At 40.1% G+C, this 72089-nt stretch overlaps 1 protein-coding gene across 3 annotated transcripts; it reads right to left on the reverse strand.

Moving 5' to 3' along the window:
* Window positions 1–21986: 21986 nt before the first annotated feature.
* On the reverse strand, window positions 21987–43252 carry MAP9 (microtubule associated protein 9). Of its 3 annotated transcripts, XR_008746091.1 has the most exons (12): window positions 43068–43252; window positions 42061–42157; window positions 40373–40789; window positions 35713–35966; window positions 34826–34881; window positions 34130–34295; window positions 32992–33081; window positions 32157–32318; window positions 31536–31681; window positions 30686–30818; window positions 25193–25998; window positions 21987–24429 (listed from the first exon to the last, which is right to left on the reverse strand). XR_008746091.1 is itself a non-coding variant. In XM_055797530.1 (11 exons), the coding sequence occupies exons 1-11, from the start codon at window positions 43110–43112 to the stop codon at window positions 25876–25878; spliced, it is 1512 nt and encodes a 503-aa protein (XP_055653505.1). In that variant the 5' UTR covers window positions 43113–43252; the 3' UTR covers window positions 21987–25875. The 3 variants fall into 3 exon arrangements, 2 of the variants coding, with proteins under 2 accessions (XP_055653505.1, XP_055653504.1); XM_055797530.1 differs by having other exon boundaries at window positions 21987–25998; window positions 40550–40789; XM_055797529.1 differs by having other exon boundaries at window positions 21987–25998.
* Window positions 43253–72089: the final 28837 nt, after the last annotated feature.

The following is a 72089-nucleotide window of genomic DNA, read 5'->3' on the forward strand; positions in this document are numbered from 1 at the left end:
TTTTCTCATCATTAAATTTGAAGTCACTGTCCCCTGCCCCCTCTGCTCCACTCCCCCACCCCCACCCCCCTTGTATTCTCCCCCAGCCTGTTTTCTGAGCATGTTACCACCCTGGTCCCTGACACGTGAGGTACATCCTTACAGATCTGCAGAGTTCAGTGCTGTGCAGCGTAGGAGACCCCATTTCAAGACTCTCTGACAACGCATCCACTCTGGCGTGCCTCACTCCAACAGCGTGAGACCACTGAGTCATGTTTAGCTTGCAAGACTCCAACGCTGAAATAATTTCCTGCAGTTCTGCTGTCCAGGCAGTCTTGTCCCTCTGAAGTTAGCATTCACCTCGAGTAGGTTGTTAGTAATTTCTCAAGAGTCTGAGAACCTAATCTTGTCTTTCCAATGTGCTTACAGCTTTTTGCATTAATATCATCTGCATATTTAAAACATTAATCCTTCATCTAAATCACTGAGGAAAACACTGAATAGTACTAGACTCAAGTGAGGTCCTTGAAGAACTATGTTTGATATAGCCTTTTGGCTGGACATTAAGGCATTGATTTTCTGCTCTAGAGTAGATTATTCTCAGCCTGGAGAAGAGAAAGCTCCAGGGAGACCTTAGAGCAGCCTTTCAATAGTTAAAGCGTGCTTAGAAGAAAGATGGGGACAGACTTTTTAGTAAGGCCTATAGCAATAGGACAAGGGGTAATGGTTTAAGCTAAAAGAGGGTAGATTTATATTGGATACTAGGAAGAAATTCTTTCCTGTGAGGGTGGTGAGGCACTGGAACAAGTTGCCCAGAGAAGCTGCGGATGCCCCATCCCTGGAAATATTCAAGGCCAGGCAGGACGGGGCTTTGAGTCATCTGGACTAGTGGAAGGTGTCCCTGCCCATGGCAGGGGGGTTGGAACTGGATGATCGTTAAGGTCCCTCCCAACCCAAACCGTTCTATGTTTCGGTGATTCTTACCAATTCTGCATTTCCTAATAGTGTCACTTACCGCATATTCTCCTAGTTGTTAGACAAGGTGAGGGAGCCTAAAAATCTGAACAAGTCAAATTATTTGACTCCTACTGCTTCTTGTTTACTCACCCTGCCAGAGAAGAAAATCAGATCAGCTTGACATGACTTGTTACTAGTACATCCATGCTGGTTGTAGCTCATCTTTCATTTTCTAGGTGCCTAAAAATTACTTGTTTGAATATATTCTGTTATTTTTCCAGGATCTAAGTTGCAATGATACCTGTATAAGTTTTTGCCTGTTCTTTTTCACTGTCTTTTCCAAGATATGCTCAAAGTTCAGAGGAAGATTTAAAAAATCAGTTTTCCAGACTCCATGATCACCACTAGCAGTTATGATGGCTGAAGCAATTTGCCTACAAAACCAAGCTTAAATTTCACCAGGTCAAAACGAGAATATCTGGTGTAAGTCATAAATAACCTGGTCTTGCCCTATAATAAGCGCAACTCAACATATTTTGACTATTAATGCAATGTCTCGCTGGCTTTGGTTAATGAAATTTGCAACCTCCCCTTTTTCCTCATGGTGCATACATTGTACTAGACATATTATGTATAAGAGAGGAACTGATCTAGTAGATCTACTGAATAATTACTTTAGCGGTAAGTGGTGGTCCTGGTTGTTCTCTTATTTTTCTTCCCATGCGTTAGCCTCGGCACTCGTTTACTTGGGCTGAACAGACTAAATGTGTAAAAGAGCATCCTGATCTGGCTTGGTGCGCAGTTATAGTGCCACCAATGCCTACAAGATTTGGTAGGGGTTTTGTTGTTTGTTTCGTTGGTTTTTTCTTAAGAAGTTTTAAGAAGCATTGTCAGCTCTGTTATAATTATTTGAAACTAAAGAGCTAAAAGTTTGTTAGCAGCACGTGTGCTCTTTTGAGGAAGCTGTGAAGCATGGTCAAGCTAAATATAGTTATTACCCGTAGGAATACATGCACATGCACATACATTAGTATCTTAATCAGCATTTTTGTAAAGTCAAGAATGAAGGCTACATTTCAGCATAGTGTCCCTGTTAACTGTCTTACACATTTTCTGAATAGAACCCCACCTGATGCCTTATTTAGTCTTCTCTTAACTCACAAAATTTTGGAATTTATTAGTTCGACAGCATGGTTAGCTGAAGATACAAACAAGGCAGCCATTAGTTTGTCAATACTTATTCGAAAGGGAAGGTTTATGGTCTCCTTATATGAAAGGATAGAATCAATGGAAGCATGAGGCATCATTAGAGGAAAACTGTGAGCAAAGAGGAAAACTCTGAGCAAGTGAGATGGTAGCATTAACAAATGCTTTCACTGGCATGATTCTGCTAGCACTGTTCTCCAAAAGCAGTTTATGGCCCTAACTCTTGAAAGTCAGTAGGAGGCTCTTGGGCCGGGTAACAAAGGAACAAGGGACTAGAAACCACGAGGCACACCTGACCTCGGGCAAAGCTCAATTCCAAACCAGTTGATCTGATGGGTATTAGCCCCAGTCTTGAGGGCAGAACCTGTTAAATTTCATCCCCACCTCGTGAGAGCTAACAGATAGCTTCTCAGATCTAAAGAACGCAGTACTGTGATGATTAAGTGATGATTAAGCAGATGAAGGAGCAGATCTGAAGAAAATAATCAATTCTCTGTTTCACCTTTCTCTGAGGCAGGTAACATTCTGTAGTAAGAAAGTCAGAAGTATGTGGGTAATTATGCTCCAAACATCCTCTTAGGCAGGCTTTACTATTGTCTTCCTAATGGTCACATTCACCATATTCACATTTATAAATGTTAGCAACAACTAATTTACTTGCATTTTGCTTGCAGAAGACAGACATAAGAATTAATTGAAGAAAGATGCTGCAGCAGAAGATTCTATCACAGACATACCAGAGAAGCTTTACAGATAACAAACATCAGCTTTCACTGACCCTTCCAACTTTGCTATTTCTATAGAAAATCTTTTGAAATACAAAATCTACATTATAGACCACTCTGCAATCTTTCCAAGTCTGCAGAAGAGAAATCAACTTCCCTTTAATATTTACTACAAACATCTTGTTGTTACTCCGTGCCTTGAAGCAGCTGGTCTCAAAACCAACAAAACGCCTTTGCACAAAGTTCAACCTTACTTACGGGTTGCACAGAACTTGTCATGCTATTTGCATTTTTATTACTACCTTGTGTAATACAGGAATGAGGCAGAAGTGTCTATCAAAACTGCTGTATTTTCCTAACAGTGGTTGAGTGTTGGACAACAGATCTAGACTGTTCTAAACATCTGACAGTTATGGTGAAGCTCCATTTGATGGAGCCACAGTCACTGTATTTCTCTAGCAATCAATGTGAAATTGGAATTTAGAAAGTTATTTCATTCATCAAAAGACAACACTATGCTATCTGCTCCATCCAAAGCTTTTAAAGCTCTCTTGGAGAAGTTAAGGAATCCATTCTATTTCATTTCATACCTCCTATGATCACACAGCTGTGTGATATGATACCACCAAAATAACTTTTCAAGCAACAGAAACTCTCCACATGTTAAAACTCAGAAAGTGGTAATAAATCTCAAGGATTCAATTTGCTACAGATGTTGGATATTACAGCAACACAGAGCACAGCTCCGAATATCACAGGGAAAACAGGACACATGACAAAAAAAGCAATTTGTAGTTTTCTGAACAGCTCTGATTAGCTTTTTTAAAAAGTGAAAGAGCTACATCTGTCAGGTTTAGACTTGTGTTTTATTAAATCCTGCATTTTCTCCCTAGAATCTGCAAACTTTTTTGAGATCATACTTCAGTCTTCAGTAAGTCTTACTGCTATTGTAAGTAAAAGCAAATAATTTGGAAGGTACATTATGTTCCAATTTAGCTGGCATAATCTATCCCTTTACATCTTCCTCTGACACATCAGTTACGAGCCACTATTGCAAAGGGCAAACAGGACCTTGGACTCAATTTGCCATGACAGTTCCTAGGTCTTGTTTAAATAATCTAGGATTATCCCTCAAAACTGATTTGAGCAACCAGCCAGTCCAGCTGCACTCTTGTCACAGAACATACAGACCTTCATAGACTGTCATTACCAACAGCTAGTGATACCTCGCCTGCATTATCCTCCTGTATCTGGGAAGTGTGGTGCTAAATTTGTGTTTAAACTAAATAAAGGTGTCAGACAAGTATAAGGAATTAGTGCAAACAAACAATGACTTGGGCATCAACTCAACCAGCTGAAGAATGTTTTCCTTACAGCAAAGTAACTACTTGTTTATAAGCAATTAATATCAAGGCGTGAGCAAGCTCAGTTTTCCACCTTGAAAGAGGGTGGTTCTGCCTACTTACACCAGACAGCGCAGGGCTTCCTAAAGCCATTTTGTTCAGTCACTGTTTCAGGAAGGAGAGTTAAAATCAAAGTTCGTTAAAGTATGACAGTCCTAGTCATGTGGTGGGGAAAAAAAAGGCTAGGAAAAAGAAGAGTTTAAGAGGCCAGATACCCAACTCAAAATCTGCCTCAGATAAAGCTCTACCCAGCATGAGAGTTTTGCCTAAATACCTCATCTTCCCCATGACCTCTGTATGTGTCTGGGTAAGCAAGGGGAAATGTTTCTTGGCACTGATATGAAGCATACACAGACATGGACACACCGGTATGTGTGTACCTTCCTGCAAACCTGGGAACTGTGTCCCTCTGCTGAAATACCACTTGGACACCTGGGGAAGGAAGCGCTCGCATGATGGAGCTGGAAGTTGAGGCAAAGGAGCTGCTGAAGAGGCCAGGATGGAGGACCGGTACGCTGCACCTTGGCTGTGCAGGAGGTGCCGAGCACTTGAGCCGACTGTGCCTCTTGACAGACACGTGGCTTTTATTCGCAGGCACTCAAAAAGAAACGTGGCAGCTGCTGTCTGTAAAGACTGCAGAACTGCTGAGGCAAGCTAGGAGAGGGAGCTCTCCTCTGCTTTGCTTCTCTCTCTTCCTGTCTTGCACTTTTGCCTCACTGGGCGCTCTGCCCTTGCTGCACCAGGCAGTGGCTGAGTGGCCACACATACATTTAGGAAGGCTCAGCTGAGCCCCCAAAGCTGCTTTCTATTGGATGAAAGATGTATCTATAAGCTGGATATGCAGTTTTAATAGATTGTTTTAATATTCATTATCAGTGTGCTTGTTTTGCTTTGTTACTGAATGCTGAACGTAAAACAGGCAGCAGTTTACAGCCGATTAAGCAACAAGTTACTTAACAGTAGCTTTAAATGATGCATCTATTTGCAGTCCTAATTTCCTGGGAATCAACGTTACTTTTCCAAATTTCCATTTCAAACTTTAAAGAATTTGATTCTTACCTACTAATGGACAGTTCAATCTTTTCATACGTGTGCCTGTGAAACATGCCAAACTTGGCATATGACAAAATAATTGTTTACGTTGTTACAGAAAAGACACAGTAGTGTGTATTTGAAACTGCTACTCCTGTTCATTCCAGTCTATAACCCAGAAAAAACACATTAAGTTTCCTGTGAACACAGAATGAAGTAACCCTTGTCAAACAATGAGAGCACGGAAGATAATCTATCAGGATGGGAAGTCTGGTCTCGGAGCACAGTCAGGCATTAAGTTCTTTACCAAAACCACAATAAAACAATCCAGCCATCACGATGAGCATCCCAATGAGCATCAGGAAGCCTCTCTGCAACATACAAGACTGAGGAAAACAAAACTCTCTTTGCATATCCCATTGAATGTTGCCAATATGATGAAATACAGCCAGAAAGGATCTAGGTGCCTAGAAATTAGTCACTATAATACCTAATGTTCAGGCTCATGGTTAGTACAGCAAGGTTTGAAACCCGTATTAGATGTCTAGGACCACACATGATACCTGATGGTGACCTGGTGTCTTACCCAACAATTCTATATAGGCATCGTGCTGAGCAAAATGACATCTACAGACAAGGAAATCTACCGGTTATAGGAAATAAAGATTTTGCACCCTGTCTAGCTTACCCTTATCTTCAACAACAAAGTGTTAGAAGGTTGTGTCCACTCGTTTCACAGAAAATAGTCACACAGCAGTACAAGGTGCTGTGAGGGAAAGCCTGGCCAGTATCCAGCCTACTTCCCTCATACTCCCAACACCCAACACTGTTGAACTGGTGCTGTCGGAGGGTACATCCCTGCCTATGGTTTCAGAGAGCTAGCAATGTCAGCATCACCTTCTGGAGTTACAACTGCCAGTTTTGAGCTCAGCATCCCATATGCACAGATTATTTTTTTTTTCTCTAGAGGTATTACTTTGCTTTAACAGAGTAATCTGTATTGAAGTATGTCTTCCTTTCCACCACCACCACCACCCACCACCCCCCGCTCAGATCTGTGAGGTCCTTCTGGAGCTGCCTGCCACTAGCACAGCATTTAACTACCCAAAGAAGCCAAAAGACTTACTACCTAGAAAGAAAGTTCAGGAAAACATAACAGAATAATGTTGAAGCTTAGTAGTTAGGAAATGTACTAGGGTATAACTAGGGTTTCTGTCTGGAATTCATCTAAATTTCTCAAGTATCTGATTGAATGCAGCCTGTTTAAAAACTTCAACAGAATTGGTAAAAAAATGGCTCAGTCTCATTACCAGTGCACTGAGCCATTTACTTACTCCCACACACCAGTCAGATGCACAGCAGATCAGTTTGCAGGGATCGTTTAATTACTCATGAGTGCACCTAGGGCAATATATCCTAATTCTCATAGATGACCTATAGTTTCAAGTGTTTATTCAGAAAAGAAGCATTTCAGAAGGTCAGAAGGGATCATTCATTAGAGGCTTAGAAATTACTCCTCCGTCAGTTTTACACACAGTAGAAGGACACACAGTAGTTTTCAGACTTGCATCAGCTTTCATTATTTTTCTCATAAAGAGCTTTTCTTTTCCCACAGAAAGAATAAATTCTTATTTAAAGGATTTCTTAACTAGTATATTTCTTTCATATCGAATCTAGTATTGAACATAATTTTATGCAATCATCCTAGGACTGCGAATAAGAATAATTCTTTATTTATCCTCAGAATTTGATTGCTTTTGCACAGCTACATTTTACTGCAATGTACAAAAGTTTCCCCCCCCCTCTAAATATGAGAAAGAAGATTAAGCTACACTAAGTTTTGAACACTTATAAAGCATCAAACTATTAACCTGAACATAAAGAGAAATTAATTTCCAGCATTTTACTGTAGGAAATTTAGACATTCTATTTATAAGGTTAGAGTTGTTTCCATATGAATGGGAAAGATGAGGTGACCTGCTTTCCCTTGCCTCTTCCAGGCACATCATAAGTGATGGCAAGGCATGTTCTCACAGGGTATGCTGGGCAGCACCATGTGAATCCCAGACGACATCAGCCACATGACATGGAGTGCAGTGACACAGGACATCAAGTCACTCTAGTGAAGGCAGAGGAAGGGCAGCATTGCAGCCACAGGAAGACCCTTGAGATCCTGCCCCTCCATGACCTCCTCCTTGTTGTCCTACTTCCCTGTCACAGCTCTGCAAAGCCCTGGGGAACACATGGAGTTCCCATTCTCCCACAGAGGGGCTGAAGGCTGCCTGATGGAGAAGAAGGAGGAGGAGGAAAGGGAAGCACCATGGTTGCCCCATGCTCCAGCACTGTCCACAGGAGAAAATTAGACTCTACTACAGCTTCACAGAGGGTAAGTTTTGCCCAAAGGCTTCCTTCCCATAACTGATGGGCATTGATTTTAATGTCATGATTTATTGTGGCTCTCTTTTTAACTAAAAGTTGCAATAAAAATAACTACAATCTGCTCAGCAGCCAACTTCAGAGATGTGGTGTCCTGAAAGGCTGATACAGACAAAGTCCTTGGCTTGGAACGCATTCCAAATCTTCCCACCTCCCCAGGAAATATTTATGATCTGCTTAACGCACACTAGTGCAAATGCAAGCCTTTGTAATGACAAAATTCCAGATATAGATCAGGTATAATTTACTATACCTCTGCTTTCTTATAAATAGCTTGAAAAACGGCTGGAGGTCGAAATCTTTCTTGCTCAGGTAAAAAACCCCACTATTTTGAAGCCCAAGAAAACCACGAATGTAAGCATTAACTATTCAGCTACCTGTCATTTCAGTGACTAATAACTGAAAAAAAAAATGGGTGAACTATGAACTCTTGCCAGTAAAAAGTACCTGGAAGAGAGCCAATGAAGAAAAACCAAAAATGAAACAGGAGTACCAAAACCAGAACAGAAGCCGTTTGGGTTCTTCCCTGGACTCACTGTCATCCTGCATGATATAAATGATGGCCAAGTCCTGAAGAACGAGCAGCGAGGGAAGGTAAGACTTTCCCCTCGTCTCACTTACAGATATATCATCTCTCTTGGTAAAAATCAGACTTTGAAGAGAGAACAGCATATACCAGTAGCATTTCTTGGCCATGAGCCAGAATATAAATTATTTGCAATATATCATCTCTGCTGAAATACACTGCACGACTTGTGGCTGAGAGAGCAGGACCTCCAAAAATTTAAGCAGGGAGCTGATAGCGACCTGCAGCATTAACAACTATGAGTGAAGGCTGAATATCTGCATAGCTCACATAATTCTGTGCCATATGGCCTTTATGCAAAGTCTGCGAAAGCTTTGAGATGCAGCTCTATGGATTGCTCATCAGTGCTGATTAGTACTGCTGAGTGCATATCTGCAGGTGCCAGGATATCAAATGACCTGAACCTAAGAGCAATGAGCTCTAATCCAAAGATAAATTTAAAGACCCCCCATTCCCTGCTGATTTAAACCAGGATTCGAGAGTCTCTCCAGCTCCAGACATTGGCTGGTAAGATACAGCAGGGAAGAAAAATCAGTGAATATCCTTGCAGTAAGCACAAGCTCACCATTACCCTCAATCAGCCTGAAGATCCTGACTAGCTTTGAACACCCTATAGCAATTAGAAAGACAGCTTTGCAGTAAAAGGAGCATTTGTGTTTGAACAAATTATACTTAACCAGCTAGATTCCAGCATCTCAGATTCTGATTTATTTTTCTGCTCTTCAAACCCTAAAATGCAGATACTATTTTCAGGGGTAGAAAACTTAAAGTTGCCCTATAGAAAGCGCTTCCCCATATTTTGTTCATAGTCTTACTCCCTCCCCTGGACTCATGTTCTTTATTATTTCTACTACTGCAGGTTGAACACCTTTCTGTAAAACTAAGGACTGTACTCCACCCCCAGCACCCCCCTTACTCTTGTTTTGTTTGACCAACTACGAACAAATAGAGCATGAGCTAAAAAGCAAGAACTTTTGCTCTTCATCAGCTGACAGAAGGCAAGTTTTTCCTCAAATTCCCAAACACAGTCTTGCTGGTCTATAAATAACTTCCAGACAGTCCATCACATCTAAGCCTCCCTAACAGAGAACCAAGGAGAAGAGATATGTTTGGACAAAATTCCTGTTCTGGATCATTTAACCATTAACTTGAATGAGGGATTCAATTGTTTGGTTGCACTGTATAGAAATACTTGGTCAGATCTTCTCTATCAGAAAATGGGACACAATTATCCCTCTTGCATTTTTGTAATGTGCATGTTCTGGCAGGGTTTTCTCATAAGGAATGATCAAACAAATGAACAAGACACCTGGATACATCCGAGTTGTCCGTATCACTAGATTCATGGGTTTTTTCCTATTCTAGATTCTTGCTTTTCTTGTATTAGGTCATCCAGGTGACAACTACTGTTTATTTTAGCTAGAAATGGCTACAGACATGTACATTTTGAAGTTCTTGTGACCCTAAGTGGCATAAAGTACCACTGTTACTTCAAAGACTACAACTAAGATCAAAAATACGGCAGCTAAACAACATCAAACACCTCATATAGTCTGATTAGTGAAGCTAACCTCAGCATCCCTTTGCCTGCACTTTTGCAATGTGTAGGAATTGTGGTTTTGTAACCATACATGTTCCAGTATTTAGTATTTGTTTTGGAAGTACCATTTATATTTGTTTTCCATTATTAGAGAGTCATAATAAAACATTCAGAAGGGTGTTGTAACTAATTTGTATTTTACTTAAAAGAATATAACACATGGTGGAACCTGGCTGTTGGAAATGTCTTCCTGATGCCCATATTTCCCTGGAATAGCTTTTAAAAAGTAGCTATTCTCATAGCTTTGGTGTATTTTCAGGCATCTTTCTAGAGGTTAACTGGTTAAAGAGGTTAACAGAGGAACACAGACAAGTCAGGTGTCCGGGGACCTCCTACCTTCATTGCCTTCAGTTTGCACAGATTCAAAATACTTTAGCATTTCACTTGCACACACCAGTGCCTTTGATTTCAGCAGGACAACGGGCACAGGTAGGAAGGTGTCAGAAGCATACCTTTGTGCCTATGGACAGGGACATCACGTATCTACCTGTGCTGCATTACTAATTTAGTTTCCTGCTGCTGTAACATAGATAACACAAGCATTAAGAACTTGTCATACAACTATATTCCAACAGGTACATGTTACTTTATGCTAAGCATCGGGACCACTGACCAGGGTGTAACTGTGTTCAGCTGGATGCAGTAGGGTGACGGCGATGAAGACTATGACAAATTCAAGAACAACGTGAATATAGCTGACTTGAAGATGCTGGCAGAGAATTTACTTCAACTGATCTAAACGAAAAGCATCACCTCAATCAACACCTTTAATGACAGAAAGGGTTATGCTAAGGTGCGCTGAGTCTTGCTGGTTACCCCTGAAACCTGGCCTGTTCACTTTTTGCCATGGAATAGCTCCAATAATACACGGCAGGAGGGACAGGGGCACCTGGAAAAGTGCAGATTCCCAGTTTGGATCCCAACGTCTACAAGGCATCATGTCCGCTGTTGCTCCCACACCAGAGCATCTTTATGTGGCAGTAGCATGTGCACAAACTGCATGGACAAAGCTGCTCATGCTGCTTGTTTACGACTGACACGATCAAACATTGCAAGATTAGTGCGCAGCTTCTGAGTTGCTCTGAAGAGCTGAAGGACAGAGGAGAGAGAACCATCGGTGTCAGTCTCCACGGGGCTGTGCTCAGTCCTTTTCACTGATGTGTCCTGACTCAGCCCTCACTAGCTAGGTCCATTTGGGAACTGAGACCCAGGACACATCTCCAATGAAGATCCCAAGACTTCCCATTTCCTCACAGGATACCCCTGCCTTGTAAGTTACTCACTGGAGTAAAAAATCACTTCAAAAGAGAGCACTGTCTCTTGGGCCATGTTTTACCACTTTACACAGATGCACACAACTTTCCTTAGCTGTGGAGATTTTCTGACCTTTCTGGTTTTAAAGCTTTCTATTAAACAACACTTCGGCAAGTGGGAAACCTGCTTGCAAGTGGCAGTGCCAGCTTCCAGGGTGCTGTACTGTAATTTAATAGTGCCAAGTACTAGCTTGAATTTTAAAGTATGCTTTTAGCAGTTTGAACTGAATTTCCCACACAACTATATTACTACAGATACTCAGCTTGCTGTTACACAAAGAACCACACATCTGAGAACATTTAAACACCCCAATCAAATCACGACCATCTGATGTCATCACAGCTGCTGTACCATGTCTAGCCAAATTAGATTATGGAATGTCATATGATTAGCAGAAATAATCTTACAATAATGCTATTTTTGGACAGCAGACAAACATTCAAAGCCACTATCTATAGCTTCCCCAGCAAGCATCGGCAAGCCAAGTTTTCCCTGAGGCTTTTTGTTGCTGAGTGGGTAGCTCCAACCAAAGCTTTTCTTAGTCCCACTTAATCTATTTTCTCTCACCCACCCTTTTAATTATATCAACATTTTTATCTTAATATTTTCTTTGTGCTTTTGTTTAGGTCCCAGAATTCAGCTTTTCTATACTTTCATTTAATTAAAGCTTCCTTTGTTGCTATATTTATTTTTCTTTTTAGCTTATTTTCATGGCCAGTACTCCCTCTAGCAAGGACTACTGTGAGATTTAGTTTACCATATTTCCTTCTTAGCCCTTCCCACATTTTTACCATGGATTATCTGTCTCCTTCCCCTCTATCTGCTTCCTTTTTGAAATAGGAGAATCACACTGCAAGTCCATTGACTGAATGATAATAACGTGCATTCAGGGGGAACACCACAGGAATCCTAGACTCATTGCCTGCCTGCTATAACACATAAACACACATTTCCCCATCAGGGAAACTCATGTAGAAATACAGGGCTGTTACTAATTACAGTGGCCAAATGTACAGCCCTAACACTGGCAGAAGGGTCTAGCAGAAAAGAACAGAGATGGGAATGAATAGAAAGGCCTTGTGACTTCCAGTCCATCTTTCTCACTGGTGCTGCCAGTCCCATTCCTCAACGGCCCCTCCTATAAGCTGTCACAGCACTAGCCAAACTAGCCGGCTGCAACAAGGCTTTTACCATCCCATCCCAGGTTAACACCAATAAGTAGCTCCTATGCTATGCCTTGCCTCTCTGCCTCCTCCAGGTCTCTCTTCACCCCAGGCTGCCCTTCCCTCCCCCTTAGAGCTATTTAACTACTCAGCAGAACCAGCCACAGCTGCACCTTGTCCACATCAGCCAGCCCACCGCCCCTGAAGCCAGCCCACAGCTGTATGTCATCAATGTTCATTAACCTGCTTTCATTCCTCTACAATTCCTCTACAATGAGCCTCTGTTCTTCATTCCCTGTGTGCAGTAAGGGTGTTCCATGTTCTCTGGACATCGCCTATCCAGATTTCTTCCTGTTCCTGGGATTCCCATACCACTTACATCAGGCAGTGTACCTGTGCCCTAAACCAGCATGGAAAAAACAGATAAAGGCAGGTCAGGAAAAGCAGGTCAGGAGCGATCAGCATCCACACCACAAAACTCCCAGCATGAAGAACGAAACTCAGAGTTAGACTATATCTGAACGTATAGCTGAAAAGATCTTATTTTTCCATTCACACAGCCAGGATATTGCTCAGGGAGCTGCCGCGGCTCTTTCCCGTTGCCTGACCATGCTTTCTAGGAACATCCTCCTCAGGTTTCTGTCCCTCATGTACGTGTGTGAATCCTCCAGCTACTACAGAACGCAAATGACCCTCTGAGGCAGCTCTAGGTAATCTCACTCACTATTCGGCTCTTGCTGGGCTGTAGAGGTCCCGCAGAGGCCAGGCGGCCGGCAGAGCACCTTTGAGCTTGGCCAGAGGGATTCAGCAGAGTGACGCTGAGCATCAGCGTAGCGGCTCTCACCAGGCCTGCTCAGCAGTACACTGAATTCAGATTTAGGCTTTCCAAATGCTGCACTGTAAATCACACACAAACCCAGGTGACATGACCCCCGCCTGCGTAGAGAAGCAGTTTCAACGAGCTGTGTGTTTGCTAGCATTTTAGCAAGCGTGCTGTACAGCCCACACTGATACATGACAGGAGTTATACTCTATTGCAACCCTGTTAGATGCAGGAGCCAACATGTTGGATGCATATCTAGAAAACTTTTAGTATATCAATAAAAGATCGATCTCTAGTTTCCCTACTGGTTTTGGCAAGTTTCTTTGCTATAAGTCTACAGCAACCCCCATTTTTCCAATGAATCAGTATAAGGAATTAATGAAGAAAGATGAGCAGCTCCTGGTGCCCTGCACAGACTCGTTAGCAAATACACAGGTGCAGTCGTGTTCAAGGGAGCTGAGGTTTGCAAGGCCCAGCCCTGTCAACACTCTGTCAGTAAAGCACTGACCTGGCTGCCTTGCATGTTAAACTGCCAAGCCCCAGTGCTGAGCAAAGTGAGCAGGGGGTCCCTGGGGGACCACGCCAGCGTGCGGAGACCTTCAGGGCAAGGAGTGACTCTCGGCACCCTGGGCACAGGCGTCACACAGGTACAGGGGTGGTAATGGACCATCAGTGGCCTGTCCATGCTACTGCCCTTCAATGCAGTCTCCCTCATTAGCTGGCAAAAGTGAGTATTGAAGCAGAACGAGGTCTTAAAAAGATTGGTGAGGGTGAGGTTGGTACAATGCTCTGGGTGATGCTCTGTGTTGAGAAAGGAATGTACTTGGAATAATTAGAAAAGGTTCAACTGAGGATGTTAAAGGAATGTACTCTGAATAATAAGAAAAGATAAGGTGGGCACCTGAAGGAGATAAGGAGACAGTGAGTCAGGAAATCGTTGAACAAAGACAGCTGAAAGGTTTACTCCACCTAGATTCCACCTATTCTGAATAGAATGATTAGGTGTTGAAATCAAATGAATATGTATGTAAAGATGTTGTAACCTCTCATGAAAACTGTATAAATTACCCAACTTTTCACTGAAAACTTTGGAGCTAGTTTGTCCGGTGTGAATCGGCTACCTCTCCAGCGTTGCACAAAATAAATACCTTTGCTGCTTAAAGATGAAATTTGTCTCTGAGCAGTTACTCCGTGTCGTTTTGGACACGGAGTATCAGTATCAGCTAAAAATCAACGTTCCACAGGCAGTGAAGGGAGGGCAGCAACATTTATTACAGGTTGTGTGGCAATAAATACAATTCAGAAGTACACCGCTCCAAAGCTTTTCTTCCTACAAGAATTAAACTAAGCTATTTTGAGAGTTTCAATCAAAGCAGACGTTCCCCATCCATAACTGAATATGGGATTTGGGTTTATTGCTTTGTTCCTCGCTGGATGAGCACAGCTGGCAGTAGCACTTAGCCCTGTCACCTGGGAAAGCAGCCACCCGCATCTGCCCTGTCAGCCTGGGTCTCTGGTCACGCAAGGTTTTGTGTAATGGACCACATGCAATATGAGTGAAATATTTTCCAGAATCATATTTACCAGGGGTCTGGCTCCCAGGAGAGACTGAAAGCCTGAAAACCATACCAGAAATGAAATACAATGTAGTGCAGTTTGTTGTGGGTTTGGGGTTTTTTTTCCCAAATGCATTCAAAAAGTTACAAGCCAGACAAAAAAACTGGGGTTTTTGGGTCAGTGGCTGCAAGAAATACTCGAAGATTTCTGGTAAGAGCCTCTAAAAAAAAGTGACTGAGCAGAAGCAATGCTTACCAGCAGAAAGCGTCTCTGTTTGCAGCAGGCTCTGCCAAGCCCCAGGATACCTCTCCCTGCTGTCATCGTGTTTGCTCTATGCCATCCCCGAGGTACTGCCTCACCAGCAGCTGCGTCCTGTCGGTTCATTGAGGCAGTGGGGGGGATTTATAAATGTATAATGAATGCTTTTACAGCTCCCTAGCAGGCAGGGTGTGTGCCGTTTGCAAACCAGTGCGGTGATGTTATGTCCAGGGCAAAATGCTGGTAGACTGATGGAGAGCAAAGCCCTGCAGAGGCTGGGAGCAGGGCAAGGAGGGGGGCAGGGGCGGGCAGGAGCAAGGCTGGTGGCATCCAGCAGCTCAAACCGCAAAAACAGGTGGCTGAAAGTTCCTACTTCATCTGGACATTAAACCCCATAGAAATGTGAAAATATAACTTCTTTTGCTAGAGCTTTTGCTTGTGATGGGTGTGGAGCTCTGGAGGCTGGTAGGTGCTGGTCAGGGGTGGCACCCTGACACCCATGCTACAAGTGTGGTAGGGGACCAGGCTTGCCAGCTTCATGAACCACCGTCTCTAAAAGGCACTATGCTCTCATGGGTTTAGATGGAGGGGGAATGCAGCCTGTGACTCTTGGTCTGTAGCTGGCTACCTGTTTCCCTAAAACGTTGTGATACATGCTGTACTCACACACGTAGTCAGATGGTTCAGCAGCCTCCTCTGGTTATGTTCAGGTACTTTCTATTTCTTGACTTTCCTTTGCAGTCTCAGCATGTCTCTGCCTGGCCAGCCACACCAGTAAGGGTCCATTGAAATGAACAGGTTTGGGTTTTCTCTGCTTGCCCTGGTTAAGGTTTGTCTCCAGCACTCATTTACTGTGGAAATTCCCACAAAGTGATCTTGAGAGCCATAGCAGAGTGTGATACCCTTGGCGTCACATTGGCTAGCCTGAGAAATCCTTAGCACACCAAGCTGATGTTTGGGCACTGAATTTTCTCCTAGAGATGGGTCACTGTCCTGGTTTCAGCTGGGACAGAGTTAATTTTCTTCTTAGTAGCTGGTGCAGTGCTGTGCTTTGCATTTGGTGTGAGAGCAATGTCGATAATACAGGGATGTTTTTAGTTGTTGCTAAGTAATCTTTATACTAAGTGAAGGACTTTTCAGTTTCTCAGGCCCTGCCATTGAGAGGGCTGGAGGGGCACGGGGAACTGGGGGGGACACAGCCGGGACAGCTGACCAGAACTGGCCAAAGGGATATTCCATACCGTGGGATGTCATGCTGAGTATGTTAACTGGGGGAAGAAAAAGGAGGGGGGGGGACGACACACTAGGAGTGGGGACACCAGGAGTGATGATTTTTGTCTTCCCAAGTATCTGTGACACGTGATGGAGCCATGCTTTGCTGGGGATGGCTGAGCACCCGCCTGCCGGTGGGAAGTGCTGAATGAATTCCTTGTTCTGCTTTGCTCTGGTATGTGGCTTTTGCATTACTTATTAAACTGTGTTATCTCAACCCACAAGTTTTTTTGCTTTTACCCTTCTGATTCTCTCCCCCATCCTGGCACGGGGGGAGTGAGCGAGCGGCTGTGTGGGGCTGAGCTGCCAGATGGGGTTAAACCACGGCAGCCACGTTGGTTACTGACACTTCCAGAATCTGGGGCTTAGAGCATCTTTCAGGTCACACCAGGGTGGATGCTGAGCTTTGTTCAATGCCTCTGTGCAGCTCTCCAATACCTCACAGTATAAATATTTGAAAGACAAACCCCCATTCCCTTCAAAAACCAAAGACTCTGTGTGATGGGCAGGAGGACACAGTAAATTAATCTGGCAGAACCTGAAGCCTTTACGAAGAACTTCGCACATCTTACAAAGTTAAAACTTTGTAAGAAAACAGTAACATGTGCAGGTGACAACGCAGGTCTGGGAATTAAAAAGTTGTGTTTTCTGACCTCTGATGTGGTCACAAGTCGGAGCTGAGAAACTACAATTGTCTAACGCGGGTGTAACAACTCTAACCTGTTCCCATGGGACACTGGGAGGATCTCTTTAATGATTACCTTGTGTATCGAATGTGTCACACTATTCGTGAGCAGTTAGGTGCTCTAATTTATTCCAGGTATGGCTGGACATGAATACAAGTAAGAAATCCAGGAAGTTCAGATGCTTAACATCTGAAAAGTCTTGCTTTGTTTCACAGAGCTGGAGTTCAGGATTCATGAGGCAGGATGGATCTGCCTCTGAGCTGCTAAGATTTTATGTGTGGCCATAACAACAATCCTTGCTGTGTCCCTTAAGTATTCTTAATAGTATTCAAGGGCGATCTAGGCCTCATACAAGAGCAGCGAAGATGTGTGCGCTAATTTTTGGCTGCCTGTATTGCTAAAGATGAGTAAGACTCACTGTCCATGGAGTGTTTTACTGTGGCAATAGATTATCCAATTTTTAAGGAATAAATGTTTTAAATTGATGAAAACAGAGCCTTGCCACCATGACTACAATACATCCTGCCTCCAGTAAATCCTCTTCTGGCGTGTGTGGGCAGAAGCTTGTTCAGAGGCATTTTCCCAAGCTTTGGTGGGTCAGAAAGAGACATCCAGCCTATAACGAAGAGTGAAACCCGTACAAAATCCCACTGGCCAGTCATGTCCTTGCTCTGTTTTACCCCATCAGTGGAGAGCCAGTGCACGAGCTCAGGACGTCATTGCAGCTCAGTGGCATGGCCCCTTGGGACACCTTTGTACGAACCTGATGGCAGAGGTGTGCAGAAAACCGTAGCTGGAAACAGCGTTGGTGGCATTCAGCCTGGGCTGCAGGCTGCCAGACTTCATTTCCCTCCCTTGTGGCAGTAATTTTGAGTAGTACAGTCTTGCCAATTAAATTTTTTTTAGCAACTTGTGTTTTGCATCCATGTCCAATTTATAATTTTACCTCTACATGTAACTCATAGACAGACAGCAAGGATTGCATATACAGGTAAAACTCTCCTTTCTCTTCCTCTTATGACTGCTTTAACCAGTGCACATGACTACTTAAAGCAAATATCTGCATGAGAAATGTGAAAGTGAATCATAAAGAGAAGAGTGTAAAGGATATTTGACTTGCAAATCAGTAGACAGGCTTTGTGAAACACTTAATGTGTTGTTTCCATCTATCATTGCCCTGATACTACTTGCACACAACCTCTTTCTAATGATATTTTTTAAGCCAAAAAGTGCTTGCCCTTGAAAATCAGGGGTCATTACCACGATCCCTTGCTTTGGGTAGGTTACAAATGCATAGCTGTTTGCAAAGAGAATTTCTCTAATCGGTGTTCCTATATTTTATTGATTCACATGAGGAACAGAAAGTTTTAAGCAGAATGCCATTTTTGCTGCAGTGAAATTTAACAGCTTGATGCACTACCATCTGTTTAAGGGAAAATAAGCATCAAGCTGATGTTAGGGTTTAATGCTATAATAATATGTTAAACTGTACAGCAATACTGATGGCAGATTCATTCTTTGAGTAGACATCACTTTTGGAGGTGCTGTACGGCAGCAAAATGCACAGAATTATTTGGTATCTTAAGCACGAAAGACAGGAAATTTGGTACATTAGAAGAAAGGAAACCAGAAGATGCTTGACAACACAGTCAGCAGAAGAATCAAGGGGAAAACGAACACATTGGCTTTGCCTGCTAAAGGCAAGATAGCAAGCAAGGACAGTAGCTGGTGGACTGTGAAATCAAACTGCCAGGAGCTGTTGATACAACTGTACCATGACTGCTGTTCTGAAATTGCTGCTGCCTTCCCAAGACCATCCTCATTCTCCTTGCACTTTTGACTAAATCTCTGTTACATGTTTTCTGGGATGGGAAGCCTTCTGCAGCACGCCATCTTTCCATTTTGCTTGAGCAGTATCCAGCGCCATGTTCATAACCACTAATGTTTCTACAAATGATAAATTTAATAAAGACAGTACTGATTACTTTTATTTTCTCACTGGTATCTTTTTCACCGTGACAGCCAAAAAACTGTTTAAAAAAAAAGCCTTCATTTTGCTCCCTGAGCTTTTGCAATATTAATCTTTCCTGCTCCCATTTCAACCAAGGATAACATTCTCCTTCAGTGGTAGATGAACTAAGCAATAAAAATTGTATCAACAAGGGTCTACTTGAGCAAAAGTCAAATCTGGCAAGTTTAGAAAGTTATCTGCAGCGGTTAGTTATTGGCGGAGTTAACTGCTGCTGGTATTTTGTTTACAACTGTTAGTGAAAAGGCATTTCTGGCAGGGGGAGGGGAGACTGGATACCACCCCACCTGTGTCAGGGACCTGAATTTGCAATTCCCAGGATCCCTTCAGGGCGGGAGCAGTTATCCTGCCAGCCCGCAGGGTTTCATGATCGGGTGCTAAATCACCTCTGCACATCCTCCTTACACTTTAATATTAGAAGTGCTAAGAAGCATATAGGAATTCAGGGTAGCTCAGAAAGTTTTTTTTCCCCAAAATGTAGTTTATTCTGCATGATTCTGCAGATGCTTCTTCAAGAAAGTGAAATAAATTGAGGACAGCTTGAATATTTTCCCTTCCTTTAAATTTCTTTTCCTGTGGTTTTTCCTTAGTTATTTTGTTAGAAAGCAGCATACAGGGATGGGTCCCCAGTGTATTATACTGGTTTAGGAGGAGCAAAGGAAAATATAAGTCAATCAGGGTATTACTGTAAATATCTATGCTACACCTGGGCACTAAACAGTTAAAATGGTGGAATGTGCTGCTTCACCTGTTGGGAGTTAATGATGCCTGAAAACAATGTTATCTTCCTATAATTTATCATCATCAAGGACTGGACATCCCAGTTTATATTAATGAAAATGAATACAAATGAATTTTATATTTCTATTCATGAAAAAATTATTAACCTATAATGGGAGTTCTTGCTTCTTCTTTAAATGAAGAATTAATGAAAAAACTTTCAACTGTTCTAGTCTGGATTTACCCAGAACTAAAAGCATCACAGAAAAAAAAGACTACTCATAAGTGTAATAGTAGTAAAAAAGAAAAATATGTTGCAATACCAAGGGCTTTTATTAGCACTTTTCTTCTGTTTTGAGTGTAGGCGCTAAAATTATGTGCTATGTCGAAACCACAGTTTATCTGCCTGAATGCAAACTGTTAATATGAGCAGACTTCTCCATGCCCCAGGCTGAAATAATGAGGAAAGGGCTTTGCAATTACTTTATTATCCATTAGGGGAAAATCTAACTGATAAATGTTATTAAAATTTCAGAAATTGTTCTTTAACAGCCAGTGGTTCAGTAGAAATCTGAAGGTGGAAGTGCTGATGACCTAAGACGTGCTTGGGACTTGAGCTCACTTGTTGCATGGTTACAGGGATGCACCAGCCCGGGCTGCGACAGCTGATGGCCCTGTGGCTGCCAAGGCTCGAGATTATGAACCTGAATTCAATCCCGTAAGGAGTAAGCACGATAAATAGCAGAACCACACCCTTGGCCTTCAGGAGAGAAGATAACAGCTTAACAGCTTGTTCAGGGATCTGTTTGGGTGGATCTCACAGAAGACTGCTCTGGAGGCAGAGGGACCCAGGGGAGCTGGTTGACCTTCAAGAACATCCCTGTCAGAGCACAGGAACTGCCCGTTCTGACGTGTGGGTGTTGAGCAAGTGGGGCGCTCCTGCCTGCTGTCACACCGTAGGCAAGCACAGCGCTGGTGGAGAGTACTGGCCACCCAGGAGCAGCACAGGGACATCACCTGAGCGAACATGGAAGGATTTAGCAGAGCCAAAGCTCGGTAGGAGTCAAAGCTCATACGGGATTTGAGGGGGAAGAAGAGGGGCTGCGTAAGTACAGTGAGAGTGAAAGAAAAAGGCGGTCCTGCTGCTTGGGGGGTCAGAGGACTTAGTGACACAGCGCATGGAAAAGGCAAAGGTACATAATGCCTTTTTTGTGGGGGATGCCCCCCCCCCCCCCCTTTTTTTTTTTCTTTTAAACTGGTGGTCAATCCTCAGCCACTGAAGCACTGAAGAGGAAGGCAGATGAGGGGAGCACTTCAGCTCAGTGGACGTGGCCAAGCCCATGAAGCCAAGCACGGTGTTTCTGAGGGAGCTGGAGAAGAAGGCTGATGGGAACCTTTAAGTTCAACAAAGACAAAGTCAGTCTAGGGCCAAATAACCCCATGCAACTGTACTGGCTGAGCCCCAACAAGCCAGAAAGCAGCTTTGCAGGAAAGGACCGAGGGGTACCAGGGGACAAGAAGCAGAAAATGTCAGCCATGGGCTCTTAAAGCAAAGAATGGCAGTGCCATTGTGGTTACATTAGCAAGAGTATATTCAGCAGGTTGATGGAAGCAATTGTTTTCTCCTCTATTTGGCACGTGTGAGGCTGCATCTTGAGGACGATGTCCAGTTTTGGGCTCCCCAGTGCAAGAAAGGTAAGGACATACTGGAGCAAGTCCAGTTCCTGACTTGCAGCCAAGGCTGCCACCAGCATTCAACACACAACTGGGTGAAACAGCAGCCCACGAAAAACAGAACAGGTAAGAAGATCTAGTCTTTTGTGAATATGAAAGAAAAAGAAGGGATGATTGAGAACAGCGTACAATCTTTCTTATCCAGAATGACAGAACGGGAACAGAAAATCAATCAACCTGCCCCTTTAGCGTAGTAATGGAACAACACAATGCCTGAATGAAATAATCTGGAAAAAAATGAGATACTGAACAACTTGGAAACCCCTGCATTCCTTAAGTACTTGCTTGCACTGTTGTGGCAGCAAGCACAGTGAGTGTCAGTGACCTTGAGGAAATTGCTGTAGTGCCAAAAGCTCCTACTTCAGTGGGATACAGCTCCCTGTATATTTTTTGTTATATTAACGATGAAAGAGTAGCTTGTGCTTAAGGACACTGCCTAGTTCATTTACATGCATTTAAGCTTGAAGTAAAGATCCTAGGATCTGATGAAAACATCGAGGTCATCATACCAAAATATACTTTATTTTACAAAATATTTTCCCTCTGTCATCAATAAACATATTAACAGGATTTATACAGATAAATGCACATTTTTATGAATTCATGTACTTATTCATATTTCTTAGCTCTGTTTTGTCTATGAAGTTTGCACTACACTGTAACATTTGAGTTTTTACAACGTAAAATTAGACAAAGCTCCCAAAATGTTGTTACAAAAGTTACACAGCTGTACTGTTTTTCCCCGTCTGCAGATTTTCAAGCACCTTTTTCTAATTGAAAAGTTGTGAATTTATGTGAGTGCTGGCTATATCACTTTTCTGGAAAATGTCACCAACCTCTTCCCACTGCTGTCAAAAATCTTCTGTCTAATAATCTAAAGCCTTAAAGCCAGTAAGGATGCAGCACTCAGTTCAGGCACAGGCACACAACAAACCCTTTTCTAGCTCTGCCACTACCTCTAGCATAACTTTTCATCTGCATCCCTCAACTACAGGCCTGTCAGCACGGGGATCTTACTTGCTTTGGCTGGACACTGCAAAAATAAAAAGATCCAGACTATTTCCTTCTCACAGGCTGCAAGATTTGCCTCAGACTCTCCTGTTCTGATCATGACAGCCATGCAGTAAATTCTGCTCTCTGATACACATTAAATCTTTCCATGATATTATAGCTATAGTTTCTTAACACAGTAAACATGAATTCAAGGCTCCAAGTACTAGAAGCCTGGAGGACCAATGATGGAGGACTGTATTCCCACTCCAGCCTAAATGCCTGAATTAAATCAATATATTTTCCACAAAACATGAGTGACTCAATTTTGAGTTGGCAGTTCTGTTGCATTCTGCCTGTGCTGTAATTCTGCTGCCTCTCCTGTTGGTTTCTGTAATTTTATCCTAGCTCTTCGGTTGCCCACTGAAGCTTCTCTAGCTGGGTATCTTCTCAACTTCCTGAAAATTTCTGTCAACGGTGGATTCTTTCTCACTGGATGCCAATACTGTCGTTGCGGTACCACTGCTGCTGGAAAAAATGCCTGACCTGCCATGAGGTTAAGAGCCAGAGTTTATGAAAGCCCCGTATTCACTTGTCTGTGACATCTCTGCTACAGCCTGGCTTAAGTCACAGAAAAATCTGGATTTGCTGGATCTCTGCAAAAAACCCTGATGTACAGGATTCCCTAAAGGGGCACTTCTGTGGTAATGCCATGCACTGCAGCGCTGCAGGGCAGCAAGCTCAGCACGGGTACTACCATGAAGAGAGCCTACAAGAAAACCCACGAGTGACCTAGGGACAGAGCCAGACGCCAGGGGCTCGGAGCTGGCCGCAGGCCTCGGGGTGCTTCTGAGAGCCCCCTCCTGCCCTCTCCCCTTCCTGACCAATGTCTTCCTGCTCCCAAATGAAAAAAGATGAGCTGAGCATGAACCTATATGAACACTGCCCTACCCAGAAGTTTAGCATTTGAGAGATGACTCTTGGCATAAATCTGTGTCTCACAGACAGGGCAAAAAGGTTACTGTTGCCATTAAGGTCCCCTGGAAGGCATCACGTGTGCATTACCTGCAGGCTATACGATCACAGGATGGGTGTCCCTGGCTTCTCTACAAACTCTTCAGTGGGACAAAAACTGTTCCAGCCACATTTCTGGGTGAGCAGCCCAGGGACAGAAGGCTAGAAACAAGTCAAAAGAATAAAAGCCAGGTCCAGTACAATTGCCTTTTGAGGAAGAAACAGAACTTAAAGAAAGGGGCAGGACCAGACGAGGCCTGCTCAAACATGGCAATACACAACAGGGCTACCACGAACAAAGTGCACAAAAGGCAACTGAAGTTGAGATTTGCAATGTAAAATACCAGGCAATACATGTAAACCTCATTCTGCACTATAAATACTTCATAATCTAGAAGCTGTGTCAAATCCACAACCATTCCTCACAACGGATCAAATCTGATCTGTCAGATGATCTGGCTGTACATGTAGTCCAGCACAACTACTAGTGAAACCTCACCTTTATCCTCAAGGTTAGCAAGTACTTCTTGACACTGACAACAGATCATATGCAACAGAAATATTGTACATTTCACAAGCCTTCCTCTATACTTATTAATAGAAATTAGGTTAATGATGGTAACTACGACGCTACCTACTGTTCCAACAAATGTATCTTACCTTTTTGCTTTCTAGCACCTACTTCGGCCTGCCATAAACATTGTAAAAGGTCTAAATTAGGAATTCACTGAACTTGAGTTCTTACTAACAATAATGAACAGGCCCATATTCAACAATGAGACAGAACAGATATCCCTTCTGATTTCACCTTTACATACATGCCAGCAATAAATGTCATCTGTACAGCATTCTGGTAGTAGAAACAGGGCCAAATTAAATCCTCAGTAGCTCTCACTAAAACATGAAAAAACAAGCAAGAAACATCAGGAAACTAAAGAAATTCACCTGGTTGCTGGTCTTGTAACCTTGCTTTCTGAGGAGATGTCCCAGTGATACATGCAATGCAGAATTAATGACTTGCTTGGTGATTTACGAACAGGACTCGAGTGAAAAAGGCAAGTCTACTCAAAATGCTCCCCTTGACTTCCCAAGGAGGCTGTCAGTCCAAACAGAAGTAAGAACCTCATTTGAGGAAAATACATATAGAATTTAAAGATCTGGGGTTTTTTTGTTTGTTTGTTTTTCCTCTTCTTCTTTGGTGATGCTGTTTTTTTGAATACACACTTGAGGAACAGATTTGATTTGGAACGATTATTAAAATTCAGATAAGAAAATACAAACCTAAGTAACAGCTTGAGTTTAGACAGTAGGAAAAGCAAGAGATTTGAAGATCTCTAAAGACACGTAGTCTTGTCATTGTTTCCAAAACAGTGAGGCAAATAGCCATGAAAAAACAGAAGACATTTCAATAATTTACTCCAGCGACTAACTCACTGGCCATGATGAAGACAGGGAAGGGTTTACCTGATCATGTAAAAACAACCACAGAAGCCTTTAAGTTAAGTTCCAAAACAAAAAACTTTTCAGTGTCTAAGGCTGCCTCATAGGAGTACCACTGTTCCGCCCTTGCAGTTTCTAGGTAAGATTTTGTGGGAACTGCAAAACATGCCTCTAAAACCACTGTTTCCTGTAGGAAGCAAGAAATCTATGGAATGTATGTAAAGACCTGAAATAGAATTAACAGCTACAGCCTTACCTAGTCCTAGACCATTTTATCTTACAATGATTTCAGTTTAATTCTTTTGTACCATCACATAGCTGACTGTTTTTGGCCCCATGAAACCCTGTTTCTGTTTGATGTGTTTTTAATTTAAAAGCTATTTTTGTATTATGTAACTTAACATAATCTAAGAATTATATTATGCTCTCTGTAGCACGTATGAAAATGATGTCCCTCTACCATATTGCTTAACCTTCTGTCTTCTATCCCCAGAAGATAGCCAACAACTCCTTGCCCATCATCCCCGCACTCCCATCCATTACAAAGCATTTCTTCCAGACTTAACTCCCCAGCCATGTGGCCTTGTAACTTAAAAATAACCATTCTGCTACTTAGTGGGTGGAAAAAAAAATCAGAGTTCAGCCTTACATACCCTGAATATGCACTTTCACCAGAAAGGAACAAAGTGACAGGATTTAATAGAAGGAAGTTAAATGTGGGATTACAAAAACTGGTACATTTTCTAAAGCAACGGAAAGGGACAACTGATCTATTTAAACTGCAGAGATTAAATAAACCAAAAAGAAAGGATGCAACACCTATAATCTCACATATACATCTGTAATATATAAAAAAACACTGTAATGAGTCAGTGAAAATCAGCTGTTGAAATAATGACTAGCCATCGTCAGAAATTTGTAGATCATCTTTTCTCAGAGGCAACAGACTGCTCAGTAATTCCTTGAATATGTGACTTTGCCAGGTGGACTCCAGGGAGAAAGCACTTTGACCTCATGGACAGCCTGCAACTTCTTTTGCTTCTTCTCAAGCTGCTCCCTCATCTCTTTCTTTTCCTGGGAATAAAAACATGTGTCAAAAAAAAACAAAACAAAAAAAACCCCATAAAAAATCAGCTCCACAAACAGCCAAGTTGAAGTCGTTGTCATAACTTTCCATTTTACACAAAAAAGGTAACATACAATGGAGATTTGCCTTTTGGGACTTAGCCCATCCCTTTTAGGGATTCGGTCACACACACTGCACCATGCAACGCAAGAGGCTGCACATTTGATGTCATTTACAATTAAAGTGACTGTATCAAGGTTGTGCCGGTTTTGTGCACTATCTAAACAGAAAGCCCAACAGACGGCCTAGTGTATTAGGGACTGTATTTGTCTTGCATATAATTAGTCTCATCTTAATTAAGTTTTTTCTTTAAGAGATATGTTGTTCTTATTACTCCAGACTACTGATGCATCTTTGAAACTTTCTGTACTTACTGAATTACACTTGCTATGTATTAGAACAAACTGGGAATTAAAAAAATTAATTATAAACAAGTATCTATTTAACTTATAAACACTGCAAGGTTCTGATAATATTTTCTATTGCTTCAAACAGCAATGGGTAATTAGGATGATGAAGGATAAGCAAGATACTTGCAATATTCTTTTTGTGCCCGATTAGTGATTTCCAAAAGACCTGTCATTCAAAAACTAATTTGCGATTATTTACAATTATTTTTGAATTTTTATACTGTTCTGTGCTATATAAAATAAATACTCTTTGCAAAGATCACTGCCATTTCACCACTGTGAGGGCCAGCTTCTAAGGGTGCATCTGCATTACCAATTTAGTGCACTGGAGAGTTCTTTATAGGTGCAAATTTTCCTTGTATCATATTTTTACAAAAATTTAGTCATATTCTACAAATCATAGAATCTGAATTTGACATTCAAAGACACATGAGGGCAGATAATTAAAACCTCATTAAAAATAGGACTTACCATAGTATTATTGGCAATTATTTGAAAAATTGTGTGTTATAAAGAAATGTGCATATTTTATATTTATGAAGCACTCTTCACTGAATACATGTTGCATAACAGACATGTATGAAAAACCCAACCCAAAGATAAAGCATACAACCACCCAGGAAGGGAATGACAGTTGCTTTGGATTTTTTAATCATGTCTCAGTTTTGAATGTTTGGGTTTGAAGACCCAATTTTCATGAATGAATCGCAGTGCCAAGCAAAGAGTCTGGAGTTAATTTAACTGGGTTTTAAAAGATTAAATTTGACATGAAGATTTACTGGCTTCATCCCTGTCTTCAACACACCCAAAGCTTTTTATGTTCTAGCCCTAACCACAGTTCACATTCTCACAAGACATAACTGATACAAATCTCCCCTAAAATAATAAATAAGATGTTATTTGCACCAACAGGAGAAGAGTAACAGAAACAGTGAAAGATTAAATCAATAACTGTAGCATGTCACACACTAGATCAACTTGATTATGTGGCTTAATTTCTCTGTGGAAGTTTCCTACTCAGCCTAGTAAGATGAACACATTTTTCACCTACCAAATTCTGGGAAGATCACATTCTTTAGCAGTAGGGCTGCCACATAATCGAATTCTAGATAGTACAGAAGTCTTACAACATTTAAGAGGAGTAACAATAACAGCCTTATTTCTAACACATTGCAATGCCAGGAGATTAAAATTCCAATATAGAAAGTATTTTCAGATAGATGTTATTAAACCACATGAAATGAATAACCCATGTCAGCTGTTTCTAACCCAGAAAAGCAACAAATCCACAAGACTTATGCAGTACATAATTTCCTGATGTTTTTAAACAGCTTTAGAATGCCAAAAATAGGTGTTAATCATGCTCAGCCACAAGGTAAAACTTCAAACTTCTTCTAGGGCCTTTAACAATAAATACTATGTTGATCTTCGAGAATATTTTGAGAGCAGCCTTACTTCTCAATAAGTCATATTACGTAATGTTTACCACATGAAATGGAGAACGTAACACATCTGGGATACTCACTTTTCTCTACAGAAAACAGGTTTCAAGATTACTGTTTCAAAAATAATGGAAACTAAACTGATCTGTTGCTATAAACTTTCTACATGATTCTTCTCCACATTCTACTCCTCAGAACAGGTGCATGCCAATAACACGTGCCAGACACTGGTATTATGTATATAAGCAAACGACCACTTATCAAGCAAAACATCTAGATTGGCTTGAAGAGTACCTGATGAGTAGCAAGAAGCAAATACTATGAAAGAATTAAAACAATTAGAAGCTTAAATTTCCTCAGCAATACAAAAGTATCTCAGCTCAAGATTATCCTTTTTATGTTAGTATTTTGCAAGTGTTAACATCCTTTCTCAGGGCATTTATTTTCATGCTTAAAAAGTAATCTTCTCTATGCATTTAAGATTATCTAACACTCACACAAGGACTTGTAGAAGAGTAAGTAAGTAACAGAATTTCCATTAACATAAAACCAGAATGCTTCCTGTATTTTAGAAGAAGTACAAAGAGTTTTTTATGTCTGTTTTACCCATGCATTATGGTCAACACCTGGTTTAGGAAAGCTGAGGATGAACTTACACATTTCTGTTGAATGTTAATGAAAACATATTAGAATAATTCCCACTATATTACTCTTATTACCCTTCAAACAAAAATTGTCTTATTTGAAATAATATACTTAAAAAGCTTTCACAATTCTGCCTACCTGTAGGCAGATATCATCTCAGTTGATAATACATTGACAACTTTATAGGCATTTCTCTCCTGCAGTTCACTGAAGGTGTGTATTTTCATTATTACTATACAAAGTGTGATAAAATTCTGACCAAACATGAGGAAAGAGCCACTGCCCAATGTGCTTTCTCAAATAAAGGTGTGTTAGCTGCAAAACCCAACCCAATTTCTGTAAGTAAAGATGTGAAGACTGGGCATGAGACACATCAGTCAACACTTGCACATAGACACTGAAAATGAAGTAATTCTGTAGGTACCTCTGCTAACCAATTCAGCACTCACTGCACCCTCCAACATCTGCTTATTTTTTGAACTGCTCCTCTCATGTAGGCACAGGTACATCCATTTAGATCTGGTCATTCCTCCAACCACTCAAATTTATATCAATAATCCCACTGAAGTAATGATGTCCAGAATTTATACACAATTTGAACAGAGGAGCCTGTGCTAGGCAGCATATTTTGTTCCCCAAAATATGGCATCATTTTTTTAACCTTCATACAGAGTCCAAGCCAGCAAGGAAGTCCAGTGTACAATGAAAGGTAACATTCACGCTTTGGTACAACTATGCTAACTGAGGACAGTCGCAATAAGAGGAGCATACTGGGACAGAGCATTACCTACTACTCAAAGCATAGTACTTCTTTCCTTAGGAACTAGGAATATTGAGTAAGCAAGAAATAATCTAAGATTGGATGTTTATCATTTGACAAAACTGGGCTGGAAATCACTTGATAAAGGGGACCAGAGAAAACACTTCTTACCAATGATTACAGAAATCAGAGGTATTCCAACAGGGGACCAGGTCAAAGATGATCTTAAAAGACTTAAACAAAAGACTAAAACGGTTGGAAAATGGAAGGGAAAATATGTAAGCTCCTGCTGTTTTTCACATAACTGCATATTTCTGAGTTAGCCAAGTAAAGGATGATTGTCCTTTTAAAATGCCCCATACCCATACATTTATTTGCCTGCCTCAGTTCTCACCTATGCCCAAACAGCCCCCTCCCCAAAAAAAAAAAAAAAAAAAAAAAAAATAGAAAGCCCACTCAAGACTCTGGAAAAGATTTTTAAAGCTATTGGCAGTACAAACCAATCCCTGTAAGGACCTTAAGCCAGCTGAGCTGTATTCCATTCTTATCAATGGCAACAGTGACTGTATATACAGGACACATGTCAGAAATCTCAAGGAAGAGACAACACAAGAAACATTCTCAAACTAAGAAAACCTTGAAAGTCAGGATGATGAATGACGGTATCATTCACAGGGTGAGGACAAAAAACTGCAGATTTTTCTTTAACTAGTAAGTCAAACATATTTCAGAAAAGAATATATATGCTAAGAATATTAGTGCTCTCTCCCTTCTAGTTTGTCTTTCAGTTGCAAGGGAAAAAAAACACCACACCCTGCTTTGCTGCTGGGACTAGAATACTAGATTAGTTTACTGTTTAACAACTGTGACTAAAGTACACTGTTGTAGGAAAAATATAAGTGGGAGCATCAGAGTTCCACCCTTTCTAGTAAATGAAAATAATCTCAAACCTCATTACAAGTTCTTTTATCGGTTTTAAGGTGTACAAGTCTCTACTTTGAATGCTTCCTTGAATGGATCTGTGCTTACTGTGGCAGGTGGATGCCGCTTGACTTTTCAGGTTTTGTGCTGTGGTGAGTTGACCGTTCAGATACAGTTGCTCCTGACACGGAATGTCAAAACATGAAGACTAACTATGAAATCAAAACTCTATGACATGCAGGTAGGGAGAATATATTTGCCATGTATGCGAAATAACAAACCCACCACATGTTATCATTTTAGTCAAGAATTTTGGAGATTAGCTAAGGAATGCTGCCATCATCTGGCCTCTCTCATTACAGCATGAAAAATCACGAGTATTACAATACAGAAGTGTTCACACTCATTACTGCGTTAATCTTTTGGGTTTTGACAAAAAGAAAAAAAAAGTAAATACCAGCCATCGTTCATATTCCTCCATAGCCTTTTTATTCTTTTCTTCCTTCTTTGCTTGTTGTATTTCTTGCTTTCTTCTCTCTAGGATTTCTTTTACTTTCTTCTGTTTAATATATTCTTCCTTTTTTTCTTTCCTGTAGAGTGAGAGGGAAGAACAGGAGATCATCATGTAACAGACTAAATGCTGCATCCATGACTGAGTAACAAAACTGAGTCAAAAGAGATTTTTATGCATTTAATAAAATATTGAAAAGATATTTTTAAAATCTTCAAAGTCCATCTTCATATATTATATCACCAAGGTATAAATGAGCCTGCTATTCTATATACTATGGCATCACCTTTTCTGTACTACCTTCTCCCTTATTTGGTATCATATAAAAAAATAGATTCAAAACTGCTGTGGGTAATAGTTAATCGCACATGGTCTGTGAAAAACTCCTGGCTTGTAAAACTTATAAAGAATTTCTCCAGCAAACACATGTAGTTTGCTTCTGAATACATCTACATTCATACACTGTGTTCCACAAAACGTTAAGATAAAGATTTACCTTCCTTCCTATGGCTTAGTAATGAAGCAGAAGATTAATCACATTAAGACATTACACTACTCAATGAATCTTCCTTCTCAGTTGCAGTATCTCTACCTGGCTTAGTCAGTAGCCTTTTGGGGAATCACTAAACTGAAAGAAGCGGTACAGCTTCCTCATTGTTATACTTGTTCTCCATTGAGACTGAAGACTCTGATCCCAAGCATGCCACTGTCTCCCAATTAAAAGCACATCAAGCACCCACAGAAGACCTCTTGCATTTGGGAAACTACAGTATTCCAAACCCCAGTGGAGTAGTACCATTTTTCAACTGCTGACACGCTGTCTCTCCTCTTCTCTGCAACCAGCTCCTCCTCTTTCTTCTTCTTGATTCTTTCAGACTGTTCTTCCTTTCTTCTTTGCTCTCTTAAATATTCCACTTTTCTTTCCTTCCATTTTTCGAATGCCTAAGGAAAACCACAGAATCATTAGAAAACTTACCCCTCACCTTTCTGTCAATACTCCACTTGCTTATTGTGGAGTATACAAAAATTATTGTATTATTATTTTCTGTAAGCTCTACACATTCCAATTTTTGATTATTTACTTGTAGTATTGCTCAAAAGTAGGTACCACTACACCTAAAAAAAAAAAGAATTATTTTTCCCAGTAAGTAATAGTTCATTGACAATGTATTTATACTGAGTTTATTTTACAGTTAATAGAATCCAAACATGGAGCAATGCCTGTTTGTGTGCAAATGCAAACATGACATACTCCCAACAGAACAGAATCTAATCTAAGCTTTCTTCAAAAATTAACCACGTTTAGATTTTAGCATCTTGTTTGTTTCCATCTCTTGCTGAATTAATCAAAATTATTCTCAACAATCTCCTGAACCATACCTGATCCACACACATTTATGTACATATTTTACATCACCTTCTGTGCTTCCTCTGTTTTCTCCTTTTTCTGTTCTGCTGCTTTCTTTGTCTGAAGTTCCTCAAGCTTCTTTTTTTCACTTAACATTTTTGCTTCTATTCTTTTCTTTTTTTTCCAGGCTTCAAAAGATGCAATCGCTTCCTCTCTTTTATCAGCTTCTTTCTGGATTGAAAATGAAAGTTACATTTAAATACACTTAAATATAAAACTACAATTGAAATAGTATGTTATAAACTCACCATCAAATGTAGGATTAGATGGAGCAATAAAGAAATGGGAATTTATTTGCAGACAACATTCCAATATTCAAAAGTAAATTTGATCTATAGAAAGTGGTTTTCTTCTGTGCTCATTTTTAATTTAACTTAGTCGAATAAGACAAACTACTCTTGCAAAATATATGTAGAGGAATACAAAACACATGTTAAATGCTCAGAAGTGAAATGTTAAATACTTAAAAGCCATATCTAAGGATTGTGTATGGTACTATTCAAAATACAATCCTCAGTAGGTAAGCACCTCTCGAGACAGGGAGCAAACTCATTTTCTAACACCCAAAGGGTTAAGCATCCCAAGCTGTTTATAAACAAACCTGAAAATTAATTTAAGAAGCACACTTTTAGCATTCCTAACGTAAATGTGTAGGGAAGCATCAGCCATACACCCCTTAGAGCAACCATAACAAGTGGGACATGCCATTTACTGCTTCAACCCACCTCCCACTATTTGGGGAAAACCAGGTGCCTTAGAAGGGTGATGTAATTAGGCAGAAAGCATAGGTAAGCATACTTCAAAGAAGTATAGTTTGTCTTTTCAAACAAGAATGTAAACAAACCTTTTCAGTATTGTTCCTTAGATTTTCAGCTTTCTTCTTTTCAAGTCTCTTTAATTCCAGTAGAAAGGCCTTTTTCTTTTCCAACCAATTCTGTAAGAATCATTAAAAGTTTTATACTTTTAGTCTTTTTAAGGTACATCTATAAAAGTTCTGTTAAAACAACTAAGTATTATTGGAGCAGCACCAATATAATGACCACCAAAATTACTCTTAATTCTTCCATGTGCTACTTACCCCTGATCAAAGAAGTCTAAGGTTCTAAAATCATAGCTAGAAAATATGAAAAAGCTTAACAATCTTTCTTTAAAAAAATATTAAAAAACCACCACAAAAATCTAAGCATTAAAAGAATTAAGAAGTTTATTACTTTTATTTATTTATTGTCTTTCTTGCAAATACCTAATACCTGTAATTAAAAAGAATAAAATCCAACTGGGAAGAGTGAGACTTCAGGCATCCATAAAGTGTTAGGAGCCATTTGCAGAATTGAGCTTAAATTTTCAGGGTTTAACTATGTAATTGGTATGCTGCTTAGAGATACAAGTGTCCTAAATGAATCTTATTTTACCTTTAAAAATTATGAAGACAATATAAATATGGACTTGAGGTTCTAAATTTTGTTCTAGAACCATAACAAGCATGAAACTCACATACCAATATGAACAGCACCTGTTAATAGTAAGTTTTTCTCACACAGACGAGTAGCAAAAATCTGTTTGAATCCACAAACTGATCATTATGAATTTCTACACAGAATCCACATTCTGGAGAGAACATGAGATGACTTCTCACTTTTCCTGAACGTCAACTGAATAGAACGTATCAGGAAAAGAAACTTTAAACTATGGCCTTACTTATGTTAAGGCAGAAGCAGAAATAAAGAAATACACATGCCTGGAAACAGTATGACACAATGAATTATGAACCACAGTATGTCCCTCTCACCTACCTTTTTAGCCTGTAATTTGATGACAAGGCACAGCGAACAGAATGAAAGGATTATTACACATGTAAGCATATGCAAGGAATATACTCAGAAATACTGATTTCAAGAAAATAAAAGATGTTGACTCCCATAACAGGACTTTTATATGCATAGGTTTTTTTGTTGGTTCTTTTGTTTGTTGTTAAGCTCTACCTGGAAAACAGCTGCTCGTAAACTATCTCCTTTGTCAAATTCTGTATTGTTCTTCTGCACACTTTTATCTTCCAACACCTTTAACGTTCCGAGATAATGAGATGAAACAGGTGCAGCTGATGGAACAGCTTTCACCTTTTTCTTTAAGGGCACTGGAGAGAGAGACCTATAAAAGTACCAAGACACAAACATATGAATGATCATTCCACTTGTTTTAGCTGATACCATGTACTGTTCCTTTTATTTCAGCGTATACCAAAAGTTACTGTGATTCTGGTTTTATATGCGCCTGGCTGGGGAAAGGAGGAAGAAGCCCATTTTCCTCTGAGGGCTTTATTATTGCCAAAACAAGCCACTACACAACATACCCAGCCCAAGAAGGTTTAGAAATTTCTTACAACTTTCATCTACAAAACAACTTAAAACCTCTAAATACATCAAGGACCTGGATTCATCGGTGGATCCAGTAGCACAAACTCATCATAGACACTGCAAAAAGACTTGGAGTCTGATCTGATATAACCCTGAGCAAGGGTTACAATAACATGCCACATCTACTGAACTGTTTTCCACAGATGGTCAGAGGTTGTCAACAGTGAAGACAATGCTGACAGAAAACAAGAGTGAAGCAGCACTGTCAGGGTGCTTACATGCATTTTACACTGCAGACTGTGATACACAGCATCTTTCTCTTACCTGTCAGATAAAGCTTTCTGGTTTTGTAGAACTCCTTCCTTCGTTTCACTTAGTTTCTAAGAAACACAGAGGAAAAGTAGAATTATAAGAGTCTCTCAAGCAACAGAACTGGATCAGGATGAAACAGGCTTTTACAAGCTAACAAGGATGTTGGGAGTTGGACTCAATGGTCCTTATGGGTCCCTTCCAACTCAAAGCGTTCTATGACTCTATGTTAGAAAATACGCCTGAAAGCCACTCCAATAGAGAAGGGGTACAGGACAGGGTAAGAAAGTAAAAACCCAAACCGACAAACCAAACCAACAAACTTTCAGAATGCCTCTATCTTTTTGGAACGGCAGCTAGAAATGTGTCTTTGTATTATGTGAAAATATAGTCTACGGTTTAGAAATACAAAGGAATAAAAAGAACCCAGCTCAGCAGTGGGTTTCCCTGTTGTTGTATCAATACTCTTTTAACTATTTTTAATATTTAGCTGTAACCATTACATATATCTACATCTTTTCTTTCTTATGATAAAGCATAAAATGCTTTGCATCTTATCCATTATTCAAGTCACACCATGGATTCCATCCTCTGCCAGCATACACTGCTCATTCCAATTCAGCTAACCTCACAACAGAGATATGACATTTCCCCTTGGGTAAGGGTATTTCCTTAAAACTGGAAAATATAAATTTCAATACCTTTATCTGGTTTAAATGATTTGTGTAAAAGGTATTCCCTACATCTTCCTCAAAACTGTACAGAATTTCTAAGAGCCTCAACTGTAGAAGCCAGAGAACTGGCCGTTTTACAAACGGAGTTCTACGCATTTAAGGTACCAACAGTAACTACAAAACTTTTCACTGTGCTTCTAGGACACTAAAATTGCATATAAATAATACCTTGACAGAGTCCTTTGAAGTGTTCTTTGCCTCCCCATTCTCAGACTGATCATTCACTGATACCTCCTGTATTGTATCAGTTATTATTTGTCCTTCCACTATCTTCACCATTTCATCTGAACTGCCATCTGTTGACTTCTCCAGTTTCTTTGTTTTCTTATATACTGTGGGTGTCATTACTTCCGTCACAGAAGGGGATTTTCTACTATTGTCCTCCAGTTTCAAGTCACTGGTGTTGATCTTCTGATCTTGATCTAACAGGAGAAAAAAAAAAAAAAATCGAGATGAACAAGATTTTCATTGTTTTTTGAGTATTGTTATTTCTGTACTAAAACCATCTGTTTATGAAACATATTACTAAATTTGATATAACAGAATGTATTTTCTGTATACTTCCTTCTAAAGAACTATAGGCACTAATGACAAGAGTATTCACTTGTACTGTATTTAAACCTAAGACTGGAGTAGCAACTGAAGTTGTATCAAATGTTATGTGTGAGAGCATGACAAAGGCAAAACTTCCCATCTGCTTTACCACCCGAACATGATTCTAGTGCAGAAAGCAAAAGCAAAAGCCATTGCAGTCACAGCAAGAGTTCTTCTGACATCTAACAAACTACTAATGAAGCCTTTACAACAATTTGGGTAACAAAAACTACTTTAACTGTGTGGTATTTTTCAGGGGTGTGGGAAACACAAGGAAGTAATAGAAAGATTCTGCGGTGGGGATTTAAAGAAAACTTCACCTCAATTTAAATGTGTGCCTAAATTGTCATTTATTAAAACACTACGTTAACAAGTTTTTAAAAAAAATATCAGACCTGAACTGCCATTAATGCAGTATCTAAATTTGTAAAAGACACAAACTATACAAAGCCACGGTAAATTCCCAAATATAAAAGAAATAAAATTTGTGGATGAGAGATTAACTCCAAGTTACCTGAAGAAAGGAAAATCAGTGCTGGCAATCGAAAAAATTTAACCTAGACTTACAATGATGTTAAGTTCGAGGTGACAAGGAGAACTCTGAATTTATACAAACCATTTTCTATTCTCTGTTGATATGCAATCTTTCATATTTTACTTTACACTTACTAGACAGTACAACTGTGTATAAACTGTAGGCATCAGCAACTGTACATCTCTAAGTTGCAGCATGTAGTGCACAGGATACAGACGACAGCAGATTTACCATAAGCACTGCGTAGCATGAACTTCACGGAACTTTTGCCTCTGTTTGCAAAACACCTTCAAAATACTAACCCCATGGTCAGCTGAGTACTGACACATAAAACCTGTAATTGTTACTGTAGTTTCTTTCTTGACAGTTCAAGCTATACAAGTTCAATCAGTCTGCTTGGAATTCCCGTATCTATGCACTTCAGCATTACATTTAAACAATCTTTTCCAATCCCTTTTTCCTCCACTTTTGTTGAAGACTCCATATGGTTGCTTCTGTGTCCTCCTTTGTCCTGACAACACCACCTGTATTATTCTCTTCCACTTACACTGTCCCTGCACTTAGAGAATCTTCCCATTCCAGTACACTGATGCTCACATCCTTTTCCCCATACAAACTCTCCTCAGACATTGTTTCATAAATGATGCTTAAAAACATCAAGCTATATCAAACAAGTTTTCTAATCTAAGGTATCAATAAAATATAAAAAAGAACTGAAACTGAACACAGATCTAAGCAGAACTTTTATTTACTACTCAGTACATTGCTCAAGTTTTCAACTTCTGTTCACCTTTCCATCCTAAATCCTTCAAGCCAAGTACTACCTTTTATCTCATTAGGCTGCAGCGTATAGACATTACATAGGCCATACAGACAGCATTCTTCTTGCTGCATCTGACAGTCTATGTTACTACCATCCTGCACACAGCAAATTACACCCCAGCATGATTCTCTTAGCAAATTAAAAAAAGTGTCTAACAGCACATTCCAGTGTTTTTCAACCTGGGGTCCATGGATTTTTCCTAACCAGTCTGAAAAAGGGGACTCAGAAAGGTACATCCAATGGATACTGCTGAGAAGCCCATAGATTTGGTACATCTCAAGGGGTCTGCACATCCCCCAAGGCCTGTTAAGAGATTCACAAATCCAAAAAGATAGAAAAGCACTACTCAGTTTGTATTAAACCTTGTGGGGGAAATTGCAGGAAGAAGCAAAAGGTTTACCCTAGTTATATTGACTGTAAAAGAGGAAATCAAAGTTATTTGTCTCAAAGATGCTTAGACAATGATCTTACAATGATCATGCACTTGACATAAGTCTAAGTACAAAATCTAAATTCTCAAACTTTAACCTGTTCCTCTGCATTCCTGAGATGCCTCTAGGCCAAAAGTCTCAATACCTGGGGATGATACTGTACTTGGACATAACTGCAAGAAGAAGGCTGGGCCATTCTCAAAACTGAACAGGAGACACAAGACATGAGAAAGATACTGAGAGCAGAAAAGAAATTAAGAATGCCACCAACTTTAAGAAGCCTTGTACTAGACCATTAGATATTACTAAGATATAAATGGTAACGTTTTATTATAGTTTCGGTTACATCTAGTTAAAAGATATTTTAGTCTGGAACAGTATTTTGTCAAGATAGATTCAACTAACTATTTGCAGTTAAATGATCCATTTAAATAATAGCACGGCTTTCTTAACACAGTGAGGCCCTACACAAAAAGCTATGTAAAGAGTTACAGCCACTTTTTCAGAGTTTAATGAAAGTTTTAAAGCTTCTAACTATCTCTACATACACAACCTATGAACTTTTTTTCCTCATTTATCATCATCTCTGTATATATTGAAACTACACTCAAGGGCTTATTTGCAATCAGAGAGACAGACGAGTTTTCATAAATGTAGAATACAGCATATATCTTACACAGCACTGTTGTAGGAAAACCTTTTTGCTATTCTGCTTGTCCAGGTACCTACTAGCAAAGACATGAAAGGAAGACTGCTTCTTTGCAGGGTGCAGAACAGAACAACCCTGGGTCAGAGGAGACATCATGAGAAACGCAGTCGAAAGCGAGGGCTTTCAGTGTATTTCTAGCTTCTTCAGTGATGTCTCTGTTCCCCCGCTAAGGCAGTCACTGGACAGCAGAACTGCCATGCAAACATTTTTTAAGAGATTTCTATTCTCTGGCTCTTCACCTTTCTCCTGTTTAGCAATTGTATCTTCTTCACGTTTTCCTCCTCCTGCCCTGCCACCAACCAGATCAAGCCACATCAATGGCTTTCTACCTGCTTTTTTCTTTAGGTATGCTGACCCACATTTCTGTACATTGCCATGGAAGCATTTCTTATTCAGTCCTAGTTCATGCAGATCTACTGCAGGAAATGGGAGAATCACGTTGATCCTGCACACTCAGCTGCATAAAGTTTGATTATAAAACCAGTATGAGTTTGAGAGAGCTAAGAGGTCACAACAATATTCCTGCAAGTGCACCAACAGTTTCTCCATGCAGTAAATCACAAGAAAAAAAAAAATCAAAGGAGCAGAAAAAGCTGATTAATCTCTGGACAGTCATTTCCTCTGTTAGACAGAGATCTATTTATCTAAATAAAAAAATTTACAGTGGTTAACTACTGAAGACAACAGGGTAGTATCACTGTACTACTTAGATTCACATGAAGAAAAGGAGTACTTCAACTTTTTTCTGCCAGTCTAAAACAACACTGGCATACTTGCCAGAAAAGAGGCATCTGCAGTGCCTAGCTGCACATTCAAATATTCAGCACTTTTGTGCCATCATGTGGAAAGAAAAAAAAAAGGAGCTTATATCACTAACCATGTTCTACCAATTTCAAAGTTGTATTCTTCCACCACAGGTAACGACCAGCCATAAATTTCTCTCAGGACAAACTCTTCTCATATTAGGAAGCAGATAAAAAATATGAAGTCTTTTTAAAGTTGGAAAAGCACATACACTCAATTAGCAGAATTCCAAGTTCTGCTTTGCATATTGAAGATGAATTAGCTATTCTTATACTGAAACATTAAAGTTCCGGGCTTTTATGTGTTTGACTACACATCCAAAGTGATTCAGTATCTTCAAAGATATTTTTTTAAAAACCAAAATTTGAACTTTGTGATGATGAGAAGTCTACCATTTGTAAATGTTTTGGTTACAGCTCATTTTCTAACATTCTGTTACATTACCGCATCATATCTCAGCATCACGATTTCAACATAGTATTTGTGAACACTCTGGTCCAGCTTCACTGGTCACAGAGAAAGGCTGACTATTTAAGGCCCTTGCCATTAAGGGGTGCATGTATGCAGCAGACACTGTGTGAATATGGCTTTCTGTGCTGTGCACATGCAGCAGAGGGAACTCTGTAGCCCTCCTGCATGATCCATGGACATGCACTGATGGGGAGCTGGACTAGAAGTACCCCAACGGCTGTTTTTCATCTCCTGAAAGGAAAAAGCAAATAGGAACCGCCTGCTACTTGGCCCACACTGGTTCTGTTTACCCCAGGCAACTGGAGGTTATTAAAACACGTATTTTTAGAAGAATACCAAATAAATTCCCTGCAAGCCAAAGCAGCTGATACTTAACAAGGAAACAACCCAAATTACAACACTTTAAAATACTGTAATATGACTAAGCAAGTAGCAGCAACATTCAAATGCTTCCTTCTCACCTGATGCCAAAGCATTTCTTGGTTTGTGCACCTGTGGCTTTGGTATTGGTTTGTTTTCCTCTTGATTTCTTTTTTTCTGTAGTTCATGAATAGGCAAGTCATTACAGTGGTCACTTTCACTATTATCACACGGTACTTCAGCAGATGAACATTCTTCATCACTTTTTCTGTCATCACCTTTGTTTTGACTTCCCAAACATTCTTCTTCACCATCCTTTCCGCCATCCCGTATGTTTCCACTTTCTAAAAGCATTACTTGCTGAAGCTTCTTTTCATGAAAGGATAAAGTCAAGTCAGCAGCTTCGTTTTCCAAATCTGCTTTTTGTGAAGCATCATCATCAGAGAGAGGACTCTCAACAGCAACTGACTTCTTAGTGCTCTCAGCGCCTGAGTCACTTCCATTTTCTTCCCCAATACCTGAAAATAGCACATCATCAACTTCCATTTGAGACAAGTGGGAAAAAAAAAGGGACACAGAAACTCTGTCTTCTATAATTTAGAAGTATTTTTCATATAACACTCTCCTGACTTAAGTCTCTGAGCATTTATCTTTCTGTACCTCTGATCGTTGCAAAACAACGGAACCGAGTTCTTATTCTACTTCCTTTCCTGTCATGTCTCTCCATGGACCCAATCTGAAGAAAATACTTCTAATATTCACTGGTTAATTCTTACCTGTCATGCAATTTAAAACCCTTCTAAAAAAACTATGTCTCCAGTGCCATAAGAAGTGGAAGCAAGTCAACAACAACAAAGCTAGGCATGTTTGGTTACTAAAATCCATCCTTTCTATTCTCTTCACTTCTGTCACATCTGAGATCTACTAGAAGACACTCAAAGGTGGTATCTGCTCCAAAGCAAAGGTTCGCCTGTTTAACAAAAATATTTTAATCTTCCTGTAGCCTATTTCCAACTGACTTAATTTCAGAGTTGAAATGCTTGAGGAAGATGACAAATGAATGTTGTGATAGTTGGGTAATATATTTAATGCAGGAGGAGCTTTTTTCTAAATCTTATCAGCAAAGGAAAATTAAAGCATCCCACAAACTTCTAAAAGATGTTTCAGATATGAATAAAAACAAGACACTGAGGAAGTCCTTTTAAAAATACATGATGATATTTAAGATTCCTATTTCCCTTAACATGCAGCACCATATCAGAAGAGCCATGTGGCCAATCTTGTTAGACTAAACATAAACATTACCAAATATCAAATGCATCCTGGCCCAAGAAAAACATCCAGATCAAATCTGTTCCTGGTTTGTATTTTGCATATGCTGCCAAGCAGGCACGTGCTGCAGTGTCCTGCAGCCCTTACTTGCTGGCCGTTCAGACTGGGAAAACAGCAAGACAACAACAAAGCTTCCTCTCCGCCAGTGTCCACTTCCATTGACAGTACTGTGCTCTGCTGTCTCATCCAGATGTAAACAATATGGCTAAGGAGTAAAAACAGGCACCACAAATGTAGGAAACAGCAGAGACTGCATCTGCTTTAGCAGGTTGGCACCACCCCTTATTTCACAGGGAATTCTGCTCCTAACGTGGAAGAGGAGGACTAAGTGATTTCAAAGGTGTGAAATATGAAATCTTGGAACATTAAATCATATTGACTCCCAAAGATTTTGTGTGATCTAGTAATGAGTTAAGAAAGGAAAGAACACGAGGAAAAGTATTTAATTCTGTCTTACTGTTTAACATGCCATCTTCGTCACTCTCAAAGTCATCTGAGTATTCAGCTGCTTGCTCTCTTGCTGCATGAGCAGAAATTGCTTCTTGTCGCTCAGCCTGAAATGGTTTCACAAATAACTTTTACACAGAAGGGAAGATTCACTTCAGCAAGTTCGTGACTAATTCCCCCCTCCAACACGTAAGTAAACCTGAGCAACAGATTAACCCATTTATTTGAAAATTATGGTGAAGGGTAAGTAAAATAGAGCATTTCACTCTACCATCGTACCCCCATTTCTTCTGTGTTAAGAAAACCACCCTCCATGTATTAATTTATATTTCTTCTTCAGAAGAAACGTATCTTGCAGCTCCCTTTTCCATTGTTGGCAATAAGGACACTGGATCATCCTGTGCCACTTTTTGCCACTTTGGTATGTTTTGATGGGCAGGAGTGCAGGGCGCGGGTCTGCCCTGCCATGGTGCGTGGCAGAGGGGGCGAGCCGGGCCGGGCCGGGCCTCCTGCACGACAAGAACCCCACGCAGGTGGCAGGTCCAAAACCAAGGAGGAACTTCAAATCAGCCAGTGCAGGTCTTACGGACACTGCTGCAGGCCGCCACAGACACACCACGCTTACACGGGTTCACAAAGCAACTGGCTTTAGTGACAAGATTAAAATTACGTGAATAAATGCAGCACTATCTCCGGACTCGGGGCCCTGAGCCGCACACCGCCGACGGCTGCAGGGCGGCTTGTTGCAGACGGGCGTTACGCTCCCCCCGCGGCCCTGCTGCCGGCCTGGGGGCGGCGGGTCCTTCAGCCGGAGCCGCCCTCACAGGCCGCTCGGGCCCCGGGAAGCCCGGCCTGCCCCTGGTAGCGCCACTGCCGCCCAGCTCTCCACGGGGGCGGCTCCTAGCCCAGCGCGGCGGGTGCCCGCGGCCCCGTTTCCATTGCGACAGCACGTCGGCTGTTTGCGCCGTTGGCCGTAACAGCGAATGCCGCTGCTCCCGCCCGCGGCCGGCCGCTCACCTGTAGGGCGCTGCGCCGCCGCCGCCCGCCGCCTTCCCCCGACATGGCGGCTGCCTCCCGCTCCCGCCCGGCGGCCGGCCCTCCGCCCGTCCCGGGAGCCGCGGCACCCCGCTGCCCGTCGCCTGGCAACGCGGCCCCGCAGGCCTGACCGGATGAAGGGCGGGCGTTGGCGGCCCGCGAGGGGCAGGCGGGGCGGCTCCGCCTTCGGGCCGCGGCTGCGGGCGGGCGCTGCGGCCGCGCGGTGTGCGGCGTGAGCTGCCGCCTCCCGCCCCCGCCCCACGGCCGGCGGCCGCCCGCCCGCCATTCTCCTCACGGCGCGCACAGGCGTTGGGGTGCGGCAGGCGACAACTGAGGCCCTGCTGAGCCGCTATCTTACCGGGGCCCGAGCCAGGCTTCACCTGAGCTTTGCAGAAGCCACCTGAAGTCTTCAAGACATATTTATGCCCACATCCTATATATAACCCACCTATATATATCCCACAAGATACATGTGCACACACACACACACACAGAGGTATGCACTTGGGGCATGCCATGGCAGCAGAAGATGGGACTGACATAGGTTCTTCAACCCTGGGCTTAAAGTCGGCTAACTCCACAACTTCCCACATGGGATTTCAGTGCTGATGTAAACAATGCTTTTCACAAGGAACAAACTCATTTTAGTGCTTTCTGGAAGAACTAATAGCACCTGTGTGTTAATTTAAATGACATCTTAGAGATGAAGGAATGATATCGGCAGGGAAGTAAATCAGCCGGTGCTTGTGCCTCCTCATGCTCTGATTTTTATTTCCCAAAAAGGTGGTTGTTCAGTGTCCCCAGCTGACTAGACAGCTTGCCAAGCCATGCAGGTCCTTGCAGAGCTGGCTGTCCTAGAGGTCATCTGTCCACTGTAGGAGCAGCGATGGGCAACCAAACCCCAGGATGCTTCGGGAATACTGGTCTTGTACATCAAAGGAAAACTGGTGACTTCAGGACAATGTACAGATACAGATGTTTCTATTCTTTCTCCAGTTTAAATGCTTCTGATCACTCCTTTTCTAAAATGAGTGCTCCAGTTGTCTTAGTGATAATAAAGGACTTCTGACATGTGCTCTACTGGTGTTATATTTGCATATATTAATCTTTCCCCAAATGCTTTACATTTCCACATGTTGTGTGCAAAAAAATCTCACTGACAGAAACGGGGGAGACAGTATGTAGGACAGTGCCCAGATCCTGAGGACATGTTTGCCTCTTGTTTATTTATATAGAGTTATATTGCAAAAGCAGTGCTGTTACGTCAAAGGCCACAACGCACCTGGGGGAAAGGGGTCCTGAGTTTTAACAGGTAACCTTTGATTTAAACTAACACTTGGTTGTGAATTATTAGTTTCTATTTATGTATCATCTGTGAGCAACTCCTTGCTTTTTTTACTTGTATTTCTAAGACCAAATGGTGCTTGAGCTGCTGATTGTTCATGGCATTTGTTGAGAGTTATGCTTGACGCACAGTTTCCCCCTCTCTATTTTATTCACGTATGAAAGCCTTAAATTTGAATCTGTGCTATTCAGTCTCTCTGTGGAAGGTGAAATTGGACATATTTGTGTGGAATTTAAAAAGCAGTAGAGAAGAAACATGTATTCTTTCTCTGTAATAATGTTAGCAATTCCTGTTGAAGGCTAAATTATGTCCGTGTTACAAACAACTGAGATGCATATTTTATTAAATTCCAGAAGGTGGCAGCAAAATATTTTAAAATTTAAAAACTGGTTCATTTTATTTAAAATGTCCGCTTTATTCTACATTCTTTTACATTACCACTGATGTAGATACAATTTTTTGAAAGGTGTGTTCATTTAGATCCCTTTTCCAGCCTTGCATATGCCATAGAGAAGGAAAAAGATTTGGTTTCAATTATTACGTTATTTACATGAGTAAGACGATGGGCCTTCGTATCACCTGTATTATTAAATACTCAATGCACTGAGTTGGTAGGATGTGGGGGAAAAAAAAGATCAATGCTGTCAGCACTGAAGAGCTCAAAATGTGTGAAGATGTTGTTGTCACGATGCATGAACATCAGGTGTGCATCTTCTACCCTTGCCTCAGGCAAAAATCCCATTGAGGCCTACTGAGGTGAATGGGATTTATGCCTAAATATGAATGTAGGCCTCTGAGTATAAATATAAAGGTTTTTAATAGTCTTGCTTAACCACAAAAAAAACCCCAACAAAAACCCAACCCCCCCAAAAAAAAGAAAAAAAAAAAGAGGATTATTGATGACAAAAAGCAGAAGATTTTATGGCATGAAAATGAGCATTAACATCTGATTTTTAGTTAGTAACTGGTGAATATATTACTAGTATGGATTGGACAAGGAAATATATGTTTGAAGGTGAAGCTGCTCATTGTCTCTCAAGTATACATGGAACGTTGAGAAAAATGCTCTAAATAATCCTGGCAAATTATATTAATTTGGCTAAAAGAAACTTCGAGGTAACATTTAATTCTGCTACCCAAACATATGTTAATCTCTGCCATACCCAGAACCTTAAAAACCCCTGCTTTTTAAAACAAGCATCATGATGCAATGTAATTCCAATCTGCTAGAATGACATTATATTCAGGAAGCAGCCAGGTGTAAGATGGCCATTCTCAGATGGCTAGCTCATATGCATATAAAAAAATTCCAGAAGTGGTTTATTTTATTCATTTGGCTAGAATTTGTAAGATTGGATTCAGGATTTCTGCTGAACAAATGACACATAGATTAAAAATTCTAAAATTGTATACAATAAGTCACCTTAAGTCAATAAAAACCCTTACTGGAAGGAAATGGTGTTCTGCTTCCTTTGGTACTCCTTCCCAAAGTTGAAGGTTATACTTGAAACTTAACAGCATGACAAAATGCCCGAGTTGGTGTACATTCCTGTAGAAAGTGATCTTTGATGTTGGTTGCAAGGGTCTCTGCTCATAAATGACTATTCCTGTTCTTGACATCAGTGGGAATTAGACATGTAGCTACAAGTGCATCTGGCTCTGGGGTTTTGCATATGTAATTAGTTTAGTAGAGTAACGTAGTCATCAGGTCAGATAGCGTCTTCAGGTTTAAACAATATTGAGATCTTCTACCTGTGGGTTACTGTCCCAGACATTTTTAAGCACAAACATTAAAAATTAACCTTCTCACGTTTTCCTCCCAAATGGGTTCATACAAAATAATCTATTACAATGTACCATATTTTGCAGGGCTATTTTGCCTGTCCTGCCAAAACACTGCTGCTCTTTTTTTTGATTCTCTGGAAATAAAACCAGAAGTATAATCAATTTCATGCCTTCAGGGTTAGATGATCTGGGAATACACGCCTTCACTGCAAGTCACCCAGCATAGATATGTCTGAGCTGGGCTTGACCTTTGCTATCTCAGGTGGTGAGAGCGGCATTGCTGTGTTGGGAAAACATCGAGTGTAGCCTAAGCACAGAAGCAGCTGGGTGGGTTCTTTGGTGGGCTTGGAGCCCCTAATACGTGCTATCCCACCTCAGCTACTTGGAGGCCTGAAGGTGCTCCAAACCAGTTTAAAATTGCTCTGGAGTAACTACAAAAATGGCCACCCACCACCACAGCAAAATACACAGTAGGACTTCAGCCTTTTTTTCTCCTCACCTATATTGTTTTGAGTAAAATACATTATTACTTAGGGAACAATCTGTTCAAACCATGACATTGCCAGTCTAACTGGGAAGGACTTCACAACTCACTTTAATCAACCTCATTCATATTTGCAGTCCTCTACCAATATCACCTGGATTATTCCACAGCTGCTCCTGCAAGAGCTGAAAGACTTGGGTTGCTCCTTCTAAAAATATATTTTTGTACCTTTCAGTCACTTCTGGAAAGACAGATTTAGGTATATTTCTTGAACATCTGATTTTATTTTTTTAACTAAACAAAACTAACGTTCTGTTTGAACAGCTAAGGAGGTGGGATTCAGGAAGTATCAACTGAGGATGCTAATGTATGTTTCTCCCCTTTCCTTTTGCATTTGTACGATGACATAGTCTTTAATTAAGTGACTGAATTTAAATATTTATTAGCTTTATTTACATGGAAAGACTTTTTCAGGATAGAAATATACATTTTGTTTTTTTCATTATTTTAAAGGAAACTGTCATGATTCAGTGATTAACATGGTAGCTTGCTCCCCACTACATAGAGAAAAGGGGTTATATTCCAATAGATTACAGAATAACTATGTTTTTAACCATATCTGGGACCACAAACTGACAGATTGAAATATCATATTAAAATCTAGCTTGAACTTTTCTTCATCATTCATTCCTGTAGGAAGTGTAATGCTATGAAAACAAAATATTTCTTATTTTGCTAAAACTATATTCAGTGTTTTCCTACCGTGTTTCCAGAAGTCAAGACCTAAGATTACAATAATGCATTCTTACTGCATTGAAGATAGTAATATCTGTAAAATGTGGTGTCATGGAAATCAGCTAGAAATCCATATTGTAATCAAATTCTTCCTCTCACTTCTACATCTTGGTCCTGGTTTGTAAATAGTTAAAGATGCTGTCGGGATAAGGAGGTATGCAAGCTTCGCTTAGATTTTTACTCTTAGGCATATTACCAGGGAACTTGAATTTGATAAGATTAATATATACAGAAGTAAATGTAGATGTTGAAGGAACAGACCGCAAAACAGGGGCAAAAGAAAGAGAGGGACTAAGATGAATAAAATCACAACAATATAATTCAGATAGCAGGTTATGAGGAATACATGTATTCTTGAGTGGTTAATTTATTCCTGAGAACTAGATTTAGAAGTAGCAGATGGAGGTAGATATCCAGGAAGAAAAAAAAAAACCAAACACAAAAGAAAGGCAAAAGAAGAGCTCCTTTTTTTTTTTTTTTTTTTAAGTTATTTTAAGCTTTATTTTTTAAGCTGCCTTTTTTTTTGTTAATAGTACTTGATGTGATTTTCAGGAAAAGCATTGGAACACACAGGAATGAGACAGCTGTCTCGGTGTTGTGCTTGGTCATAGTAACAGATGAACTTTTCAAATAGACAAAGCTAGTATGTGTTGGTGACAGCAAATTAGACTTTCCTGTAAGGGGCGTCAGAAAATGCAAACATTTTCTCATCAAGTGGAGTCACTTTGTGTGCAAATGACTCGAGCTACTGGTATATTTTGTATATAGAGAAATAAAGTGTTGCAGATGTGAGCTCTGGTTGAATAAACACCTTTGATAGAAACCTCGCAGACCTGCAAAAAAACATCTCTCACTCTCAAAACAGCTCTATATCTAGTCTTGAATTAATGCTGTCAGGAAAAGCCAACAGCTATCCGGTGCTGAGCAGTAACTCAGGCCTTTAATGCTGTGGCACATTTCACAGAGAGAGGAAGGAAGGACACTTGTCAGATTATCACCTGTGCGTTTGAGGAGTGTCACGACTCCAGCTGCTTCCACTTGCAGGATCACCAGAGGGGCAGACGCAGGACCTTGGGTTAAAGACTTGGACAATGTCCTGCAGACTTCCAGCCCCAAGGGACAAGAAGTCTGACATCATTAAAATTAATTGGAGAAAATGGATGCAGTAAAAGGCCAAATTAAATTGCTTTGTGGTCAGAAAGATTGACTGGCTAATTCTCCCTGACAATAATAATGTCTGCTCCTGCTCTTTACATCTATATTCCTCCTTTGTGTCCTTTTAATTTTCAGTGCTATTCTAGTTACACTAGGGCAGGAAGATTTAAAGGAGAATACAGCTGCCAGGTCCAATTTTGCTACTGTTACCGGAATGAAGATAGAACTTCACGGTGTAAGTAGCTTCAGTGAGTGAAGATGCATAATTACTGAAGTGCAGCAAAACTAAGGCCCATTGGGAGCACACTGACCGTATTGCTTAATCTTTTTAAATTTATAATTAACCATATACAATAATATTTTATATGTCTTTTGAATGTATTGGTTTGCCTTTCTGTATACCTCTGAGAACCTCACTGCTACAAAACTTGAGGACTTCCTAGTCTTCAGGGGAGTTACCAGTTTTCCCTGATACACTGCTGAGAGAGGGAATTATTATTCCCATTTTGTATATGTAGAGATAAGTCTCAGAAGCCATGCTAGTGACACAAAGGCATGCAAAAATTCTATGGTGGTGTAACTTTGGAGGATTTCTAACATGTCTCTTTTTGAGTAATATATGCCTTTAACCAGTGAAGAAAATTCAGACATCATGAGAGCTTATACCCATCAGAGGCAATGCTGCACAAGAAGCAGAAGGATCTGAAGAACATCCGTGGCATTTCAGGGCTTGATAAAAGGTTTAAGCTGCCTTTTGTCGTTCTTTTTTTGCAGTGAAAGAGCTGTTGAATGACATTTTTCTGCATACACCACAGACAAAGTATGTATCTATGATAACGTAGTAGAGGAAGCTATATAGCATCACACCCACTCCTGAAGAAATACATAGATGACTGTAGCGTCTAGTTGGGCATTTCCTGTTTTCTGTTTAGCTTATAAATGGGTGGATCACTGATCATCTTGTAGTTTGGAGCCCTGGTTTCCTTAGCTTCAGATACACTGTACTCAACTGCTCCTTCAAAAGAGAGCCCTTTTAAGGGAGGACACTTACATACCCTTCCCTCCTTTCTAGGCCAGCCACCACATGTCCACTGGCCACGTCTGGGGCTGCAGGCTGAGCTGTATGATGGTAACACCAGAGAGACCTGCCAAACACGAGCCTCAGATTTTGTGTAGTTCCTATGGAGACCATGCTACATTATGGTATTTTTCTTGTGGATTAAGGTTTATATTGACTTTTCATATTATTCGTATTGTTGTGTACTTTTATGTCATCTCTACAAGGGCTATGGAAAGAGCATTTCATTCAGACTTGTTAAGGGAAAGCATTGATTAACCCCAGCGCTTGGAATCAAGTAATCCAAGTTAGTAATCTGGAACATTAAATCAAAGTCCTTATTTGCAAAAGAAGCTTAACAGTTCATCTTTTCTTGTTCTCCAGGTTTCCTTCCTTCCGTCTTGTGACAGTTTATAGTCCCTGTAACTGATTTGAAGTTTTGCAGCTGCTAAGATTACTTAGCTTTGGTTTAACAGCAAATGTTATGAGCCCAAATCTGTGCTTCAAGTGACCTTTCTGTTCATTTACTATTTCTTTCTCAAATTGATAAATCACCAGTTTAGGGGATTATCTAAAGCTACCCTAAGACTGCTTCTCTGTGCCAGGGCTCTTCAGCCCGTTTCGTCAGAGGAAGATGACAAATGTCTCTCAAGAGGCTCTTTCAGAGCACAGGAGGAAGTAAGGGAGAAAGCAGCATCGTCTCTGCAGAAAGGAGCTGGGCCAGACACAGTGGGGAGGAGACGGCACAGGGGGGTGGATGGGGATAACTGAGCTCTTTGTGTCAGGGTATTTTTGACTACGTGTGTAGATTCAGATTAGCTGATGTAAATTGCATTTTCAGTTACGCAGGTTCGCCCATGCTGTTCGGGGAAGTGGGAAGGGGAGCTATTTAGCTTTGGTACTGTAGGATCATGCTAACAGCTGCGCTGTTTCCATTTCTGAAGTAAATGCAGTCAGCAGTAACACTGGTATCCCTTGCCAGCAATACCTTATGCCATGGAGATATGTTCTAAAAGTCTGAGGTGCAGCAAACATTTCTAGGTACCAACCCAACACACTGAAGCATTAGACCCCAAGATTAATCCTTGAAAATGGTACTTTACAACTGCACCTGGAAGACCATTTGTAACATGAACTTCCATTACAAATTTTAATTTCTTTCTTTGTTTCAATAATTGCACCTTTAAGGGGACAGTGGTTGATGCTGAATCTACTCTTTGCTGAGGTTAAAACTTATTGTTTAAAACAAGTGGTTTAAAAACTACTTGCAACCTGGCAAGTTGCAAGACCATATACACATGCACACAAGTTTATACTATAATATCTAAGCACCTGACTGCCTATCTATCCACTTAATCATTGGGCTCTTGGTGTTGGAAACGGATCCTAGAATACTTCATGAGAGGAACCAGCATGATTCTTTTCATCTGTTGCCTATGAATTATCCATAGTATAGCAACTGCACTTCCCACCAATGGTATTTTCTGAAGCTTTATAGTTCTATAACGTTGGCAAGCTTTAGATGCAAAATTAACAGGCAGCATCAACAAAGCAGAATGTATTTACCCAGCTGCTGAGAATCTTTTCCTGATAGTAGAGCTGTGAGCTATGCAAGCCGTTTCATGACAAAATACAGCTGGGAACTGCATTTTGTCTTGTATCAAAACACTTTTTTTTTCCTGTAGAAGAATAATGGAAAGCAGATCAAGACGAGGTAGTGATCGTATGCTGATCTTTTTATGCAGTATTTCAAAGTTGAAATGTTTCATAAAACCCATTTCTGCTAATGATGTGAGAGACCGATTTGTGTCGCAATACATTGCTAAATGGATTGTGCAGTGTTTTTCTTAGACAAGATTGTTGCCTGTTTTTCTCTTCTTCTGTGTATTTTTTTCCAAACACACAGTTACTTACTTCATAATTCAAAGAAAATATGCCAACTGTGTTTCCAAATCATCTAGGGAAATACCATGGACCCCAGGTACTGCTAACAAGAAGCAGAGGTCACTTCACACTGCCTGTTGAGCAGGGGCAGCACTGACAGATGCTGATGGCTTACTGCATGAGAGTACCTATTACAAATCGACTGGGATTGTCTCTAATACTATCTACTTACTTTTTGGTTTTCATTTTCTCTCCAAAATCACCAAGGGATACTGGGAAATCAGTAGGGATCTAGCAAAACCAATCTGTTTCCTTCTAACTTCTTGTTCTAATTTGTGTGGCCAGCTGCTGAAAGAAGCCCCTTGTAGAAGTCCTGTTTTCCCCCCTCTTTTTCATACAATGCAGTCAGCGTTTAGCTCACTGAAAAAAGAGGATCTCCAGCAAAACAATGTCCTTTATATGTGCTTAAGCAAACTGGATTCAGTGCAGTGAAAGGCATTGGGTTTCATGTATGCTAATCCCTGTATCTGAGATATTTAAAGTGTTCAGTGGTGGCCTAATTCTGGACTACTGATTTTAGCAGCAGGACTATAATGATCCGTGATGGGGCAGAGCTTGAGCAATGCTGAGGGGTTTTCTAATTCTTTACAGCTGTATGATCTCAGTGATAACACGTTTTTCAGGTATTGAGTTCCTATCTTTTATCTGTGGCTTAGTGCTGTGTAATGAATGGCTTCATTGGGGTCTGGATCTAGCACAGCTCAGTTGTTAAGAGCACAGAAAGGCGCTCCCGAGTCAAATGGTGCGCTGACACAATTCAGCACCTCCTCTGCTAGCTATTTTAGCTAGCTTTAATCTGGCCTAATACGGATGAAAAGGCTGATGAAATCAGGGCTGCAGAGACTTCCCTACGTGTTGTACAAATCCTAGTGATAACTCTGCGTATGTATTTATCAGCTGACCTCTGCTATACTAAAGGCTAGCTGGCTAGAGAAAGCTATCCTGTGTTGCAGTCAAATGCAACATGTAGAAAAAAAATATCCAGAAATGTATTTAGACATTTAAATCAATAAAGCACCTGAGTATGATTGTGAGTGGCAGGATCGAGTGGTTGTGTTTTGTTCTTTTGGCTGGGGGATAAATGCATTAGTTTGAAAAAAAGCTAGAGTAATCCTGCAATGTCTTGTAGTGAGAATCATCCCTCAAGGTTATGATACCACCCTACTTACTCTTGAGAAATGATAGCCAAGTAGACAGAAACAAAGTTAAAGAACAAAATAAAGTCAAAATCATATGCAAACTCCAGTTCTTCAGAGTGGGGAGAGAAAAAGTAACTGGCCCCAATTTTATTTTCGGCTGGTGCCTTTCCCTCCCCATAATAAAAGTACTGATTTCAGTACAGAGGATTTCACATGTTCAGTGTGATGATGTTGCCATTAATGAATGATCCTACAAACAGCCAAAAGAATTGACAGCAATTAAATATTACCTGCCTTTTAAATTAGGGAAAATGAGCCTTACAACAGAGTCCTGCAATGAACATTAAAATGTATACTGCATAGTACAGTACTTAGCCCCAAAACCAGTCTCTACACAGATTTGGATGCTTTTTGATGTAGTGGTTTTCCATTGCTGCCGGAAAATAGAAAAAAATGTAGTTTGACACCAATTTTTCCAGGTGGATGAACCATGCAAGCTAGTGACAAATGTGATTGCTTAAACTTACCTTGCAATTTGAGTGTTCAAATAGTCTGCTAATCAATCTGACTTGCACGTATGGAGGTGACCGCACCCATTTCTGTGCTACAGGTTCTCGGTGTGCACTGAGTGTTTAGGCTTTTTTCACATTCTCAGTTACATGGAAATTTTAGTATTATCTTCCGAGGGAGTTTCTGTTGGGAAGACTATTTGCATGTTTTTCCCCCTGTTTCTCTTATACACACACACGCACACACATAATCATGTGTATACTTGTATATTACTTTTGATATGATCCCTGTGTATACAGATTACTGATTGCGCATTATGCTACACATTTAATATACAGGATATAATAATATGTCAGCCTCAGTATTTGAGGTGATATTACCAGTGCTGAAATCATATACTGTGCACACAGATTTTACAGAGATACATAAAGGGGGGGCTTTTGCAGTGTTCTATACTGAGCTAATGCTCTCCTTCTAATGCACGCTTCTATGTGCGGTGATTTAGCCCATAGCTATGAATTCCTGTGAAGTGGACATTTCCTTTTGGATTACATTTTCTTATCCTAAGATAAGCAACTATACTTACATTCGGTATCATTTTGTTGTAACAGAGGAGTCTACACTAACAGACCCATAGCTGTTAATTTACAGATGTGAGAATTCAGCAGTCCAAAGCTTGATTTATTTGCTTGCCCAGTGCGATGTTCTATAATTAGCTTTGGCTTCCTTTCACATGGGACAAAAAACATAACATGTTCCGTGGGGAGTCATCCAAGTGTGTTGAACTCAGATGTAGTACTGAAATCCCTTTTAACTTAACTTTTCTCCTACGCCCTTTATTGCTTTGTAACTCTCACTTACTTAAAAAGATTTGCAATGTTAGAATATATTTTTAAGGGGTACAGATTTGTACTTAGAAACCAGGTTTCAGATATCCAGATTCTTTCTCCTTTCTTTTAATGGAGTGAGAAAAGATATAATGATGTGCTAAAGGCTCTTGTGATGTCTGCAGTCTCTAAATTAGTTATATTGAGGTGATGATAAAATGCACAGCCTATTAAGGAGGACTGGTGCAATATACACACTTCTAAGATTTGAGTTTTTGGCAGGCGTACATGCTGTCATAGGCTGCAGAGAATCAAGTTGAAATTATGTGGACCCTGCTATCCTTGATTTTATGGCAAATGCCTCGCTAAACATTCTGCCAGCATCTGGGATGAAGTCTTTTATTAAAGTATAATACTTTTGTTTTCTAGGGTAAAGATGATAATTAGATAAAGAAAGGAACTAAATTGTAAGACCTTGGTCCTGTACATGAAAGGGACTGCTCAGTCTTATAGAACTGCTATAAAAACATACCCAGGGTCTAAGCAACATTCCTTTGTTCATTGACCGTGACCACAGAGTATTTCCAAAGTTACTCCCAGAAAGCTGAGATCCCAGTTACTGGAAGAAACCTCTAAGTACTGAACAGTGTTTTGTCATTTGCCTGTGAGATTTAGCAAAGGCTTTCTTAACCAAATGAAGTTTTGGAAGTGGTGAGCACTTGAAACAGGGGGGATCTTTTCATCAATTTTTCAAATAACCTGTAATAAAGGAAGATACTGACAGGTACATCCTCTCTGCTGACCATCACATTACTGGTAATTGGCTGTGGTCCACAGAGAAACTACATTTATGCAAGCCATAATTGCTTCAGTGTTTTCTGATTTAAATGGAGACTGTGGATCAGAACTGCATTCCTTCTGGAAGACGAGGTGCGGCTAATGCACAGGGACTCCACCTGCATTAAATAAGACTGTTCTTACTAATTGGCAAAGTCCAGAAACGTGTTTTACTGCCTTTTGGCAAGTTTAGGCATCTGCTCCTACAGCACAGGATGTCAGTGTCTTACTGAAATCATGTGAACCTAAGAAAAGAGCATTTGCCTTTACAAACAAATCTTTCCACTGTTGCCTTGTTCTTTCATGCAGGGACTCAGGGTTTTAGGTCTTTCAGCCAGCCACATCATTCCCAAGATTATTTTTTTTATGAAGATTTTGCCACGAGGCTTTTCTTTTCTTCTGGGAACTGAACTTCAGAAAGGGATTAAAGAGGTCGTGCCTCCACAAAATTAATCAGAGACATTTGACTAGATGCTGCTGCCTTTCCAAATACATGACAAGTTTTTAACTTGTATTTTGTTTTAAAAATTAAATCCCTCAACACTCTTTACATTACATGGAATTACACTCCATTAATGAAACACACACAAAAACCTGCTTCTCAGATCTTAAAGGTAAATATTTTTGATAATTGACTTTCTGTCCATTTGCCATACCAGATAATCACTAAGCAGTATATTTATAACCTGTATTTCTCTACAGAATGTCCTTCTTGAGAAATACAAGGCAAGGCTTGGAAAGAAGAAACATATCAGTCTTTAAAAACATCCTTACAGGCAAAACAACTGTTTTTGTGTATTTAGAGTATGAGAAACTGAACCACTTGTATCCCTTTAACAATATGAGGTTTAATTCCAACCTATTTATACTGGCAAAAGGGAATATTGGATCATGGACTGATTTTCAGCTTTGGTCTTTATAGTGGACTGATGTGCGTGGCAAGGGACAACAGACTTCGGTTGTGAGCCAGGTACTCTGTAAATTCTAGTGTTTAAATAGCTGCACACTCTTCACCGCTCTCTGGATCATTTGGTGCAGCTCAGCTAATAAAAATGTATGAATATCAGATTATATCAAAGGTCCATCTCTTTCCACATCCCGTCTCAGTCACTGATAGCACGAAAAGAACACAGCAAGCATACAGTGGGGTTTTCTCACCCTACAGCTGTGTGTAGCTCAGAGGGTTCCTGAGTTATGGGTCATGGCTTTCGATTTCTATTTCCATTAAAGCACCCCTGGATTCTTCTGTTGATCTGTGGAGTGACTCTTGCCCTACACCTCATTGGCACTGGTCTTTTGAACGTCACTGTTTACACACAGTCTGTAATAGGAGTGGAGGAAGCCACAATGCAAAGTTTAGGAGAGCAGGAGCACTTCTTGCTGACCACCCACAGAAAACATGAGGAAGTTTAGTTCTTAAAATTATTTTTAAACCCACTGTGATTTAGGCATATTTCCCATTAATTTTCTGCTGCCTCAGGAAGTTAATTTTACTGTTTCCATCTTAAAAATGCATAGTTTAATTTTAACAGCTGTCCAGGAAACTGGTTGCAAACAGACCCCACACAGAAGTGAAAACTCAGAACTCAAAAATCAATGTCTTTATTTTTCAAATGTATTTGAAACTTGTCTTGTAAAGGGATTTTATTTTAATGTAACCATAAACGGAACTGCAACGTAAGATTGCATATGAATGTAAGAAACAGAAATGTTTCTCTTTCCAGATATATATTCCTCTGTTTACTCCAGATATGGGAAATTGTGCATTCCTCTTCCTCAGTTGTCATCTGTCCTTATGTATTTTGCTTTAATCCAAGAATAATAACATCTAAACTATCTCACATGGAATGCAAGGAGATGAAGCTTTAATGGCTATGAGATCCTTACAGCATTTCTAATCCCTGAGCAGAAGCAAATCACTAAATCACAGTGGTGACAAATGCTGATAGTTTATTTTCACCCACTGGAAACTCTTCTACCATTAGCATATCTTTTTTGCATGCTGTAGGCATGCAAACATTTTATGTACTCTCAACACCAAATATTTAAATATACATGACTAAACTTTGCTCTCTCATTCATTCTGGTGAAACAACCTTCGAAACCTCAAGTGAATAAGGTTGTTATGTGACCCCAAGTTCTTTTCTACGAGCTAAATGCTGTCAGTTACCAAGACAGTCATGACTTTGCAATGAAGCAATAGCAATCAGTAATGTGTTGCTGCACTAGCCTCAGAGTAGCCTGGGAAGACTATTCCTGCCTCCTGGCTGTGCCAGGAAAGCCTACCTGCTGGACTGGACCTCTCCTACGGGTTACCTCCCTACCTCTGAGGGACCGCCGGGAGGAAAACACTCCCTTCCACTCGTCTTAAACCTTCCACCTCCTTCTCTCCATCTCTGCTGGGGATCCGCAGCAACCCTGCAGAGCCATTTTCTCCCCCATGTGCAGCAAACAGTCGCATAAGTGGCTGGTAACGCAATAATCCCTTTGTGCCCTTATCTGTTAATTAAAATAATTAATTATAGTTCTGCTGATTAATTAATTTGGAATGATCTAGCTCAGCAGAATTCAGTCTCCAGCTTAGTTTTTTTTGGCAGATTCAGATTTATGAAATTGAAATAGCCTTACTTATAATTCACAAAGCATCAGTTCTTTCACTTAATAAAATACATACAAACTGAGAATATCAATGCAAATGTAAAGTATACGGTATCTGTATTATCTTAAAAAGTTTTTCATGTTAGCTGTTTCACCAACAGTCAGTCTGGATCATTTATACTAATGTTGTGATCACTTCTTTATTAGCTGCTTTATTTTACTGTACTTCACTAATCTCTAGAGTTCCATCTTTTTTATAAGTTACACACCAAATATTGCTCTTATCAGCACAAGTGTCAGGCTGCTGCTACCGTTATGATGCTACATTTGCACAGTGAAGATCTGTTTATTTTTAATTTCATTCCACTCCTACATTTTTTTGTTTTATCTTACTCCTGAAATACTTACAAGCCTCTAGGACTTTTAAAGAACGTGGAGCCTGAAAGCTCAGTGTTAGGAGTCCAGTACGTTGCCCTAGTATTTACTTTGGGCCTTTAGCCTTTTTCTTGTATTAACCAATGCTCTCGTTAAGCTCCTTGGCCTTGTCCATAGTGAAGCCCTCTTGAATGCATTAATCAGTCAAATTTCGGGGCTTTTTAAGTGTTAGAGAACCAAGATTAAATATCATCTCTCCTTTATGAGAAAGGCCAATGATTAATCAGTCATGACAAAGGTGATAAAAACAGCTGCAAAACTTTAAAATAATTCAGATAAACACTCTTATGTGCATTAAATGGTATTTGGAAGAGTATTTAGTAACTGATATAAAGTATCAGAGAACAATCATGATTGTGGTCAACAGGTTATATTCTATTTTGACCTGATCTAATATCAACCTGGCCTAACTTCAAAGTTAGATCCTTTTTTGAGCAGGTGTTTGGACTATAAGACACCCAGAAGTCCTTTCTAATCTAAATTATTGTATATACTGCCTGCTTTGATTTTGCATTAATATGATGACATTGATTGCATTAAGGTTTTTCATGATGCAGGGTAGTATGAGCTCAAAGACAAAGTCAGAAGGAAGTAGTATTACTAAAACAGAAGCTGGCACCTTTTTCTCTGGTAACCCTTTTGTTCTGCTAAAAATGAAGGCCATTTCTGTTATCTGTTCACTTTGAAGTTGATCCAACGGATGTGAGCAGAAAACCTGTGGAAAGAATGAACAGTGACATAAGCAAGAATGACGGGGATCTGGCCCAACAACTTTTTGAAATTGTAGTTCATGTATAAGTATGTGCAAAGTAATTCTGTTTTCTACATGTGTAACCATTATTCATAAGTATTTCTGAGTAATTTTTTCAGAAAAAATTCAGATTGGATATGCTTAGCAAACTATTCATATCAGATGCTCACTATAGCGTGTGAGTGGTCACTCAAATAAGAGGGGACAGATTCTGCTCCCCAGAAGAATGCATCTATATTTTCTCTGGTACTGTAGCTAATGGTGGAAGTTAGATATTAACAAGTAGCTAAATACTTATAGAATTAACGTTATCTTGATAATACATATAAAAGCTCAGAGAATGTGTAACATTTTCAGAAATAATTCACCAACCGACAACAAATAATAGTGTCCTCCCAAATAATAGCCAGCTGGTCTCTTTGCATTTACAGAGTATTTCCTCATTACTTTTTGATTTATATAACCAGCTCTTTAAGCGTTCCTAATAGCATTTCACAGAAAATAATATCAACACTTCTTTGTGCATTTAGACTGAGCCCCATGAGCTCAACCTCTGTAACTCTATAGTGAAATTATTTAATACTGTTGTCTTCCAAAAAGGTACACAATTTATGTCATGGCTGCAATGGGTGTCCGTACTTTAATTTTTTTGTTGGGTGTATGGATCACATAGAATAAATAACAGACAAATCGAAGCGTATCAGACTAGATCATGAGAAACACAAGACCATTAAGAGCATTGCACTCACTTGAGGGAACATTAACAAAAAATCTAGAATACTCTTAATATAATTGCAGACAGAAGTGCTTAAAGCACATTTAAGTGTCAGTTGCCAAGATCTGTTTATATCAACAATATATGTGCCTTTTTGTGAGTGGTACCTTGACCTGCTGCTTCCTGATGGATTTTGCTACTTGCTGCACATTACAGTAAGACAGCCGGGAGGGTCACAGTTTAAAAACTTCCTCGGCTGCTTTTCTCTCCTAACATTTTGCATGTAGCGTGACAGTGAAGTTTGATGGTGCCTTTGCACTTGAACCAGGAGGCCTCATGTTTTTTTTCCCCAAGGCTTTCATTTTCAGAGTCCTGTTACAGTTTTAATTCTTTATTTTTTTCAAGCTGCTATTTTCAATTCTCCCTTTTATGCAGAAAACGTAGGAGTAGAGAGGTGTCTTTCTGAGTATAGAAGTAATACGGAGGTGAAGCCTGTCCCTCCTCCAAAGGTTAAGGGTGAATCAAATCTGAAACTGTGAGTGAGTCTGTGTGTCTGTGTGGGTTTTGTACGGGAAGAGGAGAATTTCAGGGAGGGGAGCAGGGCTGGCCATGAGAAGGTGACTTTTGTCTTATGACAAAATAAGAATGCAGAAAGGACACGTGCCTGGGTTGTGTAAGCATGGAAATGCTCTTTGCTCCCACACTCTACATATAGCATCTGTGAAAGAAACCCATTAAAGGCTCAGGTCTGCTCTTGATTGACAAATAACATACTATGACATTTATTGTTTTGAATGTTTAGCTGCTGATGGACGTGTTTGTTAATATTCTTGAGAGTGGGTCTAAGAACGTGTGTGGATTAGAGCCCAAGGAAACACAAAATCATTTTTGCAGAGCTTATTGCAGTCTGATGGATGCACAAAATATTTAACCTAGTTAGTTACTTGCATTAATAAATAGAAGGTGTGCTTGACTTTTAGTAATTCCACAATAAAATAAATAGCATTAAGTTATCTGATTTGGAATAGCTCCTGGTCTCTGACAGGTGGCATTCATTTACAGGTGCTTTGGCTTTTTTCAATATTTTTTTTCCTGAAAGGTTATTACAGACAGGGTGGGAAAAAATAGAGAATAGGAGAAAAGAAAATCTATTTATTTCCAATAAAAAAATTGAGATCACAGATGTGTAATGGCTGGTTGCATTGCAAAAGTATCAGTTTCACCGCATTTGTATCAGCTTAAGTGAAAATGTACCAACTGGAAAAAATTAAATCAGCATGAATCATGCATCCAAAAGGTCACTGATCTAAAAATATACATCCCAAGAAAAAGATAAAAATGATGTATGCAAACTAAAATTGCCAAGTAAAAATTAAAATCCTTCTAAACATTCTAAACTTAGCGCATTAATTAATTTGAAAGTAATGTGGAAAGAGGCAAAAAGCCACCCTGGGTTATATGGAACACAGCTAAGGAGATAAAAGAAGATCATGCAGAGCCCAGGAGAAGATTAAGCCTCTTTATCTCAGTGTGGGAGGGAAGAGCATCTATACAGGGAGTACTTCGTGTATGGAGAAGAGGGAGGAACTCCAAGTGATGGAGTTTTAATGTGCTGAGGGTCATAAAGTCACTCCAGTTGTCAGTCAAAACTGCCAAGCTAACAAAGCTGAGTCCCTTCTCCTAATTAAGTTCCAAATATAAATTCTGAAAGGAAACAAAAACAAGCTCTCGGATACTATACCTTCTTGTCACAGCCTAATGCTTAGCAAGAATGAAAAGCTAAGGCATAAGGATGTGGCAGGAATGAAAATGGATGCAGGTAGTCTTGAAATCTAAAGCCTGGAGATGTTTGATCCAGAAGTAGATTGCACAATGTTTTGTCAAAATTGGTTTGCATGTGTGTGCAAGCCAGAAATTTTGAAAGGATACTAATTAGCCTTTCTTCTTCCTGTGGTAAAATCTCATTACAACATCATGCATTGGCAGAAGCACCTTTGCAAAGACTGACATGACCCTTGGCCAGAGAAAGGTTGGACATAAAGCCAGACAGGGAAATGACACGTGTATTGTCCCATATGACTTTTTCTAGAGAATATGGCTCATGTTTAATTTTATCATTCTTTTCTTAGCCATCCAATTACAGCAAAAGGGGCAGATGGGCTCACACCAAGCTGTTGTAAGTCATATAGTTTCACTAAATTCAAGGGAAGGGCTCACACTAAGCTGTTGTAAATTTATTAGTTCCACTAAATTCAAGGGAATAAGACTAATTTGCACTGAGACCTGTATCAGGCCAAGAATATTTACAAAAAGCTTTGTTATTTTTACTTCTGACTGCCAGCTGCCTTGGTTCTGCTTTAAAATCTTGTGTCCGTGCATCTCCCTCTCTCTACCTATCCTTTCTTTGGATCTTGCAATGCCACACTCTGGGGCACCTTCTGTGTAAAATGATTTCTTAATTGCAACGTTCTTGATGGGCTTAATGAGTTTCTCTTCTTTCTTGGAGTGTCCATTTCTGCTTGAAGTCAGGTGGTATACTTCTTCTGGTGAGTTTATTGACTTCATTATTTTGCTTGATTTCTTCTAACAGATTTTTTCGAAGAGGTGTAGGAGGGCATATAGAAAGAGGAATGATTGCCTTGAAAATTCTTTGGGGTGATAGAAGTGAAGAGACTTTGCACCGTTTTCTAAAGATGGATAAATTCCAACTTTATTTAATTTCCCTTGGCAGTGCTTTTCACTGCCTCGTCTCCTTGATTGTGGGTTATCTGACACGCTTGAAAATGGGAGATTAGACCGGGTGGTGAATCACTGCATCAGCAAGCAGGAAGCGAAATAGAAGCAGAAGGCCAAGCAGTGGATTGTTGCATTAGAAAGAGGCAGCAAGGCAAGAGGGTACACCAGGAAACTAAATGGAGGAGCTGTAGGAGAGCAGAAGCGGAAAAGAATAGGGCTTAGGGATTATCACAGACTCAATTTAGCATCTGCTTCAGTGAGGTTGATGTAGACATTTACATGTTTGGTGAAGACTGAGAAGATACCTTCAGATTGCCAATGGTTGAGTAATTTAAGGTGACATGAATGTTTATCCTATCAATTAATCCATAAGAACAAACCTGTGTTTTAAGAAATAAAGCCAATTATCTTAATTATGTAAAATCATATGTGTTATTGTTGCTGTTTGTTTGATACAGCTATCATTGGCATGATTCCTCCCTCAAGTGTTGATCTGAAAAACATTCCCAAACTGGCACATTTTGTTGTGGGCATTATCATGTAAAACAAAAATGTTGATTTGCTAATTGTTTGCAGGATTTACTGCACAGTTTCTAAAGTATGGGAGACCAGTGTCGATGTGATTGTTTTTCTAGTCTAGCTGGTTTTTACAAAAAGAAAATCAAGAAACACTTGAAATATTTGTGTCTTCATAATACAAAATGCCTTTCTAATACAAAGCACAGCATTGGAGGATCAGGTGTGGTCTGCAGCATGGTAAAGAATTCAATTTTCTGCTTGTAAGGAGTGTGATTTTATTGCAGTAATTTTTTATAAGAATTTATCAAACTTCTCTTGCACTGTAAAGTTTTTGGCTAAAGTTCTGGCCATCTTTCCATCTCCAAAGTAAATTACCTCTGCAAGCAACATAATTCTTCAGCCAGCAAGGACAAGATACAACATCAGATGTTTCAACATCCCTATTAGATGAAGAAAGGCAAAGGGTAATCTGGTGCTTCTCTCCAACATTTACCATTTCTGGCTACCAAAAACCTTCCAGCCATGTTTGGATCCCCACTGCCGCAAGTGAGAGAGGACACCCTTCCTGACTGCAAGGAAGGATTCCTGGCAGCACCCAGTAATGATTAATTTATTCAGGAGAGGGAAGGGGACATTAACCCTTCAGGTATCCAGAAGAACTTCAGAAGGTGTAGATCTGGGCTGGGCAATGCTGCACAGAATCCATGGCAAGAACCCACATTCAAGTCATGAATAACAGAACTACAGGCAGCGGTCAGTGGTCATCTCCACCTCCTTCCATTTTAATCATCTGGTGCCAGTGTGTCTCCAGTGACCCTGGGAGTCCTTTCTCTTGCCACAAACACCTCTCACAAAGGCTGTCATGAGTGAGTGCCTTCATGTTTGTGCTCAGGAGTGAGCGCCTTCATGGTTGTGATGGCTTGAATTGTGAAACAGCCCTGAAGCAAATCTAACCCTTTTCAAATTTTCACCAGGGTCGTTTTAATTCTCTTTACTTGAGTTTTTATTTGACTTGTTCAAAGTCAGAGCCCCCTACTAATTGACCTTGATTAGGAAAAGAAAATTGGAAGAAGCAGAGCAGCTTACATCCCCAGTGCTTTTGAAGTGCAATAGTAGGCACCAGTGGGAGTGCATGGTACAATGGCTGAGCGTGCTTGAGAAGCATGAAGGACTAATGCATGACATAGCTGAAGAAAAGCAGAAAGTACAAGACAAATATTAGGAGAATGGTGAAAGCTGCATGAGGTCTGGGAAGTGTGTAACAGGACTTCGATGGGTAAGACAAATAGCCAGAAGGAAGCATATACTTGTCAGTGGGAAAAAATACCCCATGTGTCAGATAACACACACATCTTTGTGTGACAATATTTTTTAAAGTATTAATATTCAGGTTCATCAGCTGTGAAGTATATTGCTATCTGCATATTATCACAATTGTCTCTAATTTTGTTTTCAAATCATGAACTAGCTGATGAGTATGGCATTACTGTTTGTACATATTTACAAGCTCTAACATCCCCTCTACCCTATTCATAACGGGCATTTACTAGTTATGAAAAATCCGAATCCAAGACAACTTTGCAAACAACTAGACAAAAGCAGCATGCTGTGCAGTTCTGACTCACTATTAAAGGGATCTTTACAGCCTTGTTGAACTCTTCCAATTGTGCCAGGTAATTCAAAATCAGCGGTCCTTGCACTCCTCCACCCAGCTAGTTTTCGCTCCACAAATTTTATGGAAAACATAACATACAGTAGCAAACCCCAGAATACTTACTCATCACAGTTCAGGCTAGCCATGAGTCACTGCCAGGATTTTGCAGTCTGTTTGGTACACATTCAAAAGCTTTGTTGTCCCTGTGTGGAGAAAAGGCAAACAGTTCTCTACTACTAGTCTGTATAAACCGAGGAAGAACCCAGCCATCTAAGAAATGGCTCTGGCTCTTTAAATCTACAAATGTAGATCCCAGAACTGTATTCCTGTTGGTTTTGTTGGAAGAGTTGTTATATTTATAAGGCTGCAGCATCGCATACATTCCCCACCTAATGAATGCTGTTCCTAAAGCATCTACGTTGCATAAATCTGGGTGCTGTCATAGAAGACTATGACAACCCACACGTCCATGAAACAATAAATGACAATCAATTTCTTGCTGTCTCCTTCAGTATAAAATATAATGAGCATCAGATTAAATTAGTTACCTGTTCAAAGTAAACTCATTAACGTAGTTCCATAGGAAAACTTCCCAAAAAATTGGTAGAAATTCTTACCACAACTTTTTTTTTTTAAAAAATTTTACAGCGTTTCAAAAAGCAACAGCACAAATTACTGGAAAAGGAATTAGTCAAAGACTACATAATACAATGTGAAAACCTCTGACCTCAGAAGTCCTGAGGCTAGGAAGGTGTTCTGGAGAAATCCCCCCACTTGCCTGGTCTCCCCTTTTCTCTCAGCATCCTTTGCTGGCTGCTGTCAGAGGAGTACGAGGCTAGTTACACCTTCTGCCTGAGCCAGTGTAGCTGTTTCTCTGTTCCTGTGCACTCAGAGGTGCAGTGTGGTGGGTCAGACTGGGTTATGCATCACACTTTTGCCTCTTCCAAAATTTAGGTGTCCTGTTATTTCAAACCTGCCTGTTGCCAAAGTCCTGGCACACCTGACTGTGACAATGTGTTCTCACGCTGGGTTTTCCAGCTCCAACCTCATTAACCTTTGGTAACTAGCTTGTGTTGGGGTCTGCAGACAAGTTAGTTGACTTTAAAGACTTAGTCATGTACCTTTAAGACAGCCACAAAAATGTCAAGCACATAAACAGAATGTGAGAAACTGGAACTTAGAACCACAGCATACGGGCACCTACAGCAACAGCAAATAGCAAGCAAGAAGAAGAAGACAGCAAGCCTATCAGGGTCTGACACATGTACTATCTAAGATATATAAGCAATATGTAAAAAATAATAAATGCCATTTTGGCCATTTTGTCCGGACCCAGCAACGTAGATATAGTGTTTTTATGTCCATCTCGACTTGCGTTGCCACAAGCTTGGCCAGTCAGAGCCAGATGTTGGCTGTGAATTAAGAGGGAGGCTGTGCATCTGTACAGCTGCGAGGATATCATGCTATGCCAGAGCAGGCTGAGCCCGTGTCAAGTGCTAAGGGAGACATTCTATCCGCTGTGAACTCCCCAGCCCCTCTTCCCCCCAGTGAATCAGCATCTGGGCTGAGGGTTGGAAAACGAACAATTTCCACCCAGTGTCACCGGTGTCTCTGTGCCAGAGGACATTGCAACCTGCATGAAATTTGGGGTCACTGGTGATTTGCTTGGATTTGTACCACAGTGTAACACGGCACGTTCTTTAACGCTTGCTCCCTGCTGCTCTGTTGTGCAGTGCTGATTGTTAAATGGCTGGGGCATCTTGCCGTCTTCATGCACTGCAATCATCAGCCTGGTGCCTACCAGCTCCCTTGGCTTCCTTGGGAGTAGCATCTGCAGGGAGTTTTTGTCTGTGAGCAGGCTCTGCTGTGCTATTCATCTCCTTGGAGCCCTAGTTCTGATGAAGAGATTGAACAGAAAGATGAAAAGGTGTAACAAAAAATCGAAAACAGAAATGCAAATATCAAAGAATGGGGAAAACACTGTGGGCTGGAAGAAAGGGAATTACAAGGATTCGAACCTGAGCTCCTGGTTGATATCCCACAACGTGCTTCCAGATGTCCCTGAGGACCTGTGTTTTGCAGAGTTGCCAGGGTCAATAGAAAGCGTGTATAGTGTATCTTGTGCCAAAATGGACTTTTAAGGGGAGGACACTTGGTACTAGCAAAGGCAGTTCAGCAAGTATGTATCTGTCCTTCCAGTGCAATGTGTACAGGCTATAATCAGCCCAAAGTCCTGCCAGAAGATCTTTCTGGTGTAGACATGACCTCAGTCCTCTACAGCAAGAAACCCAGGATAATATTTGTGCAACAAAACTATGCATGCAAAAATTGAACATTTCTCTTGCAAACTGTACAGGCGTGATTGCTGTGAGGCGCAATAACCGGTTAGATGGTGAGCTGGCTGTTCATACAGTCCTGAGAACTGCGCACACACGTCAGCTGTAATCGAGCTATACAAGTTATAATCATGCTTTCTTGCATATTCTGAAATTTTGGAGGAAGTTACATTTACCTTTTTATTTCTATCTTAATTTGTCTTTTCAAGAAAGGGATAGTTTTTGTCTGCCTTCAGTAGCATTCTGGGCATTTAATAAAAAAGTATCACATGTTCACACTACTTTTATTATGTATGATAAAAAAGTATGATACAATTTTTCATTATGTAGTTTATTATGAACCTTGCTGTTTTTCAAAGAATTATGTAGTTACAAACAAAATTTCCTGTTTTCTTTGTGTGAGAAGAACCATATTCTGCATTCATTCTGCTAAGCAGCAGTTTGCCATGAGTCATAGATAGTGGCTCAAACACATGGTACCAAATCTTTTTATCTAATTAAGATTAAAGTGGAAAACCTTTTAATCAACATGAGTACTAAATTTAAATTGAGAAAGTACCCTGTGATCAGCAGAGATCTCATGTCCCCCCCTCGTGTGATTAGAGGGAGTGACACATCTTTGCCACTAGCTGACTCGCGTGTGTCACTTGTGTTGCCGGCAGCAATAGTTTCATGTGCTGATCCTAATGAGTCATGACATGTATTGTTAATTATTCTGGCATAAATTTTTATTTTGGACAAATGTTGTATGTAGCATCAGTGAAGTACCAGCCAAATACATTGCTGCACTACTATTTTCAAAGAAAGTTGTTTCGTGGAATATATATTGAAAAGCAGCTTCATGTTAGGAATGTAGTTTCAGCTCTATATTAGGATGAGCATCTTATCATAATTATTTTGGAGTAGCTTTGAAATGTGTAATACGGTAATATGCATGGAAGTGACACATTGAAAATCAATTTGTGAAAACAGAGGACTGGTATCGGAGTGACATAAATACATACCAGACAAATGACTTCATTTTTATTACACAAGGCTACAGATGAAATCAAAATAGTAAAGACGTTCATTTGAGAAAGCGAGGGAGCAGTTAGAAGAGGCAATGGGAGGACTTCAGTCTGCTGGTGTGTGATCAAGCAACTTTAATCAGTGACCCGTCTCCTTTGGCATGTAGAACTGAAATTCTACTTTAAAAAAAAAAACAAACAAAAACAAACAAACTAGAAAAAAATGCCATCAGCAAGGCTGTTTAGGGAATTTCATGTAAAATGATGACTTTCCATTTCCCCACTGAACATGTTGGGTCTTAGGATAATATTGAGTCCTACTTTCTTACTACAGCTCTTTCAGAGTACTGGGAGCTGGTTTTCCTGACTGGAAACGTTTTTTATTGACATTCAGAAGCCACTACCTCTACCACACTTCCAGTATTCCTGCTTGATACCCATAAAACCTGTGGCTGTCCTGGTTAGTTAAAAAAGGAATAGAAAGAGACAACATTTTCCTTTTATGTAAGCTGTAATGTCAGATAATATCCTCTCTAGCATATACTATTGTTTTGTGGGTAGGCAGTGTACATCTCTGAAATAAAATAAACCAAAGTATTACAACAGAAAGGAAATGGTAGTCTTATTAAACACATTCCCTGTACTTTTTTTTCTCTGTAAACCTGTAGAATGGATTTCAGTCTTGGGTTATGTGTGAATGCACGAAAGAATGGTCTGGCTTTATCCAACTACCGCTTTTGCTATAATCGATGCCATTTTTCACAGTTGCTCTATGTTGATTTCCGTACCTTAAAGGTTTCCTCTTGCTGTCCTGTGCAATAACACATGGAATTATGGCCTCACAGAAAACATTTAGTAAGGAAAGATGCTATAATTCCCAACAATCAGATTTCTGCACAGATAGATATCTAGCTTTGTATATCTTCTTTAGACCCAGGATCAGCTCTTCCCTGAGATGTTGTTCATGACATGGACAGCTAATACATGAATAATAGATTCAAAATAACAATATAAATAACCCTCCTCCCAATCAGACGTAAAAACAAACACAAAACCTAACAGGAATATGCCTGATTAAAGGGAGATTTCTGAATTCTTTTAGAAATCCTTTAAATATACCAGATATTTGCAAGACATGCTTTTCTTAAAAAGCTGCACGAGTTTATAAGTCAACCATTACAATCAGAAGGGGATAAAGAGGCGCTCCTTTTTTCTTCTTCTCACCTGTCTACTGTGGTTCGTAGTCTTTTAGAGAAACACAGCAAATACTGTCAGTAGGGAACCTGACATTAGACACCACTAATACCAACAATGCAGTACATCCTATGGTTCCCTGCTAAAGCTGTCGGTGTTTTCAGTCTCTTTTAATTTAAAAAAAAATATTTTTACATCAAACTACTGGAAAAACCAGTTTACATTTAATCTAGCAGTTTACTCGGGATGCTTAAGCCTAATTTACAATAGCAGTGGGGTTGTTTAGAAAATAACAATTTGATCATCTGAGGTTTTGAAATTTTGGGGAGGACTCCATGGAGTCCATTTGTCCCAGTTCAGTGTAACCAGGAGATGGGTAGGCCAGTCAGCTGAGAAATGAGACAGTCTCAAACCACTCTGCCTGACACAGAGAAATAATTTGAACTTTATAAGAACATTCCTGGTTAGGACTGGCACATGCTCTGGTCATAATTTGAAGGTGGATGTCAGGAAGCGTACAAGTGAAATTTTCATCAGACCAACAAACTTTCATAAAATGCTTTGATATTGCTGGAACAGTACTTTTGACACAGATTTGTTTTTCTTTTTCTATTTTTCTTTTCTCAAAAAAGTGATACTATTGAAAATTTAAGTGCCTGATGTAAATTGTTGGAGTCTTTGATACTCTTCTGAAAAGACAGCATTTTTAGTAAAGGAAAGCCTTTGGCTAATTTAAGATGTAAGCAATGTCTCTTGGCTTGACTTTTCTTTTTGATGCTTTTAGGTTTATAGCATTAGCCAAAATGAATCAGATTATTTCTCACAGCTCTGTACCTTCTTATAAAGGCCAGTGTTTAGTTATTGAAAATGTTGGAAGGAAGATACATGTGACATTTTATGCTATTGATCTGTTTATCATGTATCATAGTGGCCTCCAGTGTTTTAATTTCCTTACTATCCTGATTTTAGTGCTCCTCTCAAGGTGGAAAATGTTTTATGTCTTTCCTGAGTTCCTCTGTCCTTACTTTCTGCCTGCGTTTCACCACATGACCACATATCACCACTTGACCACATACTCAAAGATAAAGTCTTTTTATCTTTGGACTTGGGCTTTCTGTATTCAGGACAGTAGTTAGCTGGTCTGTGGCCCTTTTTACTTCATCTCTTGTGCCTCAAGGAATTTAGCACTGTATCAGCTATGTTATTATCCAGTACACGCTTACTGTGGAGAGATGAGATGCTGAAAATAATGTTAAAATTAAATATTCATTGACTTGAAGGTTAATTTGACTAGGAGTGCATGTGTGTAGGAGTAGTATGCATGCAAGCTCTATAGCAAGTAGGTTTTCAAATTATATAAGTGAAAGGCTGATTTCAGAGTTACAACATTTCACCTTGATGACTGACAATGGAAATGGATATATGAAAAAAGTTTTTGCGAATATACTGTCTCACTTATGCTGGAGCAAATGGAGCAAATCTATACAATCCATGGGGCAAATCCATAACAATGGAGCTTATCCATATTTTCATAATATACCTGGGATCAGGGTGAGGCTTTTACTGATTTTGTCCTTAGCACCTACAGCTGGTGTTCCTAAGTACTGGGGATAAAGAGCTGATTTTTTTGTGTTTAATTTCCATGGTAAAGCTGAAAGCCCGGGCAGTAAGAAAGCAGGATGGTGCATTCAAAAGTTACTCGTATCGCTTCCCATTTGGAATTTGCGCTGTCAGCAGAAAGCTGCTTCTGTGGGAAATGTAGGACAATATTCTGAATGTGAATTAAAAACTCCTTAGAGTTTTACAGTACATGGAGACTCCAGGCACAGGAATGGCAATGAAAAGGAAAAAACAAATATCAAAACACAGTATCATATGTTGACAGATGAATAAAAAGAGGAGTGGGGGAAAATGGGGAAAAAGTTGAAAGCCCAGAGATCCAAAAGGACTAAGTAAGCCTTCAAATTTTGGTCTCAGCTCCAGTGGAGACCCTAGTTAGAGATTAGAATGCATTTAGTAGTTTTCCCAGCCTGCTCTTGGGTTAGGGGGCCATTTGGAATCTTTTTAAACTGGATCACTGTTGTTGGTCCAAGGGAGTTGGAATTTTTTTTCGATTCCTCTGCACTATCTTTTAGCGTATTTACAAAAGTGCTCAGAAAGTAGATTAAAACACTGAAATAGATTGATTACTCTCAGCTTGGAACTTTCCTTTTTGTTTAGCATTCTGCCTAGGACAGAATTTGATTTGTTTTAAAAGGCCATTTCATTTTATGGGCTATGTGATATTGTGTTCATCTCGCAGGCATGCATTTTCACCACTGACACATCTGACACCCAGCACACTCATCATTAGAAGTCACTGCTTACTTTAAAATACTGTCTGTCCTACTATGCGCAACATATTGGCTCCGCTTCCCCCCAGCGATTACCTAAGGCTGCTGAATGCCTTCTCTGCACATTGCCTGGCTGTGTGATGCTTGGGTCAGTTAATGGCTGATGTTCTTTCACTAGATAGTTCTCTCATATTTTTCATGTGGAGTGCTCCTATACGTGCTTCTGAGGTGTCCTTAAAAAAAAAAAAAAAAAAAAGTATATATCTGAGCAAAATTTCAGCCTTCTGAAAATTATTTCTCACTCATATAAGTTTGACCTTTGTATTATGTGCCCTTTAAAATCAACATTTGAGTTGAGCTTAGTAAAATCCCATCTTAATTTTCTGCCAAAATGTTATCACTGAAGTCTGCTTCTGCCCTCTCCTGTGTCTCAATCTGTTTTCTTATATGTGGATGCATGCATGAGCCTTTCTCTCTATGTATTAATGAAACATGCAGGGCATCCTTTCTTTTTCACAAACAACTCTTTAACAAGTCTTCAGAAAGTAGAAAGGAATTAAAATTACAGTTAATGTAAAGAATTTAAATTAAAATGAAAATTAACACGAAGAACAAATAAGCTTCACTTGAGCTTACACTGGAGAGCTCTGCTTGCTTCCCTTTGACTCAGTTACATCGCTCTCAGGATAAAGTACAATAATCAGACTTTTCCACATTGTTCTTAACTCTGGATTTACTGTTCAGTGCAGGATCAGGCCCAGTGTTGGGTTCAGGACCTAATGTTCCTCTTTCGGAAGGAAATGTGAACAAAGCTGACGATAATAGAGAAATGAAGATCATTCTGAAGA

Source organism: Falco peregrinus, chromosome 2 (assembly GCF_023634155.1).
Source record: "Falco peregrinus isolate bFalPer1 chromosome 2, bFalPer1.pri, whole genome shotgun sequence".
Lineage (NCBI taxonomy): Eukaryota > Metazoa > Chordata > Aves > Falconiformes > Falconidae > Falco > Falco peregrinus.

Coding starts and splice junctions, on each gene's coding strand:
- MAP9 (XM_055797529.1), bottom strand. CDS start 43,112: ATGTCGGGGGAAGGCGGCGGGCGGCGGCGGCGCAGCGCCCTACAG. Junction 40,790..42,060: donor CGAAGATGGCATGTTAAACA/GTAAGACAGAAT, acceptor TGCTATTTTCAG/GTATTGGGGAAGAAAATGGA. Junction 35,967..40,372: donor AAGAAATGCTTTGGCATCAG/GTGAGAAGGAAG, acceptor TTCTCCTGTTAG/ATCAAGATCAGAAGATCAAC.